General features: G+C 39.5%; 4 protein-coding genes and 1 long non-coding RNA gene across 7 annotated transcripts; 4 read left to right on the top strand and 1 right to left on the bottom strand.

Annotated features, from left to right (window-relative positions):
• The first annotated feature begins 6,022 nt into the window (after positions 1 to 6,022).
• Positions 6,023 to 6,625, top strand: LOC122650421. Its single transcript, XM_043843837.1, has 2 exons — positions 6,023 to 6,364; positions 6,518 to 6,625. The coding sequence occupies exons 1-2, from the start codon at positions 6,023 to 6,025 to the stop codon at positions 6,623 to 6,625; spliced, it is 450 nt and encodes a 149-aa protein (XP_043699772.1).
• A 9,630-nt stretch (positions 6,626 to 16,255) lies between these two features.
• Positions 16,256 to 26,628, top strand: LOC122652211. Of its 3 annotated transcripts, XR_006331567.1 has the most exons (9): positions 16,260 to 16,640; positions 18,915 to 19,412; positions 20,587 to 20,764; positions 21,118 to 21,415; positions 22,200 to 22,272; positions 22,349 to 22,439; positions 22,866 to 22,945; positions 23,302 to 23,594; positions 26,496 to 26,628. XR_006331567.1 is itself a non-coding variant. In XM_043845892.1 (8 exons), the coding sequence occupies exons 1-8, from the start codon at positions 16,548 to 16,550 to the stop codon at positions 23,500 to 23,502; spliced, it is 1,512 nt and encodes a 503-aa protein (XP_043701827.1). In that variant the 5' UTR covers positions 16,260 to 16,547; the 3' UTR covers positions 23,503 to 23,703. The 3 variants fall into 3 exon arrangements, 2 of the variants coding, with proteins under 2 accessions (XP_043701828.1, XP_043701827.1); XM_043845892.1 differs by lacking the exon at positions 26,496 to 26,628 and having other exon boundaries at positions 23,302 to 23,703; XM_043845893.1 differs by lacking the exons at positions 22,866 to 22,945; positions 26,496 to 26,628 and having other exon boundaries at positions 16,256 to 16,640; positions 23,302 to 23,703.
• On the top strand, positions 25,939 to 32,023 carry LOC122652213 (yrdC domain-containing protein, mitochondrial). The gene is made up of 5 exons (XM_043845895.1): positions 25,939 to 26,029; positions 26,496 to 26,730; positions 28,739 to 28,914; positions 30,746 to 31,037; positions 31,755 to 32,023. The coding sequence occupies exons 1-5, from the start codon at positions 25,963 to 25,965 to the stop codon at positions 31,816 to 31,818; spliced, it is 834 nt and encodes a 277-aa protein (XP_043701830.1). The 5' UTR covers positions 25,939 to 25,962; the 3' UTR covers positions 31,819 to 32,023.
• On the bottom strand, positions 29,191 to 48,049 carry LOC122652214. Its single transcript, XR_006331568.1, has 3 exons — positions 48,039 to 48,049; positions 40,177 to 40,186; positions 29,191 to 29,260 (listed from the first exon to the last, which is right to left on the bottom strand). It is a non-coding gene; the product is annotated as an uncharacterized LOC122652214 (long non-coding RNA).
• LOC122652212 (ruvB-like protein 1) lies at positions 41,103 to 70,271 on the top strand. The gene is made up of 12 exons (XM_043845894.1): positions 41,103 to 41,231; positions 42,030 to 42,218; positions 42,481 to 42,612; positions 42,761 to 42,910; positions 43,292 to 43,447; positions 54,830 to 54,964; positions 55,086 to 55,151; positions 55,228 to 55,334; positions 61,866 to 61,965; positions 62,074 to 62,165; positions 69,902 to 69,971; positions 70,078 to 70,271. The coding sequence occupies exons 1-12, from the start codon at positions 41,151 to 41,153 to the stop codon at positions 70,165 to 70,167; spliced, it is 1,368 nt and encodes a 455-aa protein (XP_043701829.1). The 5' UTR covers positions 41,103 to 41,150; the 3' UTR covers positions 70,168 to 70,271.
• The last annotated feature ends 912 nt before the right edge of the window (positions 70,272 to 71,183 follow it).

Genomic DNA, 71,183 nt, shown 5'->3' with positions numbered 1-71,183 from the left:
AAAATTTTTTTATCCATAAATGACTTCAATAACTCTTTGAGAGTAATGTAATTGCTTTTCTTATAATAATAATAATATGGGTAAATTACACGTCACCCCTTGGTTTTCAAACGAAACTCAAATTCAGAGTGATTTCTTTGATTCGACATTACTTGATATTGAGTAGTGATTTCTCCTCTTTAATGGAATATGTATCAACTTTAAGAATCAAACACATAGAACCATTTGGGGCCAAAGTGCCATTAAAGTGCATTGAAAAAAAATATATCCCAATTGTACGAGGAAAGAACATGAGAAACCTAAAATTGAGGTCAGACGATTGTGATCTAGGGACGTATATTTCAAATTAAATTTTTGAAGACAATTGCAATCGCAGTTGGTTGGTACCCTATTAGTAGAGAGCAGGTGCCTCATGAGGTACCCCTCTTACTTGTAATTCCCCCCCCCCCCCCCTCTCTCTAATAGTGTAGTGTATGATATGATTTATCACAAAAAACAAAAAAAAAAGAGGTAGTGTATTGTATGTTGACAAAAACAAAAAAATTAAATTATACTTGGGATACCTAACGTCTAGAAAAACTACACTTGGAGTACCAAATGTTTGATTTATTATGTTTGGAATATCTCATGTTTCATATACATTATAATGAGGTACCTTTTTCATCTTTTCAATTTCACCCTTAGATATTGTGTTTATTTTTTCCCTCTTTTCTAACCAATGTATCATAGCACCAACCCACAAAGATCGATATCCAACCATCGGGAGAGGGATTAAAATCATTTGCAATTCTTTCATCTTCCGGTGCCTTGTAGTTTGGGCCTAAGAGTTTGACACGTGGAAGATGCTTCATCTAACTTTCCACGTGTTAAGCTCTCAAACCCAAACTGCAAGGCACTGCAAAGGATTTTTTTTCCCTCAGGAGAGATTGCAAGGATGCAAGGAGCTGTGGCGATGCTCCACACATTCATTGTTAGAAAAGAATGAGACAATGATGTAATATGGGCAAAGTTGAAAATATGAAGAAAAAAAAAAGATACCTTAAACATAGGGAAAAAGTTCTTTGTCTGGGAGTGTGGCCTACGCCAGCACTCCCATGAGTCTATCTCTCTCCTCTTCATGTGAAAAGACACATCTGCCCCTTTGTTTTAAGGAGGAGAGAGATAGACACATGGGAGTGCTGGCATAGGCCACACTCCTGTACAGAAAACTGTTTCCCTTAAACATAATATAACAAACGTGAGATATCCCCGACAGAGTTTGTCCAAACATTAGGTACCACAAAAGTAATTTACTCAAAAGAAAAAAAAAATTTATTTGAAATACTATTGCATTAAAGTTAAATTTCATGACAGGATAAGTCAATTTGGTGGCACATCAAATGGCTACAGAAGACTTTGGATAACTTGTTGGCCATGAGGTGTGTGGATCAGCTATTCCTTTTTAAGTGTAATTTGGATATTTGCTTGAGTTGACCCACTAAAACTAAAATGCGCTAGGTAGCCCACAGAGTTGAATTTTGAGTCCTCAGCAATACCTTGGTCCACGTTAGGTCGTAGTAATGGAGACAAGAGAGCCCACTCAAGATGTGTTGTGATCTTACCTTTTGTCTTACTTACCAATCTTTTAGATTAGGCTTTAAAATTTAAAATTACAAGTCAAGAACCAAATCAAGTTTAGCAGTTCACTAAACAACTTCTTGTATTTCTTATGGGTGGAGGTTGGGCAAGCAGTATGCCATTAGGTACTAACTTTCTTGGAACTAACGGCTCAACCAATGGGGTCTGGGATGGGAGGGTAAGGGGACTTTTCCATTAGGTAAGAAGAGAGGCAGATGTAGTGCTTGGTACAGCGCTAGCGTGTCCAGCTTATACCCATTTCTTATTTTTCAAGTTCAACTTGGCATTTTTCTATTGGATCGATACCAAACTCAGTTTTTATGATAATCAATCGAACCCAGTTTCGGTTAACCTTTTGGGACTGGTGTGTGATTTGTGTGATTACATTTTCATCCACAAAAAAAAAAAAAATCGAACACAATTGACCGGTAGAGTAGAGCAACCTTTTTACAGAAGATGAATATTTTTTAATGTTTCATTCAAAAAAAAGGGAAAAGTTGGGTATATCACCGGTATACCGCAAACTATCACCTATTGTGTCTAACTCTTTCTACTTCCTCTTTGAAATGACTCCCTTGCCCTTTCATTCAAAAAAAAAAAAGGGAAAAATTGGACATATCACCGGTATACCACAAACTACCACCTATTGTGTCTAACTCTTTTTGCTTCCTCTTTGAAATGACTCCCCTGCCCTTCATATATGATGTGCCTTCCTATGCCCCCATTGGTGACCTGGTAAGCCTGTTGTTGGATGGTTCTGAGGAGAAGGGCTGAAGGGGGGGGGTTAAACTCTACAGTTGTGACGACACTGTAGAGAATATCCTGGAAAAAAATAGCTCGACGCCATCACTGATATGACTATCGAAATCGTGAGCATCAACATGTAGGTTCCAAATCCAAGTGGTAGTCTCAGGGCCCTTCGCTATTGTTCTTGTTTACCTTGAATCGATTGATCTCTATCCATCCCGCTGGCTTACCATACGTGGGTGATGTGTCTATCCTTCTCCTAAAATTATAAATTAAAAAAAAAACAAAACAAAACAAAACAAAACAAATTTGTGTTCGTCAAAGCTAACATAATTGTTAGTCATCAAAAGATAAACTATGATTACATGAAAGTCTCTCTCAATGTAGGCGCCAAGTTGATCCTTTTGCCTTTATAAGTGTTTTTGGAATTTGACACTTTTTTATTTTTGATAAGAAATTTGACATCTTCTTTTGATCTCTATTTTATTTCTAGAAGTTTTTTAACTCGTTAAAGGTGAAAAAATATTATTCAAAAGAATTTGAAATTGATTTATCATTATATCATTGTAATATGTTGTCTGTATACATGTGAAATGATAGGATTTAAGAGTAAGGTTTATCATTTGTAGGAAAAAGTTCTCTTAGTTTCCAAGAAGGAAGGTGCACAAACACCCTCTCTCTCTCTCTCTCTCTCTCTCTCTCTCTCTCATGAAATAACTTCTCTGTCCTTATGTACGAAACCATTCCGGCTGCTACACTTCATTGGTGTGCTCCCCTATGCTGCTTGCATAGAGAATCTCTCTCATAAAATATTGTTAGGGAAAGGATTTGTTGTTCTGATCAACCATGATAGCCTAGGGACATCGGACACGGAAGGGACAAAATCAATATTCTAGGGTTATTTCAGACACTTCGACCAATAGGGGAAGCCTTATTCCATTAACCTGGTTTGATGCTCTAGACCATGTTGCTGTCCCTTCTGCCAATCAGGGAATATTTCTCTATATTATAAATAAGAATCCGATTTTTTTAAACAGAGGTTAAGTAAAGAATCTCTTTAGTAGACAATTAGATCTACCACATGACAGTTTAGATGGTGTTTAAAATTTGTGGATAGATAAATACCCAAGCCCCCTGCTCACATATCAAATTTTAAATCACTCTAAGTTTGCCAAATGGCAAAATAAAAAGTTGAAAATTTTTGAACCACGATGAAGGTTGTGTTAGAAAAGGAAACCCAATGGAGAGAATATTCATATTCACTCAGGATTGGATTTTCCTAGCAATTCATGTCTTTCCTAATTTAGAGAAAGATTGCTTGGGAGATAATTGAGTCACTTATAGTAACTCAATATATCTATCCCATGTGAGCTTGCAATATAGGGATTTTGTGAGAGAAATATAAATATTCATGAGATCACAAAATCACAAAAAAAGACAAGGAAACCCATAAGCAAAAAATCGCAGAGCTCTCTCTCCCTCCTAGAAAAATCGTCCTCCCCTTCTCTATTGTTCTCTTGGTGTTTGATCCTAGAGGTGGTCCAAGTTATTGTGTTCTTGGAACTGTGGAGGAGTAAGCTTGACCGTGGTGGGAACGCAAAGCTTGCGTGGTGTGTGGAACGACTGCGAAAGGGCTATCATCGGTTGGAGGTCTTGCACTTGTGAGACTTAGGTAATAATCGATCCCTGCTTCGTTCTGTTTTGAATGACTTCTCCATCGATACTGTGATCCTATTTACGCTTCCGTTGCGATTGCACTAGCAATGCCTTCAGTGGCATCAGAGCCTCTTTATCGATGGGGTTGTTTTCAATTTTATTTGTTCATTATTTTATGATGCTCATAATTTTTATTCTGTTTATTAAAAAAAAAAAAATTTGAGGTGAGATGCATGTGCGCATAGGGGCCGCGGGCTGGCTGGTTGCGCGTGCCCCTAGCCTCATGCACCCCAACCCTTGGATAGCCTATACCCCTAGCCGCATGTGTGCGCAGGCAGCCTTGCCGCGTGTGATGCTATTGTATGAATGTGCACTTGTTTTTCCCTTTTGTTTTGCTTCACTTTGTGTTGCAGGTTTTTATAAATAAAAAAAAATTTTGGTTTCATTAATGAAAGGGATTTTCATTGGAGAAGATGGGTGGAGAGATTCTTCCCTTCACCCATCTTCCCCAATTTGGCATAATGGCTTACTATAATTGTTAGTTTTATTTTAAGCATGTATGTGATGGCTTTGTGGGGTATGTATCATGACCACTATGGCATAAGTTGTCATGGTAATAGCTATGTGATGTGCATGATCATAGTGACATTGGATTGTCATGGTAATGATCATGTAATGCACATAACCATTATGACATAAGTTGTCATGGTAATGGTTGCATGATGGATTGATTGGAATATTGGATGCACTTGATCATAATGGTTTGAATTGTCATGGTAATGATGTTTTATATGTTTTTGGGCAATTTTCACATAAATGTTGGAATATTATTTTTGAGCATCATATAAATAATGTGGACCATGGTTATGGGATGAATAAAATTACATGCATTAGATGTATGTGTGTGCTAGGCATGGCATGGTTGTGATTTTATATGTATTTTCCTTTATTATTCTCCAAACAGTCCAATTTTGGTGGACTGGTTTCCTGTTATGTAATTTTGTTTATTTGGAAAGAGTTGTAATATTTTTAGCTTAGTTTGAAAATATTCATTATAACCTCGTGGATCTTGAGTCAAGGATTATGGATCATGAATTATGGATCATGGATCGTGGATCAGGGATCAGGGATCTTGCCGGTTCATTAGAGACAAGAATGAAGGAAGGACTTACTCACTTGAAGTGTCCTTAATTATTACAATTTTAGAATTTTCCTGTAATAGATAGTTGCATATGCATTATCACACTATAATTGCCGTGAGTGGGAGTGACATATGAGGCTATGATTACTCCCATCCATTTTTAGTCAAAGTGAGTTTGTCTTGGTTATGAACTCACATTGATTAAAGATGTTGTCCCATAACCATTGGTATTTATGTGTTTATAGTTTTCCTTGGATGGATGTGCTATTTTGGTTATACATTTGATGTATGCTTGTGGTTTAATATGCGTTTCCGTTTTCCCTCATTATAATACAAGTGTGATATGGGAAGCCCGGATTGGTGGGATTCTCATGGCCTCCCTTAGTTGGTGAGTGTAGAAATGCCGTTGATCCACCCTTGTAGATGCCGATAGGATAATATTAGGGTGAATTGGTGAAATTGTCTACACTCATTTCACATGTGATAGGTAGAGAATATGGTCAGTGGTATGTATTCAATGATAATAGGCATTAACCCACAAACACCATAGTTCCCTCCAAAATTAAGGGTAAACACTTAACTTGAGTGTGTGTCAGCCGATAGGAATGGGCATGACACTCAGGTGGCCAAATACATTGGATGTCCAAGTGATGGGCAGAATAGTCCACCCAATCAAGATGCGAATGATGAACTCTGATAGGCTAAGTCAGGAGCATGAGGGTTGGTCGTTTCCAATTCATGCCCTACAAGCTAGAGGGAAGCTTGGGGTGTGACTGACCATTGATTGATCTTACCCCAGTTATTTCAATGGTTGTAGATCATGCTAATTAGTAATTTTTGTATATCATGTAGATTTTAAAAATGTCAACCCGAATGAACTATGCCGTCCTTATCAAAGACCATGTTTTGACCGGCCCTAACTATGTTGACTGGAGGAGGAACATCAAGTTACTCCTGTCTGCGGAAGGTCTAATGTTTGTCTTGGACGAAGATGAGCCTGAATTCCCTAATGAGGAGAACCCTGAATCGAAGCCTGCCTATGAGCTGTTTCGACAGAAAAACTCTAAGGCAAAACTCCTCGTGTTGAGTTCTCTGGAGAAGACCATCGCTGATTCGGTCAAAGATCTATACTTGACTAAGGACATGATGGAGGAGTTAAAGGAAATGTATGGGAGGGAAGAACGTCATGCCCATCATCAACTGGTGACAATCCTCCATGGCACGAAGATGGCTCAAGGTACTCCAGTTATTGACCATGTCATGAAACTGAGGAACTTGTTCCTGGATCTGGAGAACCTTGGGACTTCATTCAAGCTGAATTATAAGATGGATGTCATCTTCCACTTATTGCCTCAGGACATCTACGGATCGTTTATTGTCAATTACAATATGAATAAACTTTCCATGGAATTCCCTAAGCTGGGCAACATGTTGCCAGAGGTAGAAGCTGCATCCAAGAAGTAGAAAGTGGAGGTCTTGACTACAGAGGACAAGTCTTCTTCCTCAAAGCCCAAAGGCAAGAAGAAGAAGAAGAAGGCTAACAAGGGCAAAAACCCTAAGGTTGGCGATAAGGGAATTCAGAAGAACAAGAGTAAGGGGACTTGTTTCTACTATAAGAAGGACGGACATTGGAAGAAGGAATGTTGTGCTTTCCTGGCTGCTCAGAAAAAGAAGCAGGAGAAACAGGAAGAAGGTATTTTTGAAATCTTGGTCCTTTATGAGTCTAACTTGTCAGAGGAACCTACTAACACATGGTTGGTAGACTCGGGGTCTACTGCCCATATTTGCAACTCGTTGCAGGGGTTCAAGCTGACAAAAAGACTGAGTAAGGATGAAGTTTGATTGCGAACTACGGGTGCTGAGGCCGCTGCTGAGGCTGTTGGAGATTTTACTTTAGTTTTTTATTATAGTACTTTAGTTTTGAGAGATTGTTTTTATGTTCCCCATTTTAGGAGGAATATTGTTTCTGTTAGTAGGCTTGTTATGGATGGATATACTTTCCTCTTTAGTAATAAATTAACTATTCGATTGAATAATTCTTTTATTGCTTCTAGCCTACTGGATAACAGGTTATATCTCTTAAAATTGGTACTAGAGGTGACTGATATCGCCAATAATTCTTTAAATAGAAAATCAGCCCAAGATAATTCTACATACCTTTGGCACTTGAGGTTAGGTCACATTGGAGTAGAAAGGATAAACAGGTTGGTGAAGGATGGGCCTTTGGAATCATTGAAGGTAGAACCTTACCCAACCTGTGAGTCGTGTCTACAAGGAAAAATGATCAAAAAACCCTTCTCTAACAAGGGAAGAAGAGCCGAAGCAGTGTTAGAATTGATATACTCAGATGTATGTGGACCCATCAATGTTCAGGCGAGGTATGGTTACGAATACTTCGTGACCTTCACTGATGACTACTCTCGTTATGGATATATTTACTTGATGCACCGCAAGTCGGAAACCTTTGATAAATTCAAGGAATTCCGAGCAGAGGTTGAAAAATAGTTAGGAAATTGCATCAAGTGCCTTCGATCTGATATTGGAGGAGAGTACTTATCAGATGAGTTCAGGGACTATCTGAAAGAATCTAGGATCATAACCCAGTTGACAGCCCCGGGAACACCTCAACAGAACGGAGTTTCAGAAAGGAGGAATCGAACCTTGTTAGACATGGTTCGGTCCATGTTGAGATATTTGGAACTGCCATTGAGTTTTTGGGGTTTTGCACTGGAAACTGCCATCTATATACTGAACAGGATACCAGCAAAGTCTGTGACCAGAACACCTTTTGAGTTGTGGTATCGGCGTAAGCCAAGTCTTCAACGTCTCAAGGTGTGGGGTTGTATAGCGCATGTAAAGAAACAACAGACAAATAAGTTGGAATCCCGAACAAATAGATGTTATTTCTTGGGATACCCTAAGACTACAATAGGCTACTACTTCTATGACCCTGTTAATCAGAAAGTCATAGTTAGTAAGCATGCGACTTTTTTTTAGGATGACACGATCTCACTGAGATCAGATCCAGTGGTCATTAAAGAAATAACTGATGATCAAGTACCTTCAGCATCGACAGAGGTTCCAGTTGACGTACCCACTGTTGAGCAACAGCCTCAAGAGCCTAGGAGGAGTGGGAGGTCTATTAGGCCACCAACTAGTTTGAACCTTCTCACGGAGGAGGATCAAAAGGTGGAAGAATTCCACATGGTGTCTGACTGTTCAGACACAGATCCTTATACTTACGCTGAGGCTCTTAAGGACGTTGACTCAGTGAAAAGGCAGGAAGCAATGCGCAGTGAAATAGATTCCAAGGATTCTAACCATGTCTGGACTCTTGAAGATCTGCCAGTTGGGGTAAAAACTCATAGGGTGTAAATGGATCTACAAGAGGAAGAGAGGTGTGGATGGAAAGGTGGAACGTTTCAAGGCAAGGCTGGTGGCGAAGGGATACACCCAGAAAGAGGGTGTTGACTATGATGAAACCTTCTCACCTGTAGCGATGATTAAATCCATTCAGATTCTATTGACGATTGCTGCATACCATGACCATGAGATCTGGCAGATGGATGTGTAGACCGCTTTCCTTAACGATTATCTTGATGAGGTCATATACATGAATCAGCCAGAGGGTCTTGTCTCTTCAGGAGAGGAAAACAAGGTATGCAGGTTGTTGAGGTCTATTTATGGACTAAAACAAGCTTCTAGATCATGGAACATCCATTTTGATCAAACTGTCAAGGATTTTGAGTTTGAACAAAACATCGATGAGCCATGTGTGTATAAAAAAGTCTGTGGGAGTGCCGTCTGTTTCCTAGTCCTATATGTGGATGATATATTACTCATTGGGAATGATGTGGAGTTACTTTCATCTGTAAAGATGTGATTATCCAAAACATTCTCAATGAAGGATCTGGGTGAAACCAGCTACATCCTAGGAATTAAGCTTGTGAGAGATCGCAAGAAGAGGATGTTGGGATTATCACAATCCGCCTACATTGACAAAGTGCTTGAGAGGTTCAACATGCAGGATTCGAAGAGAGGTAGTGTGCCCCTTAGACATGGAATCGGTTTATCCAAGTCACAAAGTCCTCAAACTCCTGAGGAAATTGAGACTATGAAGAGAGTTTCTTATGCTTCGGTAGTAGGAAGTTTGATGTATGCCATGTTGTGTACCAGGTCAGATATTTATCATGCCGTAGGGATTGTGAGTCGATATCAATCCAATCCAGGACAGGAACATTGGATAGCTGTCAAGAGGATCCTCAAGTACTTACGGAGGACCAAAGATTACTTCCTTGTTTATGGTTATGATCAGTTGTCAGTGGTTGGATATACGGATTCGGATTTCCAAACTGACAAGGATGACAGAAAGTCTACCTTTGGGATGGTTTTTATGATTGGTGGGGGTGCAGTAATTTAGAGGAGTGCCAAACAAAAGTCAACAGTCGACTCCACAACCGAAGCTGAGTACTTGGCAGCTAGAGAAGCAGCCAAGGAAGGTGTCTGGCTCAAGAAATTCTTGACAGACCTAGGGGTAGTGCCTGAGCTAGTAGAGCGACCCATACAACTGTTATGTGACAACAGGGGAGCTATAGCACAAGCGAAGGAACCAAGAGCTCATCAGAGGAACAAGCATGTGGAGCGAAAATATCACTTGATCCGTGAGATTATTCAGCGTGGCGATATAGCCATAGCTAAGGTTGACACTGCAGATAACCTATCTGACCCTATGACCAAGGCGTTGCTTCCTGATGTTTTTGAGAAACATGTTGGGAATATGGGGGTGAAGTCCATGGGTAACTGGCACTGATGTACAAAACTCCTCCTATTTGAATAATAAATTCTTGTTTTGATTAGCATGATCAGTTGTTGAGCTCAGTTATTGTCCTTAGGTATTCATAACTAAAACTGTTCACCACTGGGGATGGAACTGGACATCCCATCTGGCATGGTGGTCACAGTGTGTGTGCTTAGGGAGATTTTCCAAGACACAAATGTGAGTGCACATTTGGTGTGTGCATTGGACTGGATCATTGAGAATTTCACATGTGGTGTACTGTCAGTATAAAGAAAATGAGATTCTCTTAAGTAGTTCACGATTGACCCCTTGACCTGAGGAGTCCTTATCGACGCATTCATATGTTGAGAGTTTTGGTGTACCAACTGTTGATGTCTATCTCGACTATATATCGGTCTGCTGGATTCTCGATTATCCGATCGTATTCGAAAGAGATGTCCAACACGGAACCTACAACCCATACGTTGGGAATATGTTGAGGAGAGTATTCTATACAGGATTGGACCCAAATCCAGATCTAGTAGCATCTTCAAAATGTGTTTGAAATGTTTTTAGTTATATATATAAAACATTATCTATTTTCTTGAACATTTTGTTTGAAATGTTTTCTGTTGGTCCAATCAAGGTAATTGAATCTCTCAATTAGTGTATCGGTTCATTGAGGATTGACAGTCCCGTACACATGCCTTATATTGAACCATGCAACATTGTTTTGTGGGGGACTAATGCGTGATTTAATTACTTACCTTGGGCGTAGGTTATTACATCTGCTTAGCATCTTCGATGGCCTTTTCTTAGAAGTTAAGTGGTATCCCATTGTGATCCTACCCCTTTCTTTTCAGTTCCATTCATCTACGTGGTGACGATTGATCGTGATGTCCTTTTCATGATCCTCTTGTAAGATTGGATCTTACAGTAGGATGGAGAAAATTATTAGAAAATGAAACCCAATTGAGAGAATATTCATATTCACTCAAGATTGGATTTTCCTAGCAATCCATGTCTTTCCTAATTTAGAGAAAGATTGTTTGGAAGATAATTGAGTCACTTATAGTAACTCAATATATCTATCCCATGTGAGCTTGCAATATAGGAATTTTGTGAGAGAAATATAAATATTCATGAGATCACAAAATCACAAAAAAAAAAGACAAGGAAACCCATAAGCAAAAAATCGCAGAGCTCTCTCTCCCTCCTAGAAAAATCGTCCTCTCCTTCTCTATTGTTCTCTTGGTGTTTGATCCTAGAGGTGGTCCAAGCTATTGTGTTCTTGGAACTGTGGAGGAGTAAGCTTGACCGTGGTAGGAACGCAAAGCTTGCGTGGTGCGTGGAACGACTGCGAAAGGATTATCATCGGTTGGAGGTCTTGCACTTGTGAGACTTAGGTAATAATCGATCCCTGTTTCATTCTGTTTTGAATGACTTCTCCATCGATATTGTGATCCTATTTAAGCTTCCGTTGCGATCGCACTAGCGATGCCTTCAGGTTGCACGTATATGATTATAGTGGGGGTGCATTGATATACAACAAAGGATATAACACAAGAAAAAAAACATAAATGATTGAATTTAAGGTTTAAATTTGACATGTGATTTATTCATGCCATTTTGATGATACTTGACGACTAAATTTGCTACATCAATCTTCCATGTGACAAAACTAGATGGTCATTCTTTCATACACAACCGTGTAGAAAACCACTTCCTTAATAGAGACATATCTTGTGGTCCCCTCATGAACAAGTCCTCCATTATATTATAATCTTCAAACCATATACTAAGAAGAAGGAAAAGTTTATGAGAAGAAACTACAAACATTTATTAGAAGTGAAATAGCTTTTTCCTTTTCCTTTGGAACTTAGAACCTTAAAACCCTTTTATTCTTAATGTCTCTTGATGATTATTTAATTTCAATAATTGATGGTTAAGGATAAGGACAATGGCTCAAAATCTAGACATGACTATGACATCCTCTACCTTTAATCTCCATCAAAATAAATAAAAAACACAAAAGTAGCAATCAATAATAAGTTTTTTTTTTTATTGGAAAGAAAAGATTTTATTAAAAAAGAGGAGATATTACAAATATTTATAAGGAGGATCAGACAAAATATCACACCATTTAAAGACAAAATATTTTGAACAAGCTGAAGCTTCCAATAATAAGTTTTAAGCTCCGATCTATTCAGATTAATTGCGTGGTCAAATACAAAACCGGCCTGTTTGACTGGTCTTATATAGAATTTAGAAGATAAATGGGTGGGTTTAACTTAAAAAGGTGTTTGTTTCTCTTCCTATTTGGAGTGTTTTGGCCATTTGGAGATGAGCCATGTTGAGTTGTTCTTTTTCTTTTTCTTTTTCTTTTTTTGAATTTTTTTCTATTTCGGTATAGAAGGCATGATGTTGGGTCCTTAAGGGGTCAAGGTTTATAATTGCTATTCATGGTGTAGAAATACCCTCTACGCCCATCATGGTTTGAGGAATCGGTATCAAAGAGCTGGTTTGTATTGATATTAGCAGAGGTCGATACCAATTCTTGATCAATTCCATATCGGTGGATTGGTATGGACCAAGGGTAAAACTATAAAAAAATCAATTTTTGAAGAAAAAAAGATAAATTTATCCAATCTAGACCGATACAGGTCGATCTAGATTGGTATTGGTCAATCTCAATATCGAGTGCTAAATCCCTAACACCCATTGACGTATAAAGTTTTTCATAAAAAAATATTGGTGAGGATTTCCCACACTGCGATTGTGGGGAGGTATCTATATTCTATATGACCTGCAAAAGATATCATCTATATGAGGCCCATATTTTAAAAAATGGTTGAGAGAATAAAAAAAATCATGTGAGAAGAAACAATCTTATTCCTATAAAATATACGTAAATGATGATATGATCAAATACATATGTATATATTTGATCAAATGTATATGTATATGCATTTGATCTCATCATCATTTAAATTTGTTTTTTTATACATAAAAAAGCTTCTATACACCAATGATGATGTTGGTTTTTTGTATTTTTTGGGTAAAATGATCTAGCGTCAATACACCAACGAGGGTATCGATATATTTGATCTTATCTTCATTTACTTGTATACTTTTTTTTGGAGATGGTTTTTTCAGCAAGCGGCATATAGGAATGCACCAATGATGTGTTGTACACGAGAGGACGATGAAAAATCATTTCATATGAAGAGAAGAGAAACAAATATAGAAGGTGATGGCATGTTCTACCCTAGTGGTTCTCTATATAGAAGGTGATGGCATGTTCTACCCTAGTGGCTCAGAGAACCTTCCCCCCCCCCCCCCCTCCCTCTCCCAACCTTTTTTTTAATAAAAACTTGACATATGATCAATGATTTTTCTGAAAATCTACTTGTTTACAAAATTTCTACCCTGTCTAATGTACCACTTGGCAAAACTTAGGTATTGATTTGAAAATATTTTCTAATTCCATTGGTAGAGAAAACCTTCCCCAATCCCATCCATGATCCACCCCTCTTCTCATTGTTTTTTGGCCCAGAGTGTGGTCTATGCCAGCACTCCCATGTGTCTATCTCTCTCCTTCTCAAAATAAGGAGCTAGAGGAGTCTTTTCATATGGAGAGGAGACAATTCTTTTTTCTCTTTCTTTACTCCCCTCATTAATCATGCTTTTTTCAAGTACACTTATTATACGTCAAAAAATAAAGGAAAAAAGGGTCTTTGTTTATCATCTCCATGTCCTACTATACGTCAAGGTGATGGTCCGGCTTCTTCGTCTAAGATAATTTGTTGTACAAGAGGGAAAAATAAAATAACGTTGCTAAGGTCAGTTTTTTAATCAACCTTTCCTCCCTCATCATCTTGATGATGATCTTCAATAGCAAAAGGTCCAACTATGTTTTGAAACTAGCTTAGGCCCTTGAGGTCATGGTTTGGGATCCGGATCTTCTCCAGCGCGCCATCACCTCCAACGCACATCCAACAAGTAGAGGCATCTAGGCACGCACCCCTAGTTCCTCCAATTGTTGGATGCATGCTGGAGAGGATTTCTTTCCCATGGTTTGAGGCATTCGTATTGGATTGCCTTTTAATATTGTTAACCATTGATCCTGATACTTGGCTTATCTTGTATTAGTGAAATGGTACAAATTAGTTTACCGGGAAAAAAAAAATTTGGTACAGATTAGGGGTAAAACTATCAAGAACTCAATCCTTTTTAGGAAATTCAAGGATAAAATTGTCTGATACTAGTCTATCTATACACATTCGGCTCCTCTCCAAGGAGCTTAGCGCCCAGGGCACGGCAAGGGGGATCCGAGGGTTGGGCTGTGCCGCACACATCTCGGCGCACGCCTAGGGATGTATACGGCACAGCCCAACGGCTAGATGCTCCCTGGGCGTTTTGGGCTCCCTGGAGAGAAGCTCAATCCCTATCTATACCGATCCGTATTGGTATCATATCAATTTCCGAAATTAACACAAAATCCATACCGAAGGTACACCAATAAGGGGTGGACAGATTGTACTCACGCATTGAATATGCGCCACATGTCCTGGTGTTGGTATAATAAACTTTGAGTCCTCCCTATTGGGACGATGGAACCCTATAAATCCATTCCATCCATACACTGATACACATATTCCTTTTTTCCTTTTAATTCATATTGGAAAAAATATATACTTTTGAAGGACAAGGGCCTCCCATGTGTTTGCTGATTTAGGAGGAATCTTCCACCCAACATCAATGGTAGTATGCAAAAAGGGGCGTTGTTTTCTGAGTGGGATGCAGGGGCTACGTCGCACGCGGTGGCACAAAAGGGGGGTAAAATTTCCACCATACATGGGGGCATGGTGGTCATTCCAGCCCACTATTGTGCGTGGACATGACCTCTACATGGCTACGTCCCACACAGAAAACATTCTCCCAAAAATATCAGTGAAGTCTTACAATGGGTGGGGGGGCGGGGAAGGAGAGAAAAAAATAAATTAAAAAAAATACATGTGAAAGGAAATACGTTAAGCAAACAACGTGGGGATCATTATTATACTTTTTTTTTTAATTAAAGGACAGCTCGTGCATGAAATATTGTCAACACTTTAGTCGTTTAGATAAAACCAAAAAATCAAATATTTTTATCCAATAAATGAATTGTTGACCATGTTCATGCATGATCTGATGTATGAAACCTTTCAGTTTAATTTAATTTTCTTTTCTTTTGGGTTAGATATTGGTGTTCAACCATTTGTGAAGTTTTTAGACAAAATAGATCTGAGTCATCAATTTTTTCAGAATTTTGTTTAAGCTCAGAGTTGGGATAATACCAAAGTAATAGCTAGAATACTGGTACACATGCATAAACATGCAGAGGATGCATGTCAAAATGGTAAACAATGCATAAACAACTGATATTGCATGCCAATGCATGGGGTGTATTTGGTTGAATTAGACTTAGAAACTTGACAAAATGGCTAATCTAGGTCATGTTGTTATCATCTCATATTAGTCATATGGGATAGTTTTTTTTTTTGATAAACTCAAATGGGGATTGATCTCACATCGATTATGTTACGTATTTGACCAATATGTTAAAAACTCTAGAATTGATGATTGATATGTTACGTATTTGATTGATATGTCAAAAGATTCAGAATTAATGAAACACATTAAATCAAACCCTTTAACGTATCTCATATTAGTCTGCCCCAATCTAGCGTCCATACACTAAATTAATAACCAACAGACCACCATGCTGCCTCAGCTAGTAATAGGTGACCATTTCTTTACGGCTTTCACATTACTCTAGGTAGTCCAAAACTCCATTAAGTCAAACCCTTTAACTTAGTATTACTATTCTCTCTAATTTTTAAAGTGTAGCAGTGCAGCAGTACTAGGTAGAGATGTTGACACTTGACAGCTATTGCATCCAACAATTCAAAGCACTGCCCTTACACTGGATCGAATCCCATTGGATATAATCTTGAATTCCTTCAACCTTGTAAGCTTATTTATGAAATTGAGTTCTCCTTAACTTGAAGATAAAGACACAGAAGAGCTAGTATACCCGCTTGACGGTTTTGACAACTTTTTCCCTTTGGTTGGAAAGAGACACCGATCGAGCAAACAGAAAGATTCTGTTTATGACGAGGACGAACCAAACCGACCTAAACAGTGTCAGCACAGGGAGAGAGAGTAGCAGAATTGCAGTGGGCCACGATTCACAAGTTCACACCAGCTTTTGTCTTAAATCAGTTTAATGGGGGCGGGAGTTAGGGAGGGAGAAGGTCTGAGACTCTCAGAGGGAAGCTTCTAACTGTAACTGTTTCGTTTCCTTCGTCCATCACAAAAACCCGAATATATTCGCATACAGATGCCTATCCTTGTCTTTGAATTATTGATTATTACACAGTTAAATCTCCTTGTGTCTCTCTTCGATCTTTCGTTTTCTGCGTACTTCTAAGAATTTGGTTTTTCCGGAGATTCGAACAGAGCTGCTGCTCCTTGTTTGGAATCCATTCAAGCTCTTTACTGTCAGAGCTAATTTTGTGGGTCTTTTGAAGTTCTGGTTTTTGCCCTTCCAGAGCCTGTGATGAAATGATGGAAACTGAAGGGGAATCCAATTCCCATAAGGAGCATGAGGTGGGTTTATGCGATAAAACAGTTATTCCACCTCCATTAAATCACAAGGTATGTATTCTTCTCTCCTTCTCTTAATTCTTCTTTTTTCAGGAATTTGTTCGGCTCTCCACCATCCTTACCTTTCATGAAAAAAAGGTTTTTTTGTGAAGTAACAATTAACTGCTTGCAGGAATCCTTTGATGGGCAACTCTTAATTATGGTAATTGGGTATTAAAAAAAAAGGATTTGGTTTCCGCTGTTCCATTTCATGTTAATAAGCGATGTGCTTATGTTTGTGCTTGGGTTTTGCTCGCACTTGCGTGCTTACAGCTACTGTACTTCACCTTTAATTTTCTGGTTACTAGTTACTACTCCCTGCGTTTTTATGTAAAATATTGGAGATACTTTGCAGAAATTTTGGGCTATATGATATGAATTTAGATAAACAATCATACTTTTTATGAGTATTATAAAGTTTAGAATCCATTCTCTTTATATCTTGTATTTTTATATCATGTATTTCATTTTCGGCGTACCTCTGCTCTCTCTTTTATCTAATAAAAAAAAAAGAGGGTGGCTTTTGCTTTCCCTGGAAATTGGATACTTTGATTTGTTTGGTTTCCGAAAGAGAGAGAGAGAGTAAAAAGCTTTACGTGTTTGCTGTGCAAACTAAAAGAGGAGAAGCACTGAAAGAAAAGGTAGCTGAAGCAGGAAAGCCAGTCCCCCCTCCTCTTGAGGAAAAGTTGAAATAAAAAAAAATGGAACAGATAAAGAGAATGGGGACTGATAGTTTACTTTATTTTAACTTTTCTTTCTGTTAATAAATTTCTAACATAGGTTAACTTGCTACGAGAAAGGGGTGCGAGCATAGTGTTTGTATCTGAAAAAGTATATGTGATGCATAAATATCTGTTGATATTTTTCATGGAAATTGTATTCTAATAACTAGTATTGCATTGAAACATCTTAACGTAACTGCTGGTAGTAGCTATTAGAGTTTATTATCTTTGCACTTAATTCTTTTGAAGTTTGTTTCTATTTAGAGACTATTACCTTGTTGAATGTTTGTTATGAGAGAAGCATCTGTATGAGAAAGTACCTTCATATTGTAAATATCCATGAGTGTCACTGCCTTTAATTCTCGAGAGTTTCAGACATAGGAATTCCGGTAATAATTTTGGAGCCACCAGAGAAACTGCGAATGTGATGCACCTGTACCAAATGAAGATCTGGTGAGATTACAAAATTCCACTGGCTTCTAAAGCAATTAATAGTATAGATCAACTTCCCATATATGACTTCCCCAATTTACCTTAAATAAGAAACATGATTAACATAAGTAACAAGGAGTTTAAGCACACACTGGACAATACTGGGAACATTTGTGAGAAATTGGATGTGCAAACTTGAGATGAACTCAATTCATGTGTTTATAACGATGCAAGATTATGGTGAATAAGAACTCTCAGATCCTCTCTTGCTTTCTGAAATGCAGAAATTTTGGTTTACTATCAATAGTTCCATTAACATCTATATTGGGGAATCTATCTCTTTGAGAAAACTGTATCAAGTTCGTAGGTTTACGTTTAGTAAAGCTCAATGTTGTTGGAGATGTTGAGCTTTGTTTACTTTGCTATGGCTGGGTGGGTGTCAATTCTTGCTGTGGCAAATAGAGAGATGGCAGATGGATCTGAAAAATCTGGAGTAGCTGTTGAATTATTCAACCCAAAAGCTTAAGCTATTAGGTTGAGAGGCCCAACAGGTATGAAGTCATCTAATGCTCCAAAGTTAGTTGATGTGGGATTATTCCCAACTCTACCTCTCGTAGGTTACCCCTCTTTTGGGTGGCTGTAAATAGATGTATCATTAACGTAGTGAGCCAGGTGCCTCTGATACCATGTTGAATTATTCAAACCAAAAGCTTATCTATTAGTTGGAGAGGCCAATCCCAGAGTTAGTCGATGGGGTTATTCCCAGCACTAATTATGACAGCTAGTTGATCAAAGTTTTTCTAATGTATGGTTTAATGTTAGGTTAATATGATGAGGTTAAGTTGCTAATAGTTTAACTGCTTTTCGTTGGTGATTGAGTGAAGTATTGAAAGTGTTAACATATTGAATCCATCATTTAGGCTGATAACAAATAAAAAGTAGCTCCTGCTACTCAGCCAAGAGCCTTGAGCATTGTACAAGGAAGTGGTGTAGGACAGTAGGAGTCACTCATTAACTTTTGGATGGAATTGCCACAACATGGACGTTCTTCTTAGCAAGAATTATTGCAGTAGGATAATGGCTCTTCCAATTTTCCTTAATCACTAAAGTAAGCTCTACTCCTCTTTTGCAGGCTGATGTTTCAACTGGGATAACAGAGAAAGCCCCTTCTGTTCAACACTGGAAAAAACAAAACCTCTTCTTGGAGATACCCTCAAGAACATTGGAGATCTCCTCTCGGGATTTTGTGAGAATAAATATGCCCCCAACACCAAGTCCCACTCCCACAAGAGTGAATCTTCCCCGAACACCAAGCCTTATTTCTTCAAGAATAAACGAGTCCCCAGGTCCCTCCTCATCTAGAGGAAAGTCATCTAGAAGAGGCTTCCTACCACGAGTAAGCTTCAAGTACCGGAGTTCAACTACAGACATTGAGAAGACAGGTGCCATAACTCTAGGTACTCCATCAACAGGGCCACGGGAGAAGCCCTTTATCTCAAGGTCATTGTCTCTTACTAAGCTATTAACACCCAGGATGAAGAGGACATCATCCCTGCCTGTCACTCCAATTGCTAACTCAAACCCCGAATCTGCCTCTGGAGGAAGCGTTGTTGATCCCTTGAATTCGAATGTAAGTCTTCTACATCTTTTTTACTGGAGAAAGTCTGAGATAGTTGATAACAATTGTGTCATTCACATAGTAATAGCAAAGATACCAACTGAAGGGTCCTAGATAGTCTCCATTACTTCTTGGTGTGAACGTTCTTCTGGATGGACCTCTAGGTTGATGATGTCAACACCTCACTGGACTGCAAATGTTAACTGGACCTATAATTGAGCTTAGTTTTCGACTCCGAAAAATTTCCTCTATCAACTTAGTGTGTGCTCTGCTCCTTTTTGCAGCCTCCCTTTTTTGCATTTTAGGTAGATGTAGTATGCAGTCAATGGGTGCATCTCCTGGGTTCACAATTATATCAGTCTTTATATCCCAAACTCTAATAGATGGCCTTTGAAATTAAAGCTTTTAACATTAAACCAGCTGTTTTGAGCATTAGTTTCGCATTTCTTTTCCAGCAAAATTGGTGTTTCTAGTTAATAATAGAAGCATTTGCAACCAAGCCAACTCCATATTCCAACTCATGCTATGATTTGTTATAACCAGTCAAAGGGTATCTATTAATTGATGAAAAATAGTTTTTCTAATCTCATATTCTTCATCTCATGTCAATCATAGCAAAGTTTCCGTATAAACCATGATAAATTGCCATATGCATAGAGGGACTTGTATAAGTAAATTAATGCATGCATATAGCAATTCTAGAAAGTTATGTGATTGGATAAAGAAGGAAAGCCAATCTTGTAACAGCTGGATGGATCCCATGCAATGATCTCAGGATCCTTCATTCAATTAGTCCCACCTAGGTGATTGCCTTGGCCAAAATTCTATGATTTATGAACAACTTCTTGAGCAACTAATTTTGGTTTCGTGAGTAATCTGCAGTCTAACTCATGGTCCCATTGTTGCCGGATAGTCCCATCAGCCATATTCCTCTGACTGTTCAAAGAAATGAGACAGATTGGATGGTTGCAATCATCCTTATGTAGCAGTTTCCACTATAGGATACACTAGGAGGAATGACTGGCTGCCTGAATGTCGACGAGTACCCACCTCTTTACATGTTTATTGGGTGTGATAACAAATGAGGAGGATAACTTCCTTTTGTTTGTTCTACATCCTTAAGTAATTCCCCTTCTAAACTTACTCAATTTAGCAACTTATTCTTGCAATATCCTTTCTTTTACAGAAGAAGGGTGCCCAACGGAAGATGTCTCGTTCACTCTCTGTCCCTGTGAACAACAAAGGAAGAGGAATAAAGCAAACTGAGTCCTTAGGTGGTGGGTTTCGCGTAATCCCATCGACTCCGAAAGTGACAGAAGGCAGCACCGCCATGTCAAATGCAACAACTCCCTCGGGAGATGCTGGTATATTCTTTCTCCTAATATCCTGAGTTATAGTGTTCGCACAGGGGATTTTCAAAATGTATAGCTCTTATTAACTGTGAATAATTTACGTAAGAAGTCGTTAATACTCCTTTTTCTATAGGTTGAATGAGTAGGATATTAACTGCTAATGGAAAATCTCTGTAGAAACTGATCTATCAAAAGTCCTTTTCTTAGTCTTCATCTACTTGCAAAAGTTCTAAATCCTCTTTCCTTGCTTGTGGATTACGGGTTTTGATCTATACTCTGCAGTTTCCAGCTTTTAGATGTACTTTCACTCATTTTCTGAATGCTGAGATAACCAACCTAGGTCTCATCTTAGTCTCATTGTTCAGAGAACAATGATGCTGATGGTGAAGATATTCCTGAAGAAGAGGCTGTGTGTAGAATTTGTTTGATTGAACTGGGTGAAGGACCTGATACCCTAAAGTTGGAATGTAGCTGCAAAGGTGAACTTGCACTGGCCCATCAAGAATGTGCTATAAAATGGTTTAGCATCAAGGGTAACAAAACTTGTGATGTTTGTAAGCAAGAGGTTCAGAACTTACCAGTCACCCTGTTACGGATCCAAAATGTTCGAACTCTCAATCCAAATGCAAATAGATCTCGGCAGAGAGCAGTTTCTCAGTACAGGCAAGGAAATTCATGTACCTTATCCAGTTTCAGCATTTATTTTTCTCAATTATTAACATGTCAGATGATGTTGTATATGTGGTTGACAGTTATAAACTAGATAAGTATGAAAATTATGATTTAAAAGTTAGGTTGAGCACTCAACTCTGGTAGTTCACACCTGTTCATAACTTTTTTTGTTGGGGGGGGGGGGGGGTGGAGGTTGTGTGTGTGTATGGGTGGGTGAGTGGTTCAAGAATACTCTTTTTAGTGCCACCTTTAACTTGATTGACTAATCCTAGTAGAGAAAGAGAAGTACAGAATATAGTGAAAGAAAATAAGGAATGAACTAGGGGGAAGTAATCCCAACAGAATAAGAAAAATGAAATAATAAAATTGCACAGGGTTTGATTCAGGGTACTTGATCGGTTAAACCATCTACAGTAGAGTTGATTGATCGGTTCTCCATGAGAAACTATAAGACATCAAAATGGTGTTATAGCCAGGAGGTTCCAACCCCCTCTCTAATATGGTGTCATAGCCTGGAGGGAACCTCAACACCCAGTTGATGTCACCTACCTGATGAGGTACAGAAGTGTTTTATCCGTGTCCTTTCCATTTGGACACAACTGAATCTAAATAACAAACTCCAAACCGTCCCCTCCCTGCAGGTGTAGGAAAATTATTTCTGTGAAAATGTTCAAGCTTAATGATACGAATCACTTCTTCTGTCACTTGATTTTATATCTGTCCAATTTGTTAGCTTTAACAGAAGTACCTGATACTTTATATTTAAATTTTACAGAGTATGGCAGGATGTGCCTGTTGTTGTCATCGTTAGTATGCTTGCTTACTTTTGTTTTCTGGAGCAGCTTCTGGTAAGGTTATGAAATTCCATATGCATCTCCTTAAAATCTATCAACATTTCTTGGTAACATTATTGTCACTGAACAGGTTACCAAAATGGGTACTGGTGCAATTGCCATGTCCTTGCCATTTTCTTGCATACTCGGTCTGCTTGCATCCATGACATCATCAACCATGGGTAATCTGGCTATGGTCCCTTAAAAAGTACATTTAAGTTGGCTGAGTCTTTGGTAAGAATCTTAGAGATGGAAATATCAGAGCACATGCATGTGATGGCTAAAGGGCAGATTCCATCGGTCCAATTTACAAGATTTGCAGGGTCAAAAATCAATCCAATCCAATAACCGTTAGTTGATAACCATCCAATAGCATTGATATATTATAGTCATCTGGTAAGGTTGAGTTTTGACCCAAGGGAAGTTGATGAACCCATCAAGTGGGATCTGAACTTTCAGTCAACCCATGTGCATACACAGCAGTACTGTGCACAGACTGCTGTTCCTTTTATAATAGAAAATTTAGACCATACTTGTCAATGATGTATTGTCCATAATAATCTGGTCCTCTTCAATGTTTATTGACTTTCTCCTTAATTGAATGTCAGTGAGGAGAAGATTTGTCTGGGTTTACGCATCAGTTCAATTTGCGCTGGTCGTTCTCTTTGCTCATATTTTCTACTCATTGGTAAGACAAGGCATTCTCTTTATTTTATAAGTAGAGATGAGTCAAAGCTAGGCTAAGATTACTGAGGTCATTATCAGCGAAGCTTCAGTATTCACTGCACAATCTTTCCGATTGAACCATTAAATAGGCATTTCTGAACTGAAAGCAAAAGAAGCGTTCAGTTTTCTTTAGCTTTACTGAAACCTTACTTTGCCTCGAGTTACTCAGTCTTATCCACTATTATCCCAGCTGTCTGTCCAGGTCTTTGGCAGACTTTTAGTTTGAATGCCAGTCATCATTAACATAAATACATTTGGTAGAAAGGTGCTTCATCCAATATAATTTGTTGTCTTTGTTGCTTATATGGAATTCTACAGCTTCATCTGCAAGCCGTTCTATCCATTCTCCTCTCCACCTTTGCTGGTTTTGGTGTTGCGATGAGTGGCAATTCTATTATTGTTGAGTTCTTGAGATGGAGGAGTCGTCAGCGCACTAGGGCAGATTTTCGCCAAGCCTCTCAAGAAGTTTATACACCCCAGCCTGAATCCAACCGCCACCAAAATGAACTCGGAAGTTAAGAAGATGGCTCACAAGGGAGCTGAATCAGTATTCATATGACAGTTTATATTGTTGTGGTAGCAAAGTCCAAAAGGTCTGGCCTGTACAGAAAGTTATACATATCTGGGTCATAAGCAACATTAAGTGTTTATGTGTCTCCCGTTCTGTATTATTTCTTACATTTTGTCATAGAAAATGAAATGGGTTTTAGTGGTTTTGTATGACTAGTTGAGAATAGAATGGAATTGAATTGCCTCAGTTTCATTGCTTCCGTATGACATTTACCATAGGCTGAATAGCAAGGCATTCTGCTTGGCCTACTAACCAACTCCAAAATCTGTCCCCCTTTGAAAGAGATTAGAGATCAAAACATCACTTTGCGAAAATAATCCAGGCCCTACTATTATGTAGAACACTAGAACATCTGATGGGTTTGACTGTTTAAAACTAAGGCTGGGTTTGGTATGCATTCTTGGAATGCATTCTAGATTGATTTCGTATTCTTAGACAATAAAAACAACTATTTTTATCATTCGAGAATGCGAAATTGGCATAGAAGGCATATCAAACACAGCCTAAGTGTGAACATGTCTAGGAGTATTCGACTGAATTCTGAAAAGATCTGTTCAGTCTGAATATTGTGAAAGAGTAGAAATGCATAGACAATTGAACAGATGAAACCCTCTTTTTTTTTCTCTCCAGTGTACTGACTAGTGGGGTTTCATGTTCTGGTGGTGAAGGAAGCTATTACTAAAAAGAAAGGGCGTACCCAGTGCACAAGGCTCTTGCCACTGCGGATTTGGAGAGTGTCATAACGTACACAGCCCTACCCCTGCTTCGCGGAGAAGCTGTTTCCAAGGACTCGAACCCGTGACCACTTGGTCACAATGGAGCAATTTTACCATTGCACAAAGGTCCACCCTCAACTCTTCTTAGAAATTGGGCGAATGAGGTATTTCTTCAATGTGGGTATTGATGGGGACCGGGGTGAGATTAGGAGTGTCAAACCCTAAACTGAACCAAATCAATTTTCTATCGGTTCGATATTATAAGACAGGTTGAAAATTGAACCAGTCTGATCAATTCAAATCAAATCTAATAAAAACTGATACAAACCCAAAAATCAGGAAGATAAATTTTTTTAAAAAAACATATTTTGTCATAATTTTTTATAGCAAGAAAGAACATTGCTAGACTGTATAGCGTACAGAAACACTTCCTTGTGTCTATCTCTCTCCTCCCTTATATATATGAGAAACCAAAACCAAATCGGATTGAGCTCCATATCCAAATGATAAAAGCCCGATAAGAGAAAACCGAAATAAATTGAAAATGAATCGCCCGAAACTGACTTCAGTTGGTTTTGGTTTGGCCTAGTCCAGACAATAACCGGTTTGGTTCGATTGAAAACCGGACCAAATTGACTATTTGCCAGTAGGTGAGATGCCTGCCATGAGTACTAAGGGTGTCAATAACTAACCAAAACCAAAAACTGAATCCGAAATCGAGCCGAATTAACCGAGCCGAGCCGAATCGAATTAATTCGGTTTGGTTTCGGTTCAAATGTTGGATATATTAATTCGGTTCGGTTCGGTTTCGGTTCCATGTCCAAAACCATCGGTTTGAACCAAAACCGATCCGAATATCCATTTAATCCCCAAACCCTATTTCTTTTAATTGGGTAAAAGATATTTAATAAGATAATTAAGTAATTAAAGATTTAAAGTAAGTAAGTAATTAAAATCGTATTTGTTTTTTGGTAATTGTTTATCACTATAACTCTAATTCTCTAACCGATTGGCTTTTTATATTCCCTTTCCTATTTTATTGCTTTTATTTTAGTCTTACTCTTTTACTTCAAGTTAATCTTATAATTCTTTCAAATTCAAACGTTCCATTTTCTCCAAAGTCCGAACGATCCAAATATCTAATGGACAAGGCATTTTGAAATTTACTAAAAACAAAGTAGTATTGTCAATTTGAAGGTTTGATGGTGTTGTCGTTCCATAAAAAAAAATGGAACCATATACAATAACAGAATTATATTGCAATAAAAACCAAATGAGACCCGAATGAAAACCGTTTTATGAAATCGAAATAGAACCGAGATCGAACCGAACCGAGGGGGGTTCGGATTCGGTTGCAAGTACAAAACCGAGTCGGGTATCGGTTCGATTTTGGATCACACCTACAATGCATGAAACCGAACCGAAACCAGATCGAATACCCGAAACCGAACCGATTGACACCCTTAGCCATGACCATGAATGAAGGAAGATGATTCGAAGCTTCAATTAGGGAGAGTAAAAATGGGTAAGTAACACACGTGCTAGGGTTTTTGAAGAATTTATTCTCTGCATCTGAAACTTCTTTGTTACACTGTACTAAAGTACAAACACAACACTAGAAACTGGGGAGGGGGAATCTTCTTTTGCGGATAGAATAGTACCTGCCGTCAGAATCTTCTTTCAAGACGACGGATGAACTTTCCCGCTAAAATAGCAGGAAGATCGACCCTTGCCTTTGCGCTCTCTCCATCTCTCACAGGTGCTCTTTAGGATACCTTCAGTTCTTATCCCCTCTCTCTCTCTGTAAGTACGTGTGTGCATGTGCCAGCGCGACTGCGCCTGCCTCTATAGGTTGTAGAAAATCGTTTCTTCTCTGCTCTTGTTTTGATGTTTTCGCTCCTTCCAAACCCATATAATGGTATTTTCTTTTTTCCTGCGGGTTCCGCTAATCTCTGCGACCAATTGAGCTTTTCTCCTGTGTATTTTCTCGGCTTATTCAGTTCGTAAATTTTACTCTTGGTTTTTGTCTGAATTTTCCCCTTTTTTTCTCTTTATTTTCACTGATTGTTTGTTTTTTTGCCCGTCTCGTTTTCTCTTCTTTGTTTGATCGATTTTCCGCTCAAAAAACTCAATTTGATATGGCTATTCAGTTGCTCTTCTGTGAGCTGAAGAACCTTCTCATGCCAGTTGTATATATATATATATTTTTTTTTTTCATTTTTCAGGTCCTGCCAAGTTGGGTTTTTTCAAATTGCTGCACCAAAAGAGGAGACTGGGTGGAGGTTTCTCTTATAAAATGGCTTGTGGTTTGAATAAATGCGACTTGGACCTAGAAAGAAAGACGGGGGTTGTTCTTCCAGCCAATGAAGCGTATGCTGAAGAGGCCATTGCCGCTATTAAATTTGGCAAAGTTATTGCAGTGCCAACCGATACCCTCTATGGATTTGCTTGTGACGCCTGGTAAATTATGAGACCTTTTAACTTTATTCTTTTAATGGGTTTGAAACTTCACTGCGAATTTCTCATATTCCTTTTATCGGTTCAAGAATAAGTTTGTTGTATAGAAATGATAATCCGAACATAAGTTTTAGAGAACCAGGGTAAAGGAGATTACCAATTTGGAAGGGCATTCAAGTTTTTTCTGGGAATTCGGAAAGACTAGAAAACAACCCCTCTGGTTGGATGATGAAGAAATGGTGATTTCTGATCTAAGATAGATAGCATCTGTTTTCATTTTCACAAAGTTTGGAGTTCATTCACAATCAGAATCTATAATCTTGCATTGGCATGAAATTGCTAAGTAAAGCTTTTCTTTTAGGTTAACGTTTTAGTTACAACTGTCAGTGCTATATATTAATCAGGAAAAAACTCATTTTGAGTGCCTCACTTTGATAAGTTTGTCGAAGTGGTTCATCCTTATTGTGCCGTGTTGAATGATGATGTGGCAAATGTGACCATGGGATAGATAGTACATGGTTTGGATTAGCCACATGTCAACTTTCAAAACCTAATTCAGTCAAGTACTCTCCCGTAGTCCCATGTATTGGCATACATCTCCATGTATGTCCATGCATGTCTACAGTACTCGGAGTCTCGGACCACTACTCTGTATTCTCCCATGGTCTGAATTTTCAAACCTCTATTCTGCCACTTGGCAAACTCTGTTTAGGCTGAAATTTTTAGATGTGAGCAGGGATTTTGGGCTCCATCCGATCTGCCATGCCACGCTCTAAAATGTCTTACCCAAATTAATCTTGCAAGTGTATGAGCAACCCAGCTTTATGTATCTAGTCGTTTGGAGGAGAAGAAAATTTAACACATTTCCTCTGGTTGAGAATCCCTGGTTCAATCCCAAAGGTTAAGATGGATTCAAATAAGTTGGCTACTTAGCATATCTTTAGCTGAATCTAGGAATTGATATGTTTAAGTATTTTACTGGGACAAGGGATGTGTATTTTTTAAAGTGTATTAGGAGGCAAATGTATCTGATGCATCTGATATCCAACTCTCGGATTTCACACTGCTCACAGGCCTAAGGACAAGATAAGTCGCAGGGAAGAAGAACCAGAAATACCAGAATCATGGGGAGGGGAAAGTGGAGAGAAGAGAGATCATAGTGGAGAGAGAGGATAGATAAGGGAGACAGCAATCTCACATTTCCAAACCCCCCCCACCCCCAAAAAAAAGAAAAAGGATTTCTATTCCATGTAATCAAATCGTAGGGGCTGAGCAGCCTTACACTATATTTATGATACTAACTTTGGGCTCAATCCTGATTGGTTCTAGAATAAATAAAAGAAACAAATTAAAACTATAAAGAAAACCTCCTACAGGAAAGAAGTCCTAACTAATCCAAACGACTGAAAAAACTTATTAAATAAAAAAGGAAACCCCTTCCAGCCATAGGCTGCTTCTGGAAGAGTCCCAAACTGACCAAACTCTTAAAGAAAGAAATCAAACAGAAAAAGAAAAAACTCCTCTAATCATTGGCTGACTTGGAGTGTCCTAATCTATCTTACCAACTTGATTAATAAAGCAGAAGACTAACCCAAAAGGCTGAACTTATGTTGTCCCAACCCAGCCCCACTATTACATTAAATAAAGAAAGAAATAAACTCCCACAACTTGGACTGAGGATAAAGTTCCTGAAAAACCTGGAACCTCAAGCTAGAAAATTCTTCCAGACTGGGTCCCATGAGTCCTGGTTTCCAGGATTTACCTTCCTTGGACCCGCATGGTTGATTTTAGACCTGAAACTGAACCAGAAATTGGTTCAAAGGTGAACCATGACCAACTGCTGGAGCTTTTCTGTATCAGTATCTGTATGGAGATTCACAGAATACATGGACCATCCTCAATGTTTGATATGTACTTATATTGGGCATTTTCCATGTGGAATTGTAGGTAAATATTGCTGTCTTTATCTGTATTACTTCACTTTAATATAATTTTAGTGGTGTTACTACAGTTCCACAGAAGCAGTGAACAGAATATATGAAATCAAAGGACGTAAGCAGACAAGTCCTCTAGCAATTTCTGTCGGGGATGTACAAGACATAAGCCGTTTTGCTGCCATTGATCATTTGCCTCACGGGTTGCTTGACGAACTCCTTCCGGGACCAGTGACTGTTGTACTAAGGCGAGGTCTGCAACTTGTAAGCTTATTTTCTTTTCAAAAGGAAAAGGAAGATATTTTATTACTTAGTAGATATTTGGTACCTTTCCCCTAAATTATAATGAGTGATTATACAAAAATGCACAACATGTTGGTAATCTATTCTAGGAATGTAAATGGATAGTAAAAAATTACAGGGTTCATCTTGATCTGTATCCATTTATTTGGATATATATACAGATAATGGACATCAGATATGAATTCTAGTATATCACCATCGATTTTAGCAATTAAACAGAGTTCAGTTTTCTGAAACAAGCTGCTGTGGATTCAGTAGCATACCTGGTGGATTCTGGGTGAGGCTTAGCTGGATTCCTAGCTGGTTATCTTCCTATCTTTCTATCTTTCTATCTATCCTGATATCATAGATTCATATCAGATCTATGTGATTTAAACCCTGAGGTTGTGCTGTTCTTTACTATTTCTCAAGCTTTGCTACTATTTGCATGTTCTACAATATTCTTTTGGATTGAGCTAGCTTCAGTAATTTCATCTCTTTTATTGGAAGTTCTGTTCTTGATTTCTTATTCTGTTCTTCAATTACTACAACTTGGATTCTGTTTTTCCTTACAGCTCTAGGGTTTTTCTAGAACTCACAGTCCAGTGGTCAGATTGTGATAAAACTTTGCAGACCTGTTCTGTAAACAAAGCAGATCCATCGACAAAAGTTTGAACCTATTCTGATCTGTTTAGCCTCCAACTGCTGAGATTTCTCTGTTTCGGTCCTATATTACTTAACCCTCGGATATTGTTTTTCTTATCTTCTGTTAAAGTTGTTAGGAGATTAGAATCCCATTAAGAAGAGTTTCTTGGGCTGTAGCTGAAGAAGTGTATCCGAGTGGATCTCCTACTTTTCAGTTGGAGACCTTTACTGTTTCCAGGGATAGGTGATAGGGTTGCATCAATGACCTCTTTATCGAAATGCTAAAATGAATCTTGGATGGAGTTCCTTGGGAAATTCAGGTCCATCTGGAATTGCTGACATAAATTGGGTGGGGGATGCAACTGTAGCTGGAGCTTATTTGGGACCAATTTGGGAGGGGGATTTTAATCAGGCTGACTTGCTACAATTGAAGATGGCAGTTAACTGCTGGAGTTTGTTATTAAGTTTATAGCAAGGCTAATATAGAAACAGATTAAACCAATGTTTTCGGGTGGATGAAAGATGCAGCTTTGGAGACATGGAGATTCACATCTCATTAGACTTGTTAGATGCCTTTGTTCTGAGTTGAATTGGTCATTGCATTGGAAACCAAAGATTGCCAATGAGATTGTGGATAGTCTAGCAAAACTGGGTGTGGTTCGACCTTGAATCTGTTTCCGGTATAGTTTTGTGGTGGTCATCTTGTACTTTGTACTCATACTTTATTTGAGTCATGGGGTCTTAAGACCATATCCTCTTCTTTTGAGAAGAAGAGGAAGCTGTCTGATTTGGGAAGAATGTTAGAGAAGCCCGATTATTTGGATCCTTGTCTCAAGAGACTTGACATGTGATGTATTTAACTTTTATGTTTGTGGTTCTGTTATTCATTTCTGCATCTGCCTCCCATATTTTCATAATTTAATTATTGGTTTACTCTTCTTTTTTTTTTGGACATTTATGACCCTAATGGTAATAAAACACCTTGTCTTTCATTACTTAAACAGTTTGAATGACTTAAAATACCCTCACTCATTCATGCATTGTAAGAACAAACAGAATGCACACGGTTTTATTGGCAGGGGGTGAATGTCTAAATGTTCTGTATTCTCAGATAATTGGTTGGAATGAGTGATTATATTTATTTATTTTCTTTTCAGGCGATTCTAGTATTCTTGAGAAGTCCTTGAATCCAGGATTGGATAGCATTGGTGTCAGAGTGCCAGACTCCAACTTTATTCGGTTCATCGCCCGTGGTTCTGGAAGTGCATTGGCCCTTACAAGTGCAAACCGAAGTGGGCAGCCTAGCAGTGTGTGCATTAAAGATTTTGAGGACCTTTGGGAGCACTGTGTCTATGTTTTTGATGGTGGTCTGCTTCCTTCAGGACGTTCTGGGTCAACAGTTGTGGATCTCACTGACATAGGGAAGTACAAGATCCTTAGACCCGGGAGGTAAAGTCTGGAAGTCACTTGTTTTCACTTAGGTTGATTGGCTACTATTTAGTTATCATCTGTGATGACCTAACAATGTTTAAAAGCTTAAAGCATGATATGGTTCTCAACGATGTCTGTGTTCAGGTGGACTTGAAGCTTAAGTGGATTATGTATCATTCCAGTTATGCTATCAAATCTTTCTCTAGTTGGTTCTGTTATAGCAAAATTTCTCCTGTAATTCCCTTCTCACAATCAATTCTATTTGGTATGCTTTTGTTGGAGTACCAAGTAGTCAGCATCACATCATTCCTTTGCCTGCTTTGAGTCTTTGAGCTTGAGCACTCAAAGTGTTTAAGCCTTGAATTTAGTGGTGTATTTTTGGCCCTCTTTTCTTATCTTCTGGATCTAATGCACAATGAAAGAACTATAATTAATTTTTGGTCATAGCTTTTCTCTTGGACTTGGATAGGAAATTGCTCAAGGACCTCGGTATCTTGCTTAGACTTCTGAGCAGCTCTAACCTACCCATCTGAAGAACAAACTTGGTTGGATAAATTATGAGTTCTTAATTGTTATTACTACTCAGGACATACCATTCCACTATTCTTTCTTGTTTATAGCTGCAACAATCCAACAAATGTTAGCTAACTTCAGCAAATTGCAATGGATAAGACGGCCACTGTTTTTGGACGCCTGTTACTTCATAATTATAATGGGTTTTTGTTGTGTTTGCAGTGCCATGGAAGAGACTGTAGCAGTTCTCAAGAGATATTCCATAGAAGAAGCAACAGCAACTTGATGCAGAACAGCAGTTAACCTTATTTCACTAAGATACAAAGGCAGAGATATTGCATGGACGATGATAATTGGCAGCCATGTTTGACTGAATGATTTTATCTCAATTTTACTGTAACTAGAACAAGCAGCTTTGAACTGATTGTATCTCAATGGGATACCAAAAAATGGATTGTATCTCCATTGTACCAAACAATAATATGCTAACACGAAGAAAAGGTGATTTTTTTTTTTTTGGGGGGGGGGGGGGGGGCTTGAATTCTTCAACCATCAGCTCTAAATTATTTTAGTTCAAACTCTCTGATGACTAATTAATGGACTTCCCAATGACTTATAGATTTGATTCATCAAATCAATAGTTATTGGTAATTCTTCTTGTATTGAGTTCAGTAGTACTCCATTGTTAATTTGTTATAAACAGGTAATGCATTGTTAATTTGTTATAAACAGGTAATTCATTGTCAGATGGGACTTTGAAAATGTTGAAGGGCATTTTGGAACTTTGTCTATTAGGGGCAGAGTAATTATAAACCTCCATCTATAAACCCACAATGGAGGAATACTTGTAGAAAATTATGCAGAGAAGAATGGAAATCACAAACAACAATCACATAATGTACATAATGATTTATGTGAGTTGGCAAGATTGCCTACGTCTGCAGTGTGATGAGATCTACTTCACTATCAATGGAGAATAAGTTGAGATGAGATCTACTTCACTATCAATGGTGAATAATGTTACAGTCGCTCATCCTCACACTTACTCTCAGCTTGAATATAGACAAAGAACCCTTTGGTACAAATATATAGTGTAACCCTATATAAGTTATTCACCAAAATATCTATATAATTAAAAAAAATCTCGAGCCCTACGGACCCTACGGCCTTTTAATAGCCCTTCAAAATCAACCCACAAATGCAAATGATGGAATACAAGACATAATACCCCCTACATACTTTTTTGTTAAACCCATGTCCAGAACCCGGTCTGGTTTGAACCTTGTGTGCAGAATTGCCAGCGGAATATGCTAGAGACTTGTGGGCCATGATACTCAAGCCATCACACAAGATTGTTGACCGTGACATGGGAAAGGTCGTCAAGGAGATTCCTCTACCGAAAAAAGGGGAAGTTTGACAATAAATGAGCATTCTGGAATACCATCTTGCGGACCAAGGCCCGTACCGGTTTCCTCCACCACTTCTGGATGATTGGGAGTAAGCTACTAACTATGATTGCTCAACTTGACCATGCATCTCAATCACCGCATTTGATTCATGTAAGTTATTGACAGAGTCCGTATGCGTGAGGTGAATCGCTATTCCCGTACCCTATATCATAACATAGTTAATAGTTAATTGAAAATAAATTGCACTAGATAGTTGTGGGCCCTATCTAACCACCCCACTAACATGAAGCTGGACCTAAGACCTTTGGGCCCTTATTCTTTAAAACTTGAATGGACTGTGGGCCTACAAGTATCAATGACCCAATTCCCTAATTGGACCTTAGGACCTAAATCCCATCCAAACAAGTCCTAGACTAAAACACACCCTAGAGACTTAAGCCCAACCAAACAAACCCTAGGGTCATAAGTCATCTATTAACCCATATTCTCATCTCTCCCTCTCATTTGCAAAAGCTGAAAAGGAAGGAGGAAAGAGAAATCGTGGAGAGAAGGAAAAAAGAAGAAGAAGAAGAAGAGGAAGGAGAAGGAGTGGAGCACAGGCCTAGGCCCCAAGCTCAGCTCCTACCTTGGTGAGTGTCTTCCCCCCATCTCTCTCTCTCTCTCTCTCTCTCTCTCTCTCTCTCTAATTTTCCTATTTAGAGACCTAAGGTTTGGATCGTTTGAGCATGCCATGAATGCTCCACCTACGTAATGGAGAGACCATTAATGGCTGACCTTCATGCCTTGATTATGGAGGGTACCTAACCTCACATTTAATCTCATTTCTCTCCCTCCATTTATTTCATCCTAGTCTTAGTTGTAGAATGAACTACCATTGATGGAGCTCCACCTACCTAAGTGAGGAAGCCATTAATGGAGGGTGTTGTTCTCATTGAATGGAAGCCAAATGAACTATTATAACCTTCATTCCATTCCTATTTAAAATCTCAACTCCTATGAGTGAACCCTAGTGTGAGGACAAAATGGCTGGCATGGCGGGGGGTTGCCATGTGTCTTCCACATCATCACCTTGTTAGAGAGAAGAGAGAGGTGAATGTGTGTTGTAGGGAGTCGTCACCTAGAGCATGGTCTAGGACCCAAGATGTAATTCTAATGACTCTCATGCTACACCCTTCTGGGGACACGTGATCCGTTAGTCTGGGTACAGGTCAAGTTACGGTTCGGGGAAGGTATTAGGCACCCCAGTCCGCCCGGACTTGCCAGTCTTTCTATTGCTAGGCAAAATTGGGTAGGATTATAATATGTTTTTGAGGAGAAAATAAAATAGAAGAAGATTATAGAAGGTCAAATACAAAGGAAGGCAAGGAAACACATATCTGGAGGTTCAGCTACAAGGCAAGAGTTAGTATACATGAATGTAAAGCAAGGACTTAAAGACCTATGGGACTTAAGCATGGTAGACACTTAGCTAAGTAGGATAAGATGATAGACATGGAATTGAAGATAGTAGTTCGATGTGTGTGCATGGAGAAGCATGGAAATTGAAAGTAAAACGTGAAAAAGTGTGTGCATGGCGTGTATGCATGAGAGACTCTTAGACTACAGAGGATGGGGATCATGGAGACATGCATGCGTGGAGATATAAATACAACATAAAAAGAATATGAATAATAATAAATAAATAAAAAAAGTGCGATCACCATCTAGAAAGATGGGATCACCCTCCTCTCGGAGATGCAAAATGAAGATTAAGCAAAATCAACGTGTTAAGCAAGACTAAGAAGCAAAGGAGAACCTACCTAGTTGGATGAAAATCGAAATAGTAGTGTGGAGGTTTCCCTTTTGTAACTCATAATATTTGTACGTTAAGCAAGTACTCCACAAAGAGAGTAGATGTGAATGAAAATCGAAAGAAAGGTAATGGGATACTCCATCGCTACAGATTACCGACGCCTGCCAAAGGACGAATGGACTGAAGCTTCACCCCTACATACCTCAGAAACGTCTGAATGAAGCCTCTACGCCAGCTTTGCTGCTGGGCCCTGATTGCCAACAAAAGATTCAGAGAAAAAGGATAAAGCTACAAGAATGAAATTCAATATCAGGCGGTACGGTAACCATGTTAGCCAACGGATTAAAAGAATCATAGAGAGGGAATGAGAAATCGAGAGGCGATCGGAGTGAGGAGGGACGAAGCAAGGGAGCTCGTCCTCTCAAGCCCAAACAAATAAGTGGCCCTGTTGGCCCCTCCGATTTTGCCTACACAACTACGAACGATGCTTGTGGTGGCTTCTCCTGTCTCTTTGTATGCGAACACTTCGTTGACCAAACATCGAGGTCTCCAGATTGATGTCTCCATGCTTTGATCTTGAAGTATCAAGAGGGATTGTGGCACTCAAGAGGTGGGTTAAGCAATAGGCTAAGGCCAAATGTGGGGCCAAAGGCTAAGGACTCAAAGCTCTTGAAAGGGGGGAGCAAGTTAGGGGTGTCAATAATACCCGGCTGGCCCGAACCCGCCCTGAGCCCGGCCCGGACCCGACCTTGATTTGCCAGCCCGAAGGGCAGGTTAGGGTTGAGATTTTGGCTAACCCTGGCAAGGTCGGATCGAGTTTGGGATAAGACCCCGGGCTTAGCCCGGACCCGACCCTGTATTAGTTATAAACATATATATTTATAATAATATATAATATTATAAATGAAAATACAAAAATGCCCATAAGAGATAACCTAGTAAACCCTAATCGGCTAATCCCATAGTCTCTATTTCCCTTTTCATTTTTCAATCTTTAGTTCTTCATTCTTCATCAATCGCCGCTCGACGCTAGCCTGCTGCCTTCCTCTTCCTTTGTTCCTCCTTCCCGACGGCGATTCACTTGACGATCAAGGCATCAAGGTATGTTCATCTTCCTCTGCTGCCTCCCTTTCCATCTTCCTCTGATGTGCCCCTTCCCTTGCATCTCACGCTTCTCCCAAGGGTTATCTCTTGAATCATGCTGTAGATTCAAGAGAATACTGACGACGATGCGGTGAATGTTCTTGTTGCCATGACGGTGACTTTGGAGTTTGTAGTGTTGATGAAGATGAGGAGGAGAAGGAGGAAGAGTAGGCTGAGCAGCAGGAGATCAAATTCAATTGGAATTCTTTCTCCACGTTGCTCTGTTGGGTTTCCTTGTCAGAAGCCAAGATGTACGCTAAAATATCTTACTTAGGGAACTTGGCTTATTCCATACCCCAAATCAAGGTATAACCCTATTGGCAAATCCATTCCTGCTCCATTGCCTGTTCATTGATTTTGTTATGGCCCATAATTTTCTCCATTACCGGTTTCATTTGCTGAGAATTGAGCTTTTGGATATGATAATTTTGTGTTGTAAAAGACTACAAATCGAGGAACCCCTACTAAGGTTTTTTTTTTTTTAATACACTTTACTTCCATTGTCTGGTATGGTGTGTCTGCATATGAGAATCGATGTGTTAGTGCGACAGTGCGACTTGTTCATATGCATATTTTACATGCTTGCTACCTGTCTAAAATGGATGCTTTAGTATGTAAAGATTTGGCTTGATGCCATTAACTATTTTATTAGGGAGGATTTTAATGTAGTTGTGGGTTCCTCAAAATAGATCAAAGCAATTGTAACTGAAGCAACTTATCTTAGAATGCTACGTATGTGCCTAAAAGGAAGATCTGGAAATTAGGATCAAGACAGGGTCAATCAGGGCCAACCCGACCCTATCAGGGTTAATCAGGGTCAGGTTGGGTTAGGGAAAACCCTAGCAGGGTCGGGTCAGGGTTGAGGGTTTCTTGGCCCTGCCAGGGTTGGGTCAGGGTCAGGGTTTAGGTTAAGGCCTCTAGGGTCAGGGTCAGTGTTTAGGCAAGCCCGGCCCAACCCGACCCATTGACACCCCTAAAGCAAGTAAGATGCATGTGACCAAATCAAGTTCATATGAAGTGCATGTAACCCCCCTCAACGTGAGAGGGGGTGTATTAATAGATGTAGAGGGGTGAATGCACTCCCAAATTCATGTAGGGATCCTTGGGTTAATCCGGATCATTCAAGAGGGGGGGTCTTTACATCGACGGTGGGTGTAAAGTCAAGGTGAGAGCCAATGGGGGATGGGCAAATGGTAAGTTGCCTTAGGAAGGGTTTCTTGGGGCCTAAAGGAGCCAAAATTGAGATCCAAGGTGCCAAAAATAGGCTTGGTCGCGAAAGGAATCGAGATTAGAGCTAAACATGGCATGTTTGGGCTTCTTGGATTTGTAGAAATTCAACATTGAAATTACCCGAGTCGACATTGAAGTGAGGTAAGGTCGACATCGAGTGGTTGTCGATGAATAACACTCGACATCGAGGGTTTGTGTTTGAATGTCGAAATAAGAATTCTGAATGTCGAAGCAGGTTAGACAGTAGGAATGTATTGCTAGACAGTCAAACGGGATGACTTGATGTTGATGGAAGGTGGGCTCGATGTCGACAGGGATGAAAGGGGTTGTTTGGGCCAGGTTGGTTCCAAGGAGTCTGGGTTAGGGCTAGTCTTTCCAGGGGTTCTTGGAGGACTTGGAGGCTTTGGTTTAGGCTCCGGAAAGGGAAAATGACGATCAGTCTACAGATCTGGGTAGTGCACACTAAAGCTACATCCACAGATACACCGACTTTAGGCCTCGGAGGGTACTCATCATCGTTATGGGAAACCTCCGGGAAAAAGACAAAATGAGGTGTCTACACCTAGGTTAGGACTAGTGGTTTGGGGGATTTTCTTAAGATTTATTAATGTTCCTATATGTCTTGACACTAAGCAATATGTATGGATTTAATTGAGTCCATCTACCCCTAGGTACATCCCCATGGACTTAACCTCCCATGTTTGTGAGAAGAAAACCATTGGAAACCATGGGATTTATGAACCCAAATGGGTTGATGCACCAAACCCATGATTGGGGGTGGTCTCATGGCCAGGAAGCTCCATAAGGCCCTAGGGTATACCTCCTATAAGCCAAAACCCCAAAAAACCCAAGACCAATCTCTGATTGGTGAAGACAATAAGACCGACAGAAACCAAAATAGGGGATCGGCATGAACCATCTAGGCTACTCCTATCGGTGGACCCCATGTCTTCATGTCAGTGAGCCTCTGCCAGTGACCGACATGAAGGACAAGTAGGAAGCTTCTGCCGGTGGGGCTATTCCAGCCCATCGAGATCTCTTTGTGGGGTCCACTTCCTATGATCCTAAACACCAACCTAATTACACATTGTACCCTTATCCTAGGGCACTTGAACCTATACGGGGACGTGCTAGAATGCTGGATTCGGGACTTGGGATCCAATCGATTGTCCGTCAACTGGTGAGTGAGTTAGGCGATCAATTTAATTTATGGATTGTTTTTTGTGTGCCCTTGTGTTTGCTAACCATGTATGTATGTATGTATATAAACTGTAATGCATATAACATGGGATGTGAATTTAGACAATACCTCTTGAAGAGTTCAAGCTCAAGCAAAGATCACTTGAAGATCTCCAAGAAGATGCTTGTGTGCACATAAAAACACATTGCATACTTGAAATTGCATAATCATATAATGAAAAAGCATTTGCATCATGTATAAGACCTTAGAAGGCGTTTATATAACCTATTTTTACATAAGTATAAATTGGAAAGGCATTGGAACAAATCCCCAAAAGCCAGACTGTCAAAAAGTACCAAAACAGTCTGTCGATCGATCCTCTTATCGATCAGATCATAAGGTATTTTCGATTGGGTCTGGTAGTAATTCTACTGGTACATACCCAGAGGTCTGCCCGATAGATCGGATCGTGTCGGACGATCTACCGATCGACCAAACATCAATCGGATGGGCCAGCTCATGCCTCCAACGACTATATTTCCCAATAGCTACTTTTCCCGGTTGATCGGATGAGGTCTTCAGATCGACCAGATGGACAAAAATTTATGCACATGTTTTTAGAGCATTAAATGAGCTCTATAAATAGTGAACATATCAGTACTTGCCATAATTCACTACAGTCCAAAAAGAAGCTTTATTGTGAGGAGAAAAGTCATTTCAAGTACTTTACTAGTGTAAAGTCAAGAAAATCTATTTCAAAGCTTAATCAAGAGTGACTTCATCTTTCAAGACCTTTATTGAAGCTTACACCTTATAAGAAGGGCAAAGGCATAAGCATCATTGCATATCATTCATCACTTCAAGAAGTACATGTCTCATTCCTTGCTTAGGTAATTCTTATTCTCTTTTTTTTGTGACTACCTTTATTCTTGCTCTTAAGTTAGTTAACTCTAGATGAGCAAGGTGTTCCTGGATTAGCCTAGACTGTACTTTGGTGTGCAAATGATTTTCTTACCCTCAAAAGATTAGGATCCTTTTATCTTGGTAAAAAGATTGTAAAGATATTATTTCCACCTATTATATTGAAAGGAAGAGACTAGTGAAATTCTCTCCAGATTGAGAGGAGTGGATGTTGGCTGGGTTAGCCGAACCACTATAAATCTTGTGTTTTCTTCTTTTGTGCATTTATCTTTATTTACTTTGTTTAAATTACGATCGAATCGAAGGAATTTTAAAAAGACTTATATTTCACTAGTGATAACCAATTCACCCCCTTTAAGTTATATTACATAAAGCACGACCAATTTCAACTCCAAGAGATGCTCGAGGCTCAAGTCTCACAATGGCAATTTGGGAGCATTGTCGAAGTGTTTCTTTGTGCTTGGGGTGATTTTGCATGTTTCCCAATACTGTTTGGGGAATGGGATGAATTGATTAAATTCCTCTGTAATGCACCGATCTGGTGGTGCAACCTTGCTAGCTCGACACGTAATTGATGCGATATCCAATGGTGCCAAGCTCAAGAAGAAAAAAAAAGAAGAAGAAGTGCAATTGAGCTCGCACCGTTGGATTTTGCATCATCCACTTGTCGTACTCGCAAGATCACACCGCAGTGCACTGTCAAATTGGGCTAAATCCCTATTTATATTTGAAGAGGCCACACTGCAGTGCACCGTGGTCAACAAACAATAAACAATATACAATGCGTCTGTCGGGAGTCAAACTCGGGTCTATTGCTTGGAAGGCAATTATCCTAACCGTTGGACTACAAACGCTTGATTATTATGTCATGGAAATTATTAGTTTGACTATGAGTTGACCAATGAAGTAGCTATTTAAAAAAAATAAAAAATTATGATTATTATTTCATGAAAATTAACTAATAGATACAAATTGGGATCTTTATCCTCGTAGGTTCTGTCCGGTATAGTTCGTACGGTTCCTCTCATAGTGGGCGGAAATGACCACCTTATCTCCTACCTGAACACATTGCCAGGGTGGGGTCCAACCCCCTCTTATTAGAGGCACTAGGGAACTGAATCGTTGTCCCCTCCAATTCGTTGCCCCCTTCAATTCCTCCAATTCCTCACATGGAGGTAGAAATGACCACCCTACCCCCTATCTGAAAACATTGCCCAAGGTGGGGTCCACTCCCCTAGAGGAATTGGGGAAAATTATCACCTCAATTTGCTTGCCCGTCAATTTTCTCAATTCCTTCTAATAGTGGGAGGTGGACCCCACTCGGATAGTGTATTCGGGTAGGGGATAAGGTGGTCATTTCCGCCCCTCCTATTAAATGGAATTGAGGAAATGGAGGTACAGATAAATTGAGGGGATAAGGATCCAAGAATTGGAGGTGCTCACGAATTGGAGGAAATAATTATTCATAAGGAACTGTACCGGGAAGGGAACTTGGGAGGATAATTTTCCTACAAATTGAGTTGAGCAAATTGGATTTATATATGAGGGCAAATTTGTCATTTGACATCTAATCGTTATATTCCGTTTGAATCTGCCTATGCCGCTATGCGTATGCGGGGACCTCTTCTTGCAAGCGGCTCAAACGAAGGACCGAGGGTGCAAATTCTTCAAACATCAGGGACCTAAGATGAAAATTACCCTTACGTTAAGTAATTGCAATTGGCATTCGTCTTTCAATTGTCATTTCAAATTACCCTCTGGTCTTATGCACTGAGGAGGCGAGGAAACTAAAACCTGGAAATTCCCGCTTCCACTGTTTCTGAATCAAGAAAAGCTCGAAGAAGGAGAAGGGCGTAGTGTGTGAGGGAGAGAGGGAGAAATCTTTTGCGGGTGAGAGAGAGAGAGAGAGAGAGAGAGAGAGAGAGAGAGAGAGAGAGAGAGAGATGAAGATAGAAGAGGTCCAGTCCACCAACAAGAAGCAGCGAATAGCTTCTCATACACATATCAAAGGCCTGGGTCTAGAGGTACATCTTCTTCTCGCTCCCATACACAGTTAAACAAGAAAATGAGAAATCTTTCTCTTCTCTTAAGGATGGGGTAGTTGGGTGTCGGGACTTAGTAGGGTTTGTTGACGTACGCCGTTTTCTTCCCAACGCAAAGGCAGTGGGGGTTATGTCGTTCTGGTATTAGGTTTTAGATTTTTCTGGTGTTTACTTCTTGGTTTCATAGTTACTTCGATTTTGTGTATTTTGTCTGCTATTTTCCCCATTTCTGTTGCTTGAAGAACTCGGTCTATAGTTATTTTGATCCACTCCTATACGACGCATTCTCAATCTAACTGCATTTTGGTCTGTGAGCTGCTAATGTCCTGAAATGGAGCTGGTCTTTTGGTTTTTAGGGTTTAAGATATGTTTTTATGTGTCTTACGGTGATCTCAAAGTTTCGGTTCAATGTTTTTGTTCTGTTTCTTTACTACTCTTTCTTCGTACAGTATTCTGGAAATGATGGACATGCAGGGTCAGAACGTGCCGTCTATAATCAGAAACATGGAATATTTTTTCCTAGGTGCAATATTGTCTGTAAAGAAGTCAGTTTTAATTTCTAAGCTTTTACTGATTGTTACTAGGATTTTGCGGTTTACACTTGGTTGAGCTTTTGGGTTCTACCACTGCCAGAGGGAGTCTGACTCTCAACGTTTTGGAGTTGTTCTTAAAGCCACAATTATCTATGCTTCCTGATCTCGTTCTTCTTATAATTCTCTAATCTAGGATGTTACCATTTATATCTTTGTTCACTAATAATGTTTTGTGGGTTTGTTCCAGGCCAATGGAAGGGCGATACCTATGTCTGCTGGGTTTATGGGTCAGTTGGAGGCTAGGGAAGCAGCAGGTCTTGTTGTTGACATGATACGGCAGAAAAAGATGGCTGGCCGGGCACTCTTGCTTGCTGGCCCTCCTGGCACTGGGAAAACTGCATTGGCTCTTGGAATATCTCAGGAGCTTGGAAGTAAGGTAACTTCTTTCTCTAATCGTTTTACTCTCGCCAAAGTCTTTTGTTTCTCAGTCAGAATTGTCCCACTTCCCCTTATCTCCTTGGGCTCAATATTGCTGCTAACCTCTGGAAATTTAGTAGCTCCCCATCTTACTTTCTTGTTGAAGGTGAAACAATACTCAGAATTTATCCACCTGCAGTTAAAACCAAATTTTGGTTGGTTTATGAGGTCCTCTTGTTATGGACTGAATCAAGTTTATTTGGTTTCTATCTAAAATGTAGGTACCATTCTGCCCAATGGTTGGATCTGAAGTATATTCTTCGGAAGTCAAGAAAACTGAGGTTCTAATGGAAAACTTCAGAAGGGCTATAGGTCTTCGTATTAAGGAAAATAAAGAGGTCTATGAAGGAGAGGCAAGTTGTTTCAATTATTTCTCTAAATTATTTTCTTGAGTCCCATTTCACATTATTCTATATATCTGTTTTTTAGATATTGATCTTTCTTTGCTATTGTCATCTGGGAAATTTGCTCATTTGTGATTTGTGGGCCACCCTATTTTAGGTAACTGAACTCTCTCCAGAAGAAACTGAGAGCATTTCAGGAGGTTACGGTAAAAGCATTAGTCATGTAATCATTGGGCTGAAAACTGTCAAAGGAACGAAGCAACTGAAGTTAGATCCAACTATTTATGATGCTCTGATTAAGGAAAAAGTAAGGCCTTCTTATTTGTCAATTTCCTTTTCTGGGTAAACTGGACCTGAACTTGCAACTCCAGTGTTTCAACCAATTTAGCTGCAGGATCTTACCAAATGTCTCTTTCTAAATTCAATTTCTTCTTTATTCTACCACCATGGCGACAAATATATGGATATTATGTATCATTATTGCTATTGTTGTTGGTGTTATTCTCTTATCGTAATTTCCGTATGAACTCTTGATTAAGCTTCCATTATCAAATGCTTGTGATACTAAATACTATCATATAATCTCATGTACATTTGAGCATGTGATCTATCCAAATTTCCCGCTTTTATAGTCCATTTCTCAGCTTATATTGTTTGTTGGTTATAAAATCTGTTATATAAATTGCAGGTTGCTGTTGGTGATGTTATATATATTGAGGCAAATAGTGGAGCAGTTAAAAGGGTCGGTAGAAGTGATGCTTTTGCTACAGAATTTGATCTTGAGGCTGAAGAGTATGTTCCACTTCCGAAGGGAGAGGTTCATAAGAAGAAGGAGATAGTTCAGGTCTGATTTATTTCCATTAGAAGCTAAAACCGCAGTTTCTATATGATCCTATTCTGATGACCTTAGTAATTGTAAGGGTAAATATGGTTGTAAATTTACAAGACAACAAAACCTTTGGGTTTCCATAAAAAAAAACAAAACCTTTGGCTTTTTCCTTGTTTTTTTTTTTTGGGGGGGGGGGAATTTATAACATTTTAGTGATTTGTCATACTAAATTTGCATGGTAATAAAGGATCTTCAAAGAAATGTAAAACTTAGGATTTTATTTGGGCCTCTTGTCAGGATCTAAACTGATTGACAGGCAATAAATCAAGATCATTTTATGGAAGGAAATGATTCATCTGATTCACTAACCAAATGCACCATATGTGGATATTTAATGTACATACTATGCGTCACTCTGATTGTATTTTTTTCTTTGCCTTGATAGTGTAAAAATGAATTTCTTGTGTTCAGACCTATGCTTACAAAATTTAAATGCTTTTTTTTAAAAATCTAATTCATGATTCTTTTAGGGGATTGTTTTCCTTAAAGCCACGGTCAAAGAATCCCTTGACCGAGGCGTTTGGATGGTGTTGAGAGGGTATCGGGAATAGTAAGGGGGTATTGTGTGATGTAGGAGCACTTCGTTGGACATGCCCAAACCTGTCAGGGAACCTAGATGGAGATGAACCGGATCCAAATTTAGTTTTGTTCCATTAGGATATTATAGTTTATTTATATATTTAAATTTAGGGAAGTAGTTTTCTGTTCGGGAGGGTGGCCTACGCCAGCAGTCCCATGTGTCTATCTCTCTCCTCCTCAAAACAAGGGGGCAGAAGTGTCTTTTCAAATGGGGAGGAGAGAGATAGACTTATGGGAGTGCTGGCATAGGCCACGCTCCCGGACAAGAGAACTTTCTCCCTTAAATTTATTATTTGGATTTATCTTGTCATCTTATGTTTTACTTTTAATAGGCTAGGTAGTGATAGAGTTTGTTTCAGTTTTAGAGTCTAGTTAGGAGTCTTCTATAATTTTTTTAAATACATGGTTGTAATCAACGAAGGTTTCGGTTTTGAATGGAATGAAAATTTGGATTTCGTCGAGTGCCTGTGTGGCCTAGACTCGTGAGTTCTCCCCTCTCTGTTTTCTTCTTCTTCTTCTATCTCCTTCGATTCCTTCTTCTTTCCTCAGTGTCTTGTTTTGCTGCTATTGTTTCTCTTTTCTTTGCTGTCTGCAGTAATGCTGGGCTGAGGGAGATTTGTTAGAACCATAGTTGTCAAGGCGGCAAAGCGACCCAAGGTGCTGGAGGGGTGTCTAAGCGCTTAGGTGACAAGGTGCCCGTCTAGGCGACCAAGGCGCTCCCAAGTGTTATTTTTTATTTTCCCCCTTTCTAACATTAGTTAGTATGCTATAATATTTTAGTATGCTACAATATATACCTTATATCATAAAAAATCAGCATTAAGCCTCCTCAAGTCATAAAAAATCAACATTAAGCCACATTAAGTCACATAAAGTCATAAAAAATCAATATTAAAGCCACATCAAGTCATAAAACATCAACATAGAACTAGAAGACAACAAAACTGAAGAAGCAAGCAATTGGAAGTTTGAAACAATCAAACGTACATCTGGTTTATTCTAGTCTTACATTTGGTTTATACTGTTCTGTTAGATATATGGGCCAGAATACTGTGGGGGTATTCTGGACCTTTTGTTCCTTTGTTATTTTTGTTTCTTGTATGTGGTTTAGTCCCACATTGCTCATGTAAATATTTTTACTGTGTCATTATACTTATAAATAAAGATGTGCTTGGGATGAATTAGCCATCCAAGCATTCAACCTAATTCTAATCTGTCTACATGGTATCAGAGCAGATTTCGAATTAGGGACACCCCTTCTCTCCCATTCTTGATTTCAGTTTCTTCTTTCTCTCTTTCATTCTCGAGTTTTCCCTCTCCTCTTCTCTTGTTCTTCATTCTCCCAATAGGGCAGCACTGATGAGGTGATCTCCAGATCCAGCTGCTGCCCTCAATTACCTCTTTACATGGTGCATTTTTCTGCTCGATAGGGACACCATCACCTTCTGCGATATTTGGAATCTTCAGGTTTTTTGGGGACTGCTTCCATATCTGCTACAAGGGACCACTCCTCCTATTTGAAGACCAAGAACTGCAGCAGGCAATCTTCTTTACATCTGTTCCTATCTTCAGATCTGTTCAAGAACCCTAAGATCGATTTTTCACCAAAAACAGGGTTTTTTTCAAAACCCTGACAACTATCGATCTAGGGGCTGGTGACTTCTATTGCTTCTGGTTTTCTGAAGACTGGTTCTCTACTTATAAAGGCACACTCGACCTTGGTTGGAGATGCAACACTTTAGTTTTTTGGCATCCTTCCTCCCTCCATCGATTTTAGCAATTTCAGGGTTTTTTTCAAAACCCTGTACAAATCGATACAAGGGATTCCCCTTGCTGCTGTTGCTGTTTTTTGGAGACCATTATTCTATCATTATAAGAGGGCTCTCAGCCAATTTTCAGCCCTTCACTTGCAGGATTTCTTGGGTTTCTCTTCACAACAGCCCCTCTTTGTAATTTGGGCATTTCTACTGTTCTAATGGGTGACTCAGTGGATTCGACTACTACTTCTGTTGGTGATGGACACAGCAAATCAGATTACCATACCTTTACTCCTAATCCAATCAAGTTGGATGGCACTAATTATTTGCTTTGGTCTAGGTCTGCCTCCTTGCCATTGCTAGCCGTGGCCTTACTGGTCATATTACTGGCACTAGTGTTATGCCAACTGAGATTGAAGCTGCTCAAGACAGGTGGCTGGCCAACAATGGAGTTCTTATGTCCTACCTCATTGGCTCTATGATTACCGATTTGCAGCATAATTTTCTTCTCCTTGACACAGCCGCGGAGATTTGGGCTGCTTGCAAGGAGACCTACGGGCAGTTTGGCAATGATGCCCAGGTCTATGAACTCAGGAAGAAGGTCCTTCACACTACTCAGGGTGACTTGGCAGTCTCCAAATATTATGCTACTTTGCGCAGGGCCGCAACTGGATCACTTTTTTGACTTTCACCCAAGTACAGCTACTGATATTGCTTCCTATAAGAAGCATGTGGACAAGATCAGGGTCTATGATTTTTTGGCTGGCTTAAACGTGGAGTATGATCAGATTCGTGTTCAAGTGTTGGGCCATAAGCCTTTTCCCACACTTAAACAATCTTATGCCTTGGTGACCTCTGAGGAGAACAGTAGGGCTGCCATGTTGCGCCCTCCTATTACTGATAGATCAGCTCTTAAGGCTGATGCCTCTGCCACTCCTGCACCTAGTGGCACTGCTTCTCTCGGTGATTCTACTATAGGGACTGTTGTTTGTGAGCACTGTCACAAACCCTATCACACCAAGGAGAAGTGCTAGAAACTTCATGGGAAACCGGCTGACTTTGAAGCTAAAAGGGTTGCCAAGACAAAGACCAAGGCCCATCAGACTGAGACTGTTACCGTAGCCCCTGCTACTGACACTGGTCTATCCCAGGATGATCTATAGGCACTCCTACGTATGCTAAGGTCTTTCGTTGTTGCTGCCTCTACTACATCAGCTCCTCCTAGTTCTTCTGCTCCTTCAGGTTCACACTTTGCCCGGTCAGGTATTCTATTTGGAGGTTATTGTGCTTCTGTCGCTTCCCATCCTTGGATCATAGATTCTGGAGCTACGGATCATATGACTGGTTCGCTTGGTTTGTTTCACAGATATTCTCCCACTTTTGGGAAAGACAAGGTCAAGGTGGCTGATGGTTCCCTTTCTTCCATATCCGGAAAAGGAATCATCAACTGCACTTCCTCTCTTCCCTCGTCTTCTGTTTTGTACATTCCTAATTTTACTACTAACATTCTTTCCATTAGTAGTATTAATCGTGATCTTAACTGCAAAGTCACTTTCTTTTCTTCTCATTGTGTGTTTCAGGATCTGGATTCTGGGAAGACGATTGGATTGGGTAAAGTGCACGGTGGGCTGTACCTGCTTGATGACGGTCGCTTCTCTCCGCCACCATTGCCTTCTTCGCTACACCAGAACTCCATGGTCTCTTCTGAACTCTACTAGTGGCACTCTAGGTTAGGTCACCCCCCTTTAGGAATTTTAGCTCATTTATTTCCTAGTTTGGTCACCCTTCGTACTAAGGATGACTTTTTTTGTGAGGCTTGTGTTCTGGCCAAACAGACACGTTCAACTTATCCAATTTCAAATAAAAGGAGTTCTTGTTTTCAATTGGTGCATTCTGATGTTTGGGGCCCTAGTCGTAAAGCATCTATTTCTGGTCATCGTTGGTTTGTTTCCTTTATTGATTGTCATTCTAGACACACTTGGGTGTATCTTTTGCACACTAAAAATCAGATTTTCTTATGTTTTCAGCATTTTCATAAAATGATCCAAACTCAGTTCCAGGCTATTCTCAAAGTATTGAGAAGTGATAATGGAACAGAGTATACAGAATCACAATTTCAAAAATATTTGGCTGATCATGGCATCCTTCATCAAACCAGTTGTGTTGATACCCCTGCCTAGAATGGTGTGGTAGAAAGGAAAAATCGCCACTTGTTAGAGATGGCCAGGGCTTTGATATTTGCGAGGAATGTCCTATCTCAATATTGGGGGGATGCGGTTCTCACTGCGGCCTATCTCATCAATAGGCTGCCTTCTAGGGTTCTTAACTCCCGTAGCCCCTCTGATGTTTTAATGGGAAATCCCTCATTTATTGTGCCTCCCAAGGTGTTTAGTTGTCTGTGCTATGTTCGAGATACTAGATCTCCAGGCAAGCTTGAACCTCGGGGGCTTCGTTGTATTTTCTTGGGTTATTCTCCGACCCAGAAAGGATATAAGTGTTACCATCCCCCTTCCCGTCGTACCATGGTTAGTATGGATGTTATTTTCCATGAGTCCCTTTTTTACTATTCTTCGCCACCTCTTCAGGGGGAGAGTTCTAGTGAAGATGTGTCTTTTGAGATTCCTCTACCTGAAGTTCCTCAGGCTGTTGTCCATCCTTCTTTACCACCCACGGCTGCTGTCCAGCCTTCTTTACCAACACTCACGGTTGCTGCCCAGCCTACTTTAGATGCTGCCCATCCTATTTTGGTTGATGCCCAACATCCTTTGGCTGTTCCTCCCTCACCTGATGGGAATCCTTGACAGGGGGAGACCATAGAAAATAGTGTTGTTAATGCTCCTATCCAGGGGGAGCTGACTTCAGTCCAGAGAACTATTGGCGAATTTCAGAAGAGAATTGACAACTCCAACATACTCACCTATAAAAGGGGCAGATCCAACAGAGGGCAGCTGCAACCCACTTTAGCACCAGTACCCATCCAATTGCCTGCTCCAGACCTGGATCCTTCATCTCCCGGTAATCCCTCTTCTTTCAACCTACCTATTGCTCATCGCAAAGGTACTAGGACTTGCACTTTACATCCTATATCTCGTTTTGTTTCTTATAGCTCTCTTTCTCCTTCTTTTCGTGCTTTTGTATTTTCTCTTTCTTCTGTCTCTATTCCTAAAAATTGGCAGGAAGCATCTACGGATGGCAAGTGGAAGGCAGCAATGGTGGAAGAAATGAGAGCACTACACAAACATAATATGTGGGATCTTGTGGCTCTTCCTCCAGGGAAAAAACCAGTGGGATGTAAATGAGTCTTCGTGGTCAAACAGAAGGATGATGGTTCAGTGGATCGGTATAAGGCACGTCTGGTTGCAAAGGGGTTTACTTAGACTTATGGAGTTGACTATCAGGAGACCTTTGCACCAGTGGCAAAACTCAACACTATCAGGGTGTTATTATCTTGTGTTGCAAATCTTGGGTGAGATCTTCAGCAGTTAGATGTCAAGAATGCCTTCCTCCATGGGGAGCTTGAGGAGGAGGTATATATGGACATTCCACCAGGCTTCTCTGATGACAGGACTAGGGGCAGAGTCTGTAAATTGATACGTGCTCTTTATGGGTTGAAGCAGTCACCCAGGGCCTGGTTTGGCAGATTTCATAAGGCTATGATTTCAGTAGGTTATAAGTAAAGCAATGCTGATCACACCTTGTTTATTAGACGAGTTGGTGACAAGGTTACTCTTCTCATAGTCTATGTGGATGATATTGTGGTAACTGGTAATGATGGTGCTGCTATCAGGGATTTGAAGCTCCTCCTTGGCCGTTAGTTTGAGATCAAAGATCTTGGCCCTCTAAATATTTTCTCGGGAAAGAAGTTGCTCGATCGTCAAAGGGCATCTTTCTTTCTCAAAGAAAATATGTCCTTGATCTATTGATTGAGACAGGGTTGCTAGGCTGTCACCCTTCAGATACTCCTATGGAAGCTACTACAAAACTTAGGGAGAAAGAGGGTGAGCCTGTTGACAAGGGTGGTTATCAGTGGTTAGTGGGCAAACTAATCTACCTTTCTCACACATGACCTGACATAGCTGTTGCTGGGAGTTTGGTGAGCCAGTTCATGCATGATCCCTATTCCTCTCATATGTATGCGGTCCGTCGTATTTTGTGGTATTTGAAGTCTCTCCAGGAAAGGGAATCCTTCTATCTCCCAATGGTCACCTTAAGGTTGAGGCTTATACTAATGCCGATTGGGCTGGTTCTACTGATTGGAAATCTATCTCTGGCTATTGTTTCTTTGTGGGTGGGAACCTTGTCACATGGCGTAGCAAAAAGCAGAATGTTGTGACAAGGTCCAGTGCTAAAGCCGAGTTCTGTGCAATGGCACAAGGAATTTGTTAACTTCTGTGGCTTAGAGGATTATTGCAGGATATCGGTGTTGCTGTCCATCTTCTCATGATGCCATTAGCATTGCTCATAACCCTGTCCAGCATGATCGTACCAAACACGTGGAGGTTGACCGACATTTCATCAAGGAGAAGCTTGAAGCCGGCCTCATTTGTGTTCCCTTTGTGAAATCTATCGATCAACTGGCTGATATGTTCACTAAGGGACTGAGTAGCAAGCTGTTTCATCCTATCTTAGTCAAGTTGGGCATGCATGATATATATGCTCCAACTTGAGGGAGAGTGTTAGATATATGGGCCAGAATACCGTGGGGGTATTCTGGACTTTTTGTTCCTTTATTTTTGTTTCTTGTATGTGGTTTAGTCCCACATTGCTCATGTAAATATTTTTACTGTTTCATTATACTTATAAATAAAGATGTGCTTGGGATGAATTAACCATCCAAGCGTTCAGCCTAATTCTAATCTGTCTACATGTTCTTAGAAAATATGATCTTATCTATAAGTAATTAAATTGTTCTCGATTTAGAGAAATGTTATTGTTCTCTAAGAAGTTTGATTAGTCAGTTGATTTTATTTTTAAATAAGACTTTTAGTATTAGGTAGAGCACAAAACCAGCTTTCCAACAAATCCAAAATTGCTTAAATCTGATTTATATTGAAGAAGTTATGTTCCGGTCAAACCTTATTTGGTATGCGCGAATGCTGTCAAAATCGCTTTGAATGGAAATATTTTTTTAGATATCAAAACAAATGAATATTTTACTGCACTTTTGGTCTTTAGCAATGTTTTACCATATTAAGATTTATAGAATTTTTAGATTTGAGAAAAACCTCAGCATTAGAAAGTTGAAAATTTTACCTACTGTCGAAAATCCAGTTTTTGTTCTAGAACTGGGGGGGTTGATTTTTTATCCTTTTGGAATTTTATTTTTTAACTATTTTTATTGGATTCAAATAGGGGGTGTTTGCTTATTTATGAATAATATCTTAAGTAAATGAAATATCAAATATAAAAAACATTTACTTAAATGATATTTAACATAAATAAGGGCCAATATCAGGTTCGATACCAAATAAAACAGTGCAAGGCGCCTTGCAATAAGGCAGAGGTCGCCTAGGCCCCAACAAAACCGCCTGGACAGCGATGCCTTGACTACTATGGTTAGAAGTGACTTAGAACTCTATCGAACCCTCACAGATATGGCTGAAAATTGGGGGGGGGGTTAATTTTCTGTCTTAGGTCGACCCAACCTGTTGAAAGTGACTTCCAAAGCCAGCGTTGATTGTGAAGAGTAAACCAATGTGCAGAACTGGTTTTCTTCTTCCACCAGGGGCTGCGTGTAGAAATAATTTCTCTTCTTGTTATATCTCTTGACTTGCTGTTAATAAATTCCTACAGGTCCAGTTGCTGCGAGCATATGTTCAACATCTCATTTTGGGAGGATTAAATTAAGAGAGTTCTTGCAACTGAAGTTGAGAAAGTTACCGTTGCTCTGGTTTCATATATGGCTGAGAAGAAGTCGTGAGGTTTGAGACAACCCCTTTCTCACACGATTCCTTCCTTTCTTTATTTTCACTTTCACTTTCCTTATTACCCTTCCTTCTCTCCTGTATTACTCCTTACCCTTTATTTTATCTTTGTTTCAAATTTGTCCCCTCACAATAAATCCTATTTCCTTTCATATCCCATCCCCTATTTTAACTACCAACTTACTCAAAGATTTTGTTTAATTACAAAGGTGTCACCCTTCTTTGAAAACTTCAGTTTATTTACAGACTTGCCACCACTTCCTTGTATTTGGATTTTAATTGTTTGAGTGGGCCCACAAGCAGTCCAAATCGGTTTTCAGAACCCCAGATCCATATCAATTTGTAGAGCCGAATTCTCTATTTCCGACGATAATCAACTATGATTTTTTTTGCTCTTTTGGAGAGGTTTACGAAGCGATTTGAGGATAGATTGTTGGATCTCTGATCTGATTTTTGAAAGCTTGTCAATGATACTAACTGTCTGTGGTAAGGCGTTAAGCGGGATAGAACCTTCAGAGGATGGATCAGAGGTGGCAGAAAAAAGTGGACAACGAAAGTGATCAAGATGAATTGAATTGTCCGATCAAGGTTAATGCTGAGGAATTGATTGACAGTCCGATTGTAGTTGTGAAACCCCATGATCAGATTCCAATTGGGGAGAAATTGTTTTCCAATGATCGTCAGGAGATCATGACGGTTGATCGTGATACATTGGATCATCGCCCTATCAAAGCCGATGATTATGGATGCCAATTGAGTGGTACTAATTTTCTTGTTTTACAAAACTCAAGGTTGAGTTTTTCTCAGCACCAGGGAAGTTGATGCAGGAGCACTTCCTTGGACCTGCCCAAACACGTTGGGAACCTTGATGGAGATGAACCGAGTCCAAATTTAGTTTTGGTCCATTAGGATATTATAGGTTATTTATTTATTTAGATTTATTATTTGGATTTATCTTGTCGTCTTTTGTTTTACTTTTAATAGGCTAGGTAGTGGTAGCATTTGTTTCAGTTTTAAAGTCTAATTAGGAGTCTTTTATTATTTTTTAAATACATGGTTGTAACCAACAAAGGTTTGTGTTTTGAATAGAATGAAAATTGGATTTCATTGAGTGCCTGTGTCCCCTCTTTATTTTCTTCTCCTTTGATTCCTTCTTCTTTCCTCAGTGTCTTGTTGTGCTGCTACTGTTTCTCTTTTCTTTGCTGGTTGCATTAACTCTGGGTTGAGGGAGATTTGTTAGAACTCTATTGAACCCTCACATCAGGCTGAATTTTGGGGGGGGGGGGGTTACTTCTGTCTTAGGGCGACCCAACATGTCGAATCTGACTTCAAAAGCCAGCGTGGATTGTGAAGAGTAATCCAATGTTCAGAACTGGTTTTCTGGTTCCGCCGGGGGCTGCTTGCAGAAATTAATACACTCTTGTTGTTAGATCTCTTGACTTGCTGTTAATCGATTCCAAGAGGTCCAGTTGGTGGGAGCATATGTTTAAAATCTCACCTTGGGAGGAGTTAAATCAAGAGAGTTCTTGCAACTGAAGTTAAGAAAGTTTCTGTTGCTCTGGTTTCGTATATGGCTGAGAAGAAGTCGTGAGGTTGAAGACAACCCCTTTCTCCCACAATTCCTTCTTTCTTTTTCTCTCACTTTCCTTATTGTCCTTCATTCTCTCCTTTATTACTCCTTACCCTTTATTTTGTCTTGTTCCAAGTTTCTCCCCTCACAATAAATCCCATTTCCCCGATATCCCATCACCTATGTTAACTACCAACTTACTCCTTAAAGATTTTGTTTAATTACAAAAGTGCCACCCTTTGAAAAATTCAGATTATTTACAAACTTGCCACTGTTTCCTTGTATTTGGATTTAATTGTTTGAGTGGACCCACAAGCAATCCAAATCGGGTTTTTCAGAACCTTGGATACGCATCAGGGAGCAGACATTAATGACCTATATGGGTGTAATTTTCCTGCACCGTGGTTTCTCCATTCTTTTGTGCTTCTTTATGCTTAAAATAATGAGTTCTAAGGATTCACTACAAATTCCAAGAGAAAGGCATGATTTCCATAATTTTTTTTAGTGATTCATCCAATTTTGTTCAGGACCATCATCAGTCTATCTAAAGTATAAATTTCAATTCCCTTTTGGAATGAGGCCACACAAATTGAAAGCTCTAAGCATCTCAGAACAAGCGTTTTGGCTGGTTTTGGTTGGTTTCTTGAATGAAAGAAAGGGGGCAAAAATAGTTAGTTATTGCCATCTTGTTAGAGGGAGATGAGAAATGAGGTATGAACAGCTTTCCCTCAAAATGTCCGATAATCTTTTCCTTCCCGCATCATGTGGAAAGGCACCAAATGCAACCTATGGGAGGGCAGTGGAGAAAAGATGCTCCGCGGATTCATCATTACTAAATGACAGAGCATATATATTTATTGAGGCACTGGAAGGTTACCTTGCTTGGAATATGTCATTTCCAAACAATTTCATCAATGTACTCCTGCTGATTGGGTGAAATGGTCTTGAAAAGGGGCTTCACTGAAAAACTCTATTCTCCACTTTTCATATATCTTGATATCCATTATCTCCACGATTAGGGTAGTTTTGCCATCCTTTCAAGAGTGCTAACATATCAATTTCAGAAACAAAGTCCTATTTGTTGGATGGCTGAAGTTGGACTGCCACACAACAATTCCATCATACCTCTCTTTTAGTTTGCTACCAAAATGTTCAATGTTCTTTCTGTGCTGAAATTATTAGGATGTGCTTAACGGTTGTTCAGAGAACCAAAATACCAAATGTCTTCAGTTCATTAAGTGAATTGCTTTAATTTTAGGTACTGGTTATGAATTTTACGATGCTATTGGTTTTGGGATCTTTATTTAATTGAGCAATTTTCTTTAGATTGATGTTATCCAGTGTGGTGCAGATTCTATAGGACTTAGGAGCCAGTTTACTTTTCTTTTGCTTTCTATTTTATGATTGCATTTTCATCTGAACATGTAATGTTTTTGAGAGGTGTTTGTGTTTCCTGATTTCTTTGTTGCCCCCCCGGTGGGTCTTCCGACACACACATACACCTCAGGATGTAACATTACATGATCTGGATGCTGCAAATGCTCGACCACAAGGTGGACAAGATATATTATCGTTAATGGGCCAGATGATGAAACCAAGGAAGACTGAAATCACTGATAAGCTACGCCAAGAGATCAATAAGGTTTTATTCTACCACTTTAAAGTAGAAAACATCAATTTTATTGCTCGTGTAACATTTTATTTCAACATCTCAGGAAGAGTGCAGTTGTGCATCACTTAAGTGTAAGCTTTGTTGATAACAGGTTGTTAATCGCTATATTGACGAAGGAGTGGCCGAGCTTGTCCCTGGAGTGCTATTTATTGATGAGGTTCCGTTCTGTTTCAGACCTTGCATTCTGCACTTGATTTTGATTTCCTCCGATTAATTACAATATTATGGTGCAGGTTCATATGCTGGATATGGAATGCTTCTCATACATGAACCGTGCTTTGGAGAGCTCGCTATCCCCCATAGTAATTTTTGCCACTAACAGAGGAATATGTAATGTGAGGTATGCATTCCTAGTCTTTTCAGCAATATAACCTTGAACCGATCTGTACAGTAAGTAAATCAAATCTGTTTTGAATAGCTATATGTGAAATTCGTATAATCTTAATAGCATAATTTGTGGACAGATTTATCTTATTTATTTTAATCACCATTTTGATCATTGCTGTTTTCTAGTCCTTCTTAGCATTTAATTTACAATTTACATAATCTTCATATTTCTGCATATGTTTTTGATTCCTTTCCTTTTAGATCTATTCCTTTTGAGCTTTTCCACACTAATCTTGATATCCTTTGTCTAGTATTAGTATGCTTGTGTCCAGTTCGTTCAGTGATCTCTGTTTCGCATGACCAAATCATCTTATGCAATTCCATTTTATTTTTTCTTTAACCACTGGAGTAGTGGAGTGATTAGTCGGTTCTGTTGGATGTCATTATTTTTATTACGTTGTATCTAGATACCCTCAGTTGAATGGAGTTCTATAATAAAAATAAAAAAAAGTTTATGTTAGGGTTGATTGAAGAACAAATTCAACTATGTTTGAGTGTTTCAAGAAAATAGGAATAGAGGCTACTAGATTTAAAAATATTTAAATGGTTTATTTATGGGGCTAAATAAGCAGACCAGTTGGGATGTTTCCTGGTTGTTGTGTAGTTCTCCTAACGTTCTGATATCAAGAGCAGGTTTCTTGGTTATAATGTTGTAGTTACTTACCCTACTTCTAGAGAAATATCTTAGATTGCCGCAAATCACTTATGTTCATTTCTTTTGGGTCCCGTTTGTTTGCAGGGGACTTGGTGCAATGGTTAAGTTGCGCTATTGCAACCTGTTGGTTGTGGGTTCAAAACTTGGAAACAGCCTCTCCTGTGAAGCAGGGGGTAAGGCTGCATACATTTGCCTCTCCCAGACCTTGTAGTAGCGGGAGACTCGTGCACTGGGTAGCTCTTTTTGTTTGCAGGGGACTATGGGGTGGAATAGTTAGGGGAGTGGGTCCCACATGTAATCGGGTGAAATAACAGGGAAAGGAAGGGATAATCACTGTAGCATCCCACCCCTCATTTCGTTTGTGATGCAGTTGCATTAGCATGGTTGGACCGGAACGACCCACTTTGGAGACCCAAGCCAAGACACAACTGGCCCATCCAAGCTTTTTGGGCCAAAGGGGCTTGGTAGATAGATATCTATTCTCTTTATTGGAATAGATTTGTAATCTTTTTATTTTAGGAGATAGTTACGTAGTTGTTTGTTTCCTACTTAGTTTTAGGGTTCCTATTTAGAGCAAGTTTCTATTTTTTAGGAGATCTATTTTGCTACTTGTATGCATACAAAAGGAAGTACACAGTGCATGATGCTCCCACTACTTATATGCATGTACCCTTGATGCAGAAGCCAAGCTGTTTGGCCAGAAATACAAGAAGGGAACTTATGGGGGCTGGTTCACTTCACCAATCGGTGGACCAACCCCATGGGCCATAGGGCCAACCAACTTTAAGTTGGGCCAGCCCAATTAGGCTGGGAGTTGCTGGGTCTCTCAAACCCAGATCGTGGGGGGTATAATAGTCATTTTTATGACAATTTTTGTACTACAAGTGAGGGCCAAGTGTCACTTTAGTGGACCCTACTTGTGTAGTTAGTTAGTATCCTACATTCCTAAGTTAGTCTTTGAGTTATTAAGTCAGTTTCTAATTTACAGATTTAGTCAATAACTTAGTTTCTATTTCTGTCTTTTCTTGGGAAGCAAGTTATTTGCTCCTATTTATTTGTAAGGCTGTTTTCAGCCACGCCCATGATTTATTTGATGAATGAATATTGCTTATGCAAATTGTGCTTCTTTTCTCAAGTGATTCTCATGACTTGAAGGGTTAAGAAACCTGGCTGAGAGAGCCGAACATCTTTATCCCTCCCTTCTCTTATTTTCTTTGTCCCCTCCTACCCTACTCGATCCTTGCTGGTGAATGCTGTTGTGCTGTGACTGTTGCTGCTATTGGAAGAGGTCAATCGTGGATTGAAGACATTCCCATTCAACTGCTGCTGCTACTGATTGTTCTTGACTGAAGCTGCTGCTGTTGATTTTCTCTAATCGAGTGAACGTTTCTGCACCCCTGTGCTTGGAGACTTGCTGCAACCTCTGAGTGTGATAACTCCTTATCCCTCCATCAAACCCTGTTGGGTTTTTGACCACCTTTCCATCTCACCTTCCACCCTACTCGATCACCCTTCACTCCATTCCACTGGCTGGATCTAGCCTACACCTTAACCTTCTATTTTGGGATCAACCTCTGGATCTCTCAATCACACAATCAGAACAGGCTGGGTTTTTCTGCAGAGATCACTCCCTATACAAGCACTACTCGACCTGAATTTGGGTCTCATCTACTGGCTGGATTGACTTCTACAGATAAGTTCCTTTTACTTTCTAATTTGGGTTCCTGCTGGTAACTTGTGATTTAGCCATCCGATTTCAATCCCCTTTGGAGGACTTGCTGGTTGTCCCAAGACTCACCCTCGATTCTGATATTAGCCCCATTGAGTGGCTTAATTTGGATAGTTAACCTAGGACTTATTTCTGAATTTCGGCCTCTGGTCACCCTGCTGTTAGGGACTGTTTTTAAGCTGATTGCTTAGTATTCCTGGGTTATTTGGGACTTAATCTAACCTAGATTTGTCCTACATTAACCCTACTATTGGGATTTTAGAATTGAATGAAATATTGAGTTTGCGCTAGTGTGCCTATGTGGTTTGATAACCTGGTATGTTGTGAGATCTCCCCTCTCTTTCTTCTCTCATCTTCCGTACTGGATTCGAATCTGTTTTTCTTCTCAGTTTTTCAGAAATTACCTTACAGTTCTCTGTTTTTCTGGCGACCTATTGGCTCTTCATATTGAGGATTGATCCCTCTGTTCAGTCTCAGATTTTGGGGGTTCAATCGATACCTATATGTGACCTGTTATGCTGAACCCCAGTTCAAAAACTTGCTGGACTATTAAGTTATAACTGAGTTCAGGTCTTCTTTTTCCCTCTTACTGCCATATCTGATTACAGAAGAAACAATAGTTTATACTGACTTTTGTTGGGGCTGCTGTCACTTGTGTTTGATGGGGTTTGGAGTTGAGAACTGTACTCCAAATTTTCAGAATCAATAGAACCCAACCAAAGGAGTTCTCCCTTCGAGGTGTGCTGTGTTTTTCAACCTCCAGTTTCGTCCGGAGGTAGACCATGACACTCCTTCCCCCCTGTTCAATATGCTTAAAGCCCTCGTCTCTTAGTTGACAATAATACCCTTCCCTTTTGCCTTTATTCTTATCTATCCCTTTAATTTGTGTCATTCCTAGTATGTCCCTCATATTTAATTCCTAATCACCTTTGTATCCCTCCCCCAATTAACTACCTAGGACCTTTAAGATTCTGTTAACTACTAGATTGCTACTACCATTACACATTTACCTGTTTAGTCACTTGGGTGCATAGTTGTCAAGGCGTCCAGGTGCCTAGGCGGGCCCCTTGGTCACCTAGTTGGTGTCACCTTGATTTTGGACCCTCTCCAACACCTTGGGTCGCCTAGATGCCGTGACAACTAGAGAGAGAGTTGCTTAGGTGGTGGAAGGCTGTTGGGAGAAGGGAGAATCCTGAGATAGGATTTCAAAGATGCAGGGAGGGAGAGAAGAGGGAACACACATGCACAACCACTCTCTTGAGCAAACCGACAATTTCAATAGTCAATCTGTGTCCAGCGTTGGGTACATGCTGTTATATAAAGAAGGGAAAAGCAAAGAATCCTAATTGGAATATAAAACTCACTCCTAACCAAATTCTAAAACTGAATGAAAGTTCGAACCAAATAACTAGCGTACCTATTCCTACGTCTCTTACCCAAGCTACATAAGAAATTAAAAGACATATAATAATAAACTAACTACTTCCAACCCTTGTTGGACCAATGAACCCAGGTTGGACCAGTTCTTGGTTTGGGCCTCCAAAGTGGGTCTTGTTTGTCTAGCCAGGCTAGAGAAACTGCATCATTAGGTCTTTTCTTCTTCTTTTCCCCCCCTTTTCTTCCTTATCAATTATTTCTCTATAAATTCTCTACTGAACTAGTAGGCTTTGCTGTTTACTCCTTCCAATAAACAAAACCCAACTTTCCTAAGGTTAAACCCTGTTTTCATCCCCCAAGGCCCCATTTGTTTGACCAGGACTTAGGTGGGGTGGGAAAGTGCTGATGTGGCACTTCACATTCCCACCCCAACCTTGTTTGTTTAACCTGGGGTGGTGAACTTACAAAAGCTCAGGGAACAACATTAAATGCTTGGGAAATTTACGAAACACCCCTTGAAAATGGGTCGAAACTCGGATCACCCCCTGAAATTTGAAAATACTCAGATCACCCCCTGAATTAGAGCCCTATACTCAAATTAGACCCTACCATTAGTTAAGTGATGAAGTCAGCTAGTTAAATTTTTTGAAAACCCTAAACTACCCTTTGGTTAATGTGAAGTTACTTTTTACCCTTGGATCTAAAAACCCCAATTTTTTTTAAGTTTATAAGGATGAGGGGAATCAGAGGGGAATGTTCCCTCATCTTCCCCAAATCAACAGAATGACAAATGCAAGCCATTGGTTCCAATCTGTCTGAGTGGCAGAAACATCGTCAACAAAAATCTACCAACACCAAATTTTATTCACTTAATGCTGGCGATACTCTGTTTTTCTGGGCAAAATTGAGATTCGTTATTCTCTGCATCAAGCCATTGGTTCCATCTGCAATTTCAGGGATTGATTGGACATACCAGCAAGGACACTTGACCCTTACCTGAAGCTGGTCCAAGTGATTGTTGTTGTGTTATTAAGTTTTCTCCATGTGCAGGCGGACTCTTTTTTTTTTGCAATTTCTGGGCAGTTTTGCATCTAGCATAAGTTTTTATCTAACATCAGATGTGTCTGATCCTTTTGGTCATTATTGGACTCCATTAAAGACTTCTTCGATCTGAGTTTGGTGTCAATCTGACACTCTAATTTTCTGTTTTATGAAATCACCCAAAATTCTTGGTTTCTAATCTCAGACTCTTATTTGGGAGATGAAAAATCAGGGAGAGTGAGGGATAAAAAAAGAAATCCGAGAAAGGGAGACTAAGCAATCAGGGGTTTGAGAGTGAAATCATAAAAGAAAAAGGGAAAGAGATCGAGAAATTAGGGTTTTAGTTTCAAAGCAAGAGGAAAAATAGGGGCTCACTACCTACACAGGCGGAATCGGATCTCAATCTAAAATGAAGAAAGGAATTGAAAATCCCAAAATTTTCCAATGGAGACCGCTGTCTCTTGGTTTTTTTGTCCTTCTCTCCGGCGACTCTCCGACGAACTTACAGGTGTGAGGAAGAGGATGAAATTAGGTTGAAGATGAAGGAAAGGGTAGTATTGTAAATTTAATTCTAATGATTTAGTACAAGGGTAAAATAGTCTTTTTACATCAATAACTAACAGCAGACTAACTCCGTTAGTGTAGAGGGGGTGATCTGAGTATTTTCAAATTTCAGGGGGTGATCTGAGTTTCGACCCATTTTCAGGGGGTGTTTCGTAAATTTCCCTAAATGCTTTGTCTGCTAACATGGCGCTTGAAAATCCCACCCTTATGCTATCTGAAGTCCCATAAAAAACAAAGGACTTTGGTTACTGTTCATGTGGAAAGTAAAAATTCCAGCCTTGTTCCCCAACCCATTACACTGTGGGACCCAGTCCACAACATTCCCACCCAATTCTCCCCATCAAACAAACGGGTCCTAATAGTGCCAAAACTACAAGAACTACATCATAACCTTAACGCTGGATTCTGGAACACCCAGTTTGATTCAATATCCTTGTCATTTACAATGGTAGCTGTAGACTCTGTAAGAATTAATGCATCTAATAGCAGCAACAATGTCGAATCAATCAGTGGGAAAGTTGGAATTTAGGTACTTCCATCAACTGTTCCAAAGTCTATATTGTTAAACCTTTTGGTAGCTACTTTTCTATTGAAATCTGCAAGTTTATTCTTTTGTCCCTTCGTGATCTGTAGAAAGATTTTTGAATTGGGCCTCCAACTCAAGCATGGTCACCATCTTGATACTTAAAGATCAAAACCAGAAGCTCTGAGCCAAAATGACGTAGGGCTGCTAAGCTACTTGATTAATCTATCTATTGAACAGAAGATCGTGCACCAATTTGTGCTACCCCTAGTTTATGGAATTTTATAAACAGACTTGTAAAGGAATGGTCCTTGTTTTTGTAGGAAGTATAGAATGGTGAAGATGGAATTAGAAGATATAACATGACTAGGCTTTAAGGTTCGCACTAAATATTTTGCTTAACCCAAGTCCTAAGATGTACTGAGGTGTTTACCTTCCCAAAGCAAATGTCCCCCTGCAGCCAGTTGTTAATGTACAGTTACAGAATGCAGTAACTTCTCTCTCTCCCCCATCTGGATTTAGACTGTTTTGAGCTATTTGTATGATTGCAGGGTTTTATTGTTAAACAAGATTTTCATCAACATGTGCTTTGCAGAGGAACAGATGTCAGTAGCCCTCATGGTGTACCTGTTGATTTGTTGGACCGTTTGGTTATTATACGAACAGAAACATATGGACCTGCTGACATGATACAGGTTCACATTGTATTCTTCATCTGTATCCATGGAATCTATTTGCAGCTTTGGAAGCCATTCTCTAACATGTCATCATTTTCTATTTTCTGCCGGATGGTTTTTGGCCAGATTTTGGCTATCCGTGCACAAGTTGAGGAGCTGGTAATAGATGAAGAAAGTCTGGCTTACCTTGGAGAGATCGGGCAGCAAGCTTCCTTAAGGTCTGAGTTTCATTTAATAATAGTTGCACCTTTGTCGTTTTCATCAATTTATGACTGGCTAAAATAATTGGATTTATGTTTTGTTGATGTTGTTGGTTTTGTCACTTCGGTAGCTGCTGCCTTAATAGTATAGCCTATCCATGCAATGAGGCAAATATGATATATGTTCGACATTGAATATGTATATGTACAAATATGATGTAGTGTGATATGCACTCATGATGTTGATGTATGCATTAGGGATGTAATGTTACTGGGGTTGGTTTGAAACTAATTTGGTTTAGAGATACTACCCTCTCCTAGGTCTCTCAAGCAGCTCCAATGTGAATAGAGAAGCAGTCCTAGAGTGCAATATTGATCCCACTTACAATAATGGAAGAAGAACTCGACCGAAACCTGTCGAAACCACCGAGTTAACTCAGTTTTGCAGGTTTCCGAGACGAGTTGAAGGGTGATTTAAAAAATGTAGGGTTTCGTCCGAAATTTGATGGTTTCAACCGAGATGCTGGTATTTTCACAAGTTTCGACACTTATGCCCCTCGAAACTTGGGGAAACCTGGCTCGAAACCAGTATAGATACTTATGTATGCTAGTAACTAGGCCAGAAACCAGGACAAACACTTATTTATGCCTAATATCATTTAAGTAAATGTTTTTGTATTTCATTTACTTAAGATATTATTCATAAATAAGCAAATACCTCCCTATTTGAATCCAATAAAAATAGTTAAAAAATCAAATTCCAAAAGGAAAAAAAAGTCAACCCCCCAGTTCAAAAACAAAAATTGGATTTTTGGCGGTAGGTGCAATTTTCAACTTTCTAATGTTGTGGTTTTTCTCAAATCTAAAAATTCCATAAATCTTAATATGGTAAAAATTGCTAAAACCCAAAAGTGCGGTAAAATATTCATTTGTTTTGATGTCCAAAAAAATATTTTCATTTAGAGTGATTTTGACAGCATTTGTGCACACCAAATTAAGTTTGACTGGTACATAACTCCTTCAATATAAACCAGATTTAAACAATCTTGGACTTGTTGGAAAGCTGTCAAAACAAAGCTTTCTAACAAATCCAAGATTGCTTAAATCTGATTTATATTGAAGGTGTTATGTTCCGGTCAAACCTTATTCGATACCATGTCCAAGAACAATATGCAGTATCAAACTTGGATCAAAACCACAAGTATTATTTTTAGTGTTCTCTATGTGAAACTAATGCATGGATTGGATTTAAAATATCAAAAATAGGCAGCACAACAAGAATCAGGGCAAAAAAATAACTTTTGGGCCTCGAAACCAAGGTTCGAGTTAGCCTGGAGTGTTCCAGGTTTCGACCAAGATATGGTCGAAATGGAGACAGATGAACTCGGTTTCTGGCTGGTCGAAACCAGGACGAACTCGGTATCTATACTGGTTTCGAGCCAGGTTTCCCCAAGTTTTGATGGGTACAAGTGTCGAAACTTGCGAAATTACCAACATCTCGGTCGAAACTGGTCAAAACCATCGAATTTCGGTCAAAACCCTAGATTTTTTAAAATCACCCTTCAGGCTTCAACTCGTCTCGGAAACATGTGAAACCGAGTTAACTTGGTGGTTTCGACAGGTTTCGGTCGATTTCTTCTTCCATGGTCGAAACCCGAGTTTTAGAACCTTGCTTACACTAAACCATAGCAAAACAGCAAGAACCAGAAGTAGCAATAGAGATTGAACTACTCTTCATTGCCTGCTGTCTCTAGTTCCCTTTCGTTAGCTGCCTTGATTTCTAATCTTATTGCTGACTTCTCTTCTAAGCTGGTTCTTCCAAAACGTATCGTTCATCCCAGTTAACATTGATGCGTCCAAAGAGCAGTACGTCAATGACCAACTATGCTTCACTGCAGTTAGATTAGTTTGTGATAACACGAAGGTTTCTGTTCATGAACTTAGAACCATGTTTGCCCGCGCTTGGTTACCACGTCCGTCAAAGTAGAGAAAGTCCATCTCGTTGAAGATGCTTCTGATCGGTTTGTGGTAAAGTTTACAAAGCCCCGAGGCATGCATGTGATTTTATTTTCTCAACCTTGGGTTTATCATGGTCTTCTAGTAGTTCTGAAAGCTTCGAACCCAGAAATCCCTCCAGATCAGATCCTGTTTACTTATGCAGTTACATGGATTCAACTATTAAAATTGCCTTGGATTTATAATGACTATGATATAGTTGCATCTATTTTCTACCGTGCTGGACGTTGGTTGGACATCGAATGTCCCTCTGAATCTGTGAGTTCTTCTAACTCACCGGCCGGAAGAGTCCATATTCCCCTTGCGCAAGATGTTTTATCCATCATTACAGTTGCTTTTGCAGGTGGTCATGTTATTGATGTTCAACTGGCATATGAAAACAAGCCTTCTTTGATGTGCGCAAATTGTATTCGTATTGGTCACGGAGGGTTGGATTGTCCTTTTCATCCCGTCCAGAGTTCGTGACAGCTATGGCAACATCAGACCCTTCTCAGGTAGCAGCTCTTCTCCCGGTTGCAGCTATCACGCCTCGAAGGGTGAACATTTTGGCAGAAGTTTGTAAAGTCTACAATGAGATATTTATGTATGAATGCCTCTGCAAATGGTGATGGAAAACTGGGTGAGATTACCAGAAAGGGGTCCATCCCATACTCAGAGAGGAGAGAGCTAGTGTTAGCGCATTCTTTTGTCGTGCTTGTACTGGCTTTCAACCTGCAACTCCCGCAGGTGCCACATGGCAAAGCCCCCTCAAACTCCAACTTCTCTTGTGTTGAGGCCCTCTGTCCACGTGCTCTAGTATTTTCACATGGTGAGCATGTAGATCAACATCAGTTGGCCTCCTCTTAACCCAGGAAATTCAGCAGCACAAGTTATTAATGTCTCACATGCAATGGCTCACAGACTGCATAGTACCCGGGCCTCTTACCAGATCTTTTTCCTCCATCCGTCCCACTTAATTTTTCTCCTCCACCACCAACTCATAACGCTGATGATCCCATCACCACACCAACTACTCCTGATTCAACGGATGCACAATCATCGACTACTTATCTCCTACCCAATGGTACTGACCTGTCTGGACTTTCTGTTGGCTCTTCTCATAGATATCCTGAACGAGAAAGAGACTAGTCAGTCTTCCTACATGATTTCCATTGTTATTTTTATTCCATTGTTTCTTTACATGAACCTACCACACTGTGGCTGAAAGCAATGACAGAAGAGCTTGATGCACTATGCCCTCTACAAGACTCATACCTTGTATTTGGTTGATCTACCTCCAAACAAAACTGCAGTTGGATGTAAGTGGGTATACAAGATCAAGACTTGGTCTGATGGATCGATTGAGCGGTACAAGGCCTGTCTTGTTGATACAGGATGTAATCAGGAATATGGTATTGACTATGAGGAAACCTTTGCACTTCTTGCTCGGAAGACCTCAGTTCGAACCCTCATTGTTGTGGCCACAATTCATAGATGGTCTCTGTTTCAAATGGATGTCCAAAATGCCTTCCTAAATGATGATATCCAGGAAGAGGTATTCATTAAACCACCTCCGGGATGTCTTCACCCCCTTTGTAAGGTGCGTCATTTAGGGCGTGTTTTATATAGTCTAAAACAAGCCCCTCGGGCCTGGTTTGCTAAGTTCAGTTTTACTATATCTGAGTTTGGTTTTTCACCAAGCCCACACAACGCACTTCTCATCCATTGTACAGCTTTTGGCACTGTACTTTTGCTTCTTTTTGTGGATAACCTGCTAATCATAGGAGATGACATGGCAAAGATACAGTCCTTAAAACTATCTCTTAGTCAGCATTTTGAGATGAGAGATCTTGGACATTTACGATACTTTCTTGGTCTTAAAATTTCCTCTGCCACTGATGGATATTTCCTGTCTCAGGCCAAATATGCCTCTGATTTATTGGCATGTGCAGGGATCACCGATAATAAAATTGTTGATACTCTTGAAAACAACACCAAGTTACGAGCAATAGATGTAGAACCTCTTGCAGATGCTACCCTCTATTATCAGCTTGTCGGTAGCCTTGTCTAATTGACAGTCACTCATCTTTGACATTGTGTATGCTGTCCATCTTGTTAGTCAGTTCATGACTGCCCCACGATCCACTCATTTTGCTGCAGTTCTTCGGATCCTTCGTTATATCAAATGAACCCTGCTCCATGGTTTATTATACTCTTCTAGATCTTCTCATAAGTTAAGGGCATATTCTGATGTTGACTGAGCAGGTGATGCTATTGATCGAGGTTTCATAACAAGCTATTGTTTCTTTTTTGGCAACTCCTTTGTTTCTTGCCGTAGTAAGAAACATAGCGTAATTGCTCATTCTAGTACAGAAGCCGAGTACCGTGCTCTTGCTGATGCCAAATCTGAACTTATCTGGCTTTGATGGCTTCTTCAGGTTAATGGGTGTCTCTATCCAAACTCCAACTCCTCTATACTGTGACAACAAAAGTGCTTCTCAAATTGCTCACAATGATGTGCTTCATGTCACTCTCACTCTTCCTTTCATTCCATCAATAATCAATCTGGGGATCTATTTACCAAAACACAGCCTTCCGATTGTTTTCATTTATTAGTGTCCAAACTCAAGTTGGTTTCCTCCAATCCAACTCGAGTTTGAAGAGGGGGGGGGGTGTTAACATATATTCATTGAGTGATATTTAGGATTGGATTGGATTGGATTGGATTGAGGGAGGCTATATATATTGTACACTCTATACTAAAAAATGCAGATCAATACATTTTACACTAAAAACTTGAGAAGAGCTAACAATTGTTAGTTGATAAATAAGAAAGTAGAAGAACAAAATTGAATCAATAAAGTGTAAGTGCAAGGATGGAGGAGCCAGAATCTGACCTTGGATGAATGACAAAAAAGATGGAGGAAGAAGGATATGAACTAGGCTTCTCACCTAGAACTTGTCTAGCATCTCACCAATCCAACTTGGCATCCCACGCAGTTTCCTTACCATCCTGCCAAGGGCTTCACTATATCTCACAACAAAGGAGCTTTGAATCTCAAAATTGTAGGGGATTTGTGTAGCCTCTTTTCTTTATTTATAGAACTAAGAAATAACAGAGTTAGAAAACTCTTTGTGCATAAGCAAAGTTAAGACCCGTTACAACTTACCTCTTGCAAATAGAAAGTATCTAGAAACTCTTGAGAAAATAAAAACATGCACCTAATTTAGTATAGACCTCAAATCTTTCATATTTGGGCTCGGAGAATTGGCCCATTACAATAGAAAACCGAAATTAATAAGCCCATGGCCCATATAACCCATTTGGCGCTCAAAATTAAGCCTTTAGTTCATTCTTGGTCCAGTCTGACCCAACCGATGGCCTGTTTTGTTGCTGACCTTTTTCTTCTTCTGAACTGCATAAACTCTAATTGAAGTAGGGCTGTTAGACTGTACATACTCTAGAAACATTTTCCTTATGACCTAAATAACTGTTGTATGCATAAAGTTAAAACAAAAAAAAGAAAAAGAAAACTAAAATAACAAAATATTACAGAATGGTTGAGCTTATGTATTTCCAATTGCCGATTGCTGACTGCTAGTGTTTCTTGGACTGTGGGTCTGTGTTCTTGCAGTACCACAATGGTTGAGCCTTTGTATTTCCAATTGCCAATCAGAGGATTAAGCCAATATAAAAGGCATGGATTAATAGTTTTGCATGATTAGTTTTGTATGCCCAAGGATGTCAGTTGTGGTACAAGTAATCAGAACTGGGATCTCATTCTTGACTCTAAATAGTCGTGGTACAAGTAGTCAGAACTGGGATTTCATTCTTGACTCTAAATAGTCGTGGTACAAGTAATCACAACTGGGATCTCATTCTTGACTCTAAATATTTGGGATGAGGCTTGATGATGATGGCATTGATGAATCATTAATGACTTGCTGTATAACAATAATCATAAATCTGTGCGCAAGGTTAAAAAACTCGGGTCTCGGTGCCAATTCGGACCCTTGAGAAACCTAGTTGAGCCGCCGAGTTGGTGCACTTTTTTTTTTTTCTCGACTCGAAGCCTCATCTCGGTGGGTTTTAGACCTAGTTTGGGTCTGAAACTTGGTATTCAGCCTATTTTAGGCCATTTAAACACAATGACACTATCAGATTTTGCAAAAACAGAGTCCAAATAGGAGTTTCAGTTAGTGGGAAAGCTTTGAGATTTAAGCAATCTTGGACTTGTTGGAAAGCTTTGTTGAAAGCTTTCCAACAAGTCCAAGATTGCTAAAATCTGATTTATATTGAAAGAGTTATGTACCGATCAAACTTAATTCGATGTGCGTGAATGCTGTCAAAATCACTCTGAATGAAAATAGTTTTTTGGATATCAAAACAAATGAATATTTTACCGCACTTTTGGTTTTTAACAATGTTTTACCATAATAAGATTTATGGAATTTTTAGATTTGAGAAAAACCTCAGCATTAGAAAGTTGAAAATTGCACCTACCGCTGAAAATCCAGTTTTTGTTCTTAAATTGGGGGATTTGACTTTTTTTCCTTTTGGAATTTGATTTTTTAACCATTTTTATTGGATTCAAATAGGGGGGTATTTGTTTATTTATGAATAATATCTTAAGTAAATGATATTAGGCATAAATAAGTGTCTGTCTTCTCTGTCTTGGTTCCTGGCATAGACAGGTGTTTGTATACCAAGAATTTCCAGCAAGATCTGGCATTCATATAAAGGACCTATATGAGCATTTTCCTATATCAAACCGAGATCTTGGCAAGATATTGACATTTTGAGACTCATAGGCAGTCTCGTCTCGGGATTTCGAAAAACCGAGAAACTCGGTGAGATCTCGCGAGTTCTCGAACTATGTCTGTGCGTTGTGCCCATGTAAACTATTTATCTTTAGGGTAACTAAACACTAGAAGAAAGATTGACCTCACTGAACTATTTGGGTCTTCAAAGTGAATAGTAATAAACAAATAAAAATCTGTGGGTTGCACCTTCAGAAACTGTTTAGATTGAGAGTAACCACATGCTAGCACCTAGAAGAAAGAATGATGTACCTTGGTGTTGAAAGGGGTTGTTATTGATTTCTATTCTCTTTCCCTTGGTGCAAATAGAGAAATGAAACTACTGGCTATTTCACATTATTTCGGATTCCATGCCACTGGTTTTTTTTTTTTTTTTTAAAATAATTGGGCCCCAAAGAGAGTTGAACTCATGACCTCTTGCCACTGTTGGTTTGCAGCTTACTGAATTTTTGCATGTGGATATTCTGATTCCAGTGGTATTCAATCTTAAGGTCTTTGATGTAGACATGCAGTTGTTGCATGATTCAGTGTGTGTTCGCATGTGATTATCATTCGTTGAGAACTTCAGATATTTATAAATCCTAACATGTAACCCTCCTTCCACTACATGATGCATAAATTTGAGTGATGTAGTGCATAGAAATTATCCATTTAGTTAATATTTATTGTTCCCACCTTATGTGGCATGTGAACATGTATTTTCCTCTCGTAGTGCCAACCTATGCTCCCTACTGTAAATTTGTAGGTTTTGTTATGCCAACCTATGGGCATCCATCACGTGCTCAACATGTACCATATCCGAAAGCATCTATAGAAAACAAAGTCTTACACCCTCTTGCAAAGATAGCTATTGGACACACGCACACACAATGCTCACGTCATATGTATTTCTGATAAAGTGGAAGGGCACTCATAGTTACAGCATATTGTTTCTTCAGGCATGCGGTTCAGCTCTTGGCACCTGCCAGCATTGTAGCGAGAATGAATGGTCGAGATAACGTTTGCAAGGTAAGAAATAAATTAATTTCTTGAATTAGGAATCAAACTAGAGCATATTTCTTTAAGGTTCAGATTTTTGTATCTCTGATTTTCCGCTTTGTTGGTACAACTCTAGGCAGATATAGAGGAAGTGAATGCTTTGTATTTGGATGCAAAATCTTCGGCTAGGCTTTTGCAAGAGCAACAGGAAAGATACATCTCATAGTCATATACTTGTTGGTACATGTGCGTATTTTGTACAGAAAAATCTAGAAATGAGATTATTCAAGTGAGAAAAAGGAGGGTGATTCCATTGTAATCACTGCCAGAGATGCGATTTGATCAAGTATCAGATCATGTCTTCTTGGTTGGCATTGTTTTCTGTTGCTTTTTAAAGGCCATACAGCTTGGCCTGTGCTGGGTTTAACCTTTGGAAGGTTCTGCCACATTGTCATGGCATCTTCCCCCCCCCCCCCCCCCCTCAGTTGTTTCTTGTTTGCCAAATTCTTTTTGGGTAAGGGGTGGCAGAGCTTAGTGGGTTGAGGGATTGTATTGATGTAATGGAGAGCCAATGAAACATACAAGTTTTGAAATATGGAAAATTTTAATTATAGGGGGAAGAATGAACTCCACTTCCTTCACTTATTTTTCTGTTGCTGAGTTTCTCTGGTGGTTAGACCAAAAGAGAATCAACTCCGGCAGGTGGTGGTTTCAAGAATATCCGCTGTGGCCTCTGTGTGCTTTAATCAAGGTTCAACAACCCTAGATGGGACATGGGATCGGCCTCCATTGATTCTGAATCAGCTGGAACTCTTGAAATTGGAATCGGAAAAATCAAAGGTTTCTTCTATTGGTTTCTGCTAATTTACTGATTGGAAAAGGAATGCTAACCGGTTGCTACGTACGGCATGTACCTGTGCTCAGGCACAGCCCACGAAAAGACTTGCACCCACCAGTAAAGGTGGAAAGGATCAGGGTTGCACTGGTCTTTTTATACTGGGCTGTCTGGGTGAAGGTGCACACCGGGGCACATCACTGGTTAGCGTTCTTTCTACCTTTACTGATTTAAGGGTGAAAATGGTCATAATGAAGATCAAAGAGAAATCATGGTTGATTCCAAAGTTGTTAGGAATCGGCATTAATCAAGCTGAGGATATGAGGCAGAGAGGTAGGATTGGGATCTGTTCTAATGCTATCTTAGATTTCCATCTCAAAAAAACGTGTCTAGTTAGTGGAGGTAGG

This window comes from Telopea speciosissima, chromosome 2, assembly GCF_018873765.1.
Source record: "Telopea speciosissima isolate NSW1024214 ecotype Mountain lineage chromosome 2, Tspe_v1, whole genome shotgun sequence".
Classification (NCBI taxonomy): domain Eukaryota; kingdom Viridiplantae; phylum Streptophyta; class Magnoliopsida; order Proteales; family Proteaceae; genus Telopea; species Telopea speciosissima.
Note: the sequence above shows the minus strand (reverse complement) of the source record. Positions and strands in the feature narration are given on the sequence as shown.

Excerpts from the sequence above, each read along its gene's own strand:
- LOC122650421 (XM_043843837.1), top strand. The coding sequence starts at position 6,023 with ATGTCAACCCGAATGAACTATGCCGTCCTTATCAAAGACCATGTTTTG. Across the intron at positions 6,365-6,517 it reads GTCATGCCCATCATCAACTG|GACATCTACGGATCGTTTAT; the intron begins GTGACAATCCTC and ends TTATTGCCTCAG.
- LOC122652211 (XM_043845892.1), top strand. The coding sequence starts at position 16,548 with ATGATGGAAACTGAAGGGGAATCCAATTCCCATAAGGAGCATGAGGTG. Across the intron at positions 21,416-22,199 it reads AGAGCAGTTTCTCAGTACAG|AGTATGGCAGGATGTGCCTG; the intron begins GCAAGGAAATTC and ends TAAATTTTACAG. Across the intron at positions 22,273-22,348 it reads GTTTTCTGGAGCAGCTTCTG|GTTACCAAAATGGGTACTGG; the intron begins GTAAGGTTATGA and ends GTCACTGAACAG.
- LOC122652213 (XM_043845895.1), top strand. The coding sequence starts at position 25,963 with ATGAACTTTCCCGCTAAAATAGCAGGAAGATCGACCCTTGCCTTTGCG. Across the intron at positions 28,915-30,745 it reads GACTGTTGTACTAAGGCGAG|GCGATTCTAGTATTCTTGAG; the intron begins GTCTGCAACTTG and ends TTTTCTTTTCAG. Across the intron at positions 31,038-31,754 it reads AAGATCCTTAGACCCGGGAG|TGCCATGGAAGAGACTGTAG; the intron begins GTAAAGTCTGGA and ends TTGTGTTTGCAG.
- LOC122652212 (XM_043845894.1), top strand. The coding sequence starts at position 41,151 with ATGAAGATAGAAGAGGTCCAGTCCACCAACAAGAAGCAGCGAATAGCT. Across the intron at positions 42,219-42,480 it reads CTCAGGAGCTTGGAAGTAAG|GTACCATTCTGCCCAATGGT; the intron begins GTAACTTCTTTC and ends TCTAAAATGTAG. Across the intron at positions 42,613-42,760 it reads AAGAGGTCTATGAAGGAGAG|GTAACTGAACTCTCTCCAGA; the intron begins GCAAGTTGTTTC and ends ACCCTATTTTAG.